This window comes from Medicago truncatula, chromosome 1 (assembly GCF_003473485.1).
Source record: "Medicago truncatula cultivar Jemalong A17 chromosome 1, MtrunA17r5.0-ANR, whole genome shotgun sequence".
Taxonomy (NCBI): Eukaryota; Viridiplantae; Streptophyta; class Magnoliopsida; order Fabales; family Fabaceae; genus Medicago; species Medicago truncatula.
In genome coordinates this window covers 14,278,148-14,344,772 of record NC_053042.1, presented here as the reverse complement: position 1 = coordinate 14,344,772, position 66,625 = coordinate 14,278,148, and the positions used below count along the sequence as shown (strand labels likewise).

Sequence of the window (66,625 nt, the reverse complement as noted above, 5' to 3'; positions counted from 1 at the left end):
TTAGGTTAAAAAGATGAATAGGGAACTTAGAATTGGAGTTTGAGTGAGAAAATGTCACTTTTTCCCAAGAGCACCTGTTTTTCACTCGCCTCGAGTTCGCCTTGAACTCGCCATGGCGAGCTAGTGTTTTTGTGAACTCGCCATGGCGAGCAGATGTGCTCGCGAGGCGAGCTAGTGCAGTTTTGAGTGCAGTTTTGCTTGATTGATTAATGAGGTTTGAGTGTTGTTGTTTAAGCATAATTATATTTAATTGTGCATCATTCTGAATGGTTGAATCTCTGTTGGATGTTGATTGATGATGAGGAATGCATTGTATGTTCTAATTATTAATCATACATGTCGTTTAAGTGGAGTCACATGGAGTTGCATTGCATGGTCAGTTGTATGTAGATATACACAAGTAGGTCCATTGCATATGCATAAAACAGCGGTGAGGGCTTCGGTCCTGGAGTACTAGTTGCTCAACAGCGGTGAGGGCTTCGGTCCTGATGAATGCTTTAACCATTCAAAAGCGGTGAGGGCCTCGGTCCTGATTGGTACCACATGCATAATTGCATTTCATTAAGAAGTCTAAGATGGTGTCTTAGCAGTGGTCATGTCATTTACATGAGTCTTGGTTGTTGATTTCAGTTATTATCTGATAGATGATGTTGGTGTTGAATATGTGTTATATATTTATATTCATTGTGATTATGGTGTATTGTTGATGTTGTTGTTGCTTGTGACTTATATATATATATATATATATATATATATATATATATATATATATGTTTACAAGATAATGTGTTGTTGATTAGGGTGTTAGATTCAATTGATGATTTTAATATTTATATTTATTGTTGTGAATCTCACCCCTTCTGCTTGAAAACGTTGCCCTTCCTATGGGTAACTTGCAGGTGATCCTGAGTAGTTGGTGGTGGCTCATTGTCGTGTCTAGGGCTCTGATACGTGGGATGGGAATATTTATATTATTTTATTGTTGTTTTCCTCCTATGTATCAATTTTTGGAACTTGATGATGTGGCCCTTTGTTGGTTGACTTTTGTTGTTTAGGCTTAATGCCAGGATATTGTTGGAGATTTAAATCGTTGTGGTTGTTATTGAAATGCAAAACTTTCCGCTGCATTATTTTGAAGTTATGACTGATGTTGAATTAAATAGTTTTATTTTCTATTTATTAATTTGGAATTTGCAATGAAGATAAAAAAAAAAATATTAATATTTGACAAGTCATAATATAGCAAACAATATTTGAATTTTGATGAGAAAAATAGTCGCATTTAATAACTAACATACATCAAATATAGTTTTTTACGGGAGAAAAAATTAAGAGAAACTAAATAAAATAAAAAAAGCTTAATAGCAGTTTTAACCCCCTAAATTTTTTAAAGTTGTGATTTTGGCCCCTAAGAAAAAAAACTACAAAATCGTCCACTAAGTTTTGCATCTGTGGCAGTTTTGGCCCCCAAAGCCAATTTTGACTCGATCTACGCTAACGTGGCACCCTAAGTGAGGTGTCACGTTTTATTTTATTTTATTTTATTACCAAAAAATGGTCTTGGGGCCAAAACTACTACAATTGCAAAATTTAGGGGACGATTTTGTAGTTTTTTTTTAGGTGACCAAAATCACAACTTCGTAAAAATTAGGGGGCGAAAAATACACATGCAAAATGATTGAGTGAAAAATCTAGAAGGTAGAAAAAAGAAGCAAAAGAAACACTTGTACATTTTGTCACTCATGTGCAACACATGATACAAACCTCGTATCATGTTGATGTCGGGTGGAATGATTGGAGACACACATTGTACTTGCATATTAAAGGACAACACTGTTAATGGCCAAACTTACACCTTGTTGTAGTGCCCAATTATGTTTTGAACGATGATCATTTAAACCGTATTTTTCATCCGACAATACACAAATATAATAGGTTCCCTAAAAAAAAACTAATATAATAGGAATTAATAAAGTCGTTGTCTTTAACGGGTTAATAAATTCTATTGAATGAATAATTTTAGGAAAATTTCAATTTAATTTATTTGGGAATCAATTTTTTTTAAGGATTGTGAAACAATTATTCTTTTAAACATATGCACTTCAACAATAAAAAAAATGGATCTAAACGAACAAATTATTTAAAAAAAGTACAAATGTTCGTCATAAGTTACTTAAACCAAATTTATAGGTTCATATCTAACCAAACGAATTACATATCTTAACATCAAGAATTGAGTGAAAAGTGTTTGGAAAGCAAATTATGTGGTTTGGAAACTTTGAAACACTAAAATAATTACAGATAGTTTTGCTCACTGATCTGTCATACAAACAGTCCTTGAAGAAATAACTCTTTAATCCTCCGGCGAGGCCATTCCTAGAGTTTTATGGACCTTAGACATAATATGAGAAAATAGTCACTTGCATAATACATCAATACAAAAATTTGGTTCGTTGTTTTGTTTTTATTAGCTCTTCATTTTGTTTTTTTATTTCGCTTTTCACTACCAAATAAATGTTTTTTTAGACAACATTTGAAAATAAATCAAATACTCTATTGACACCAAAACAAATAAAATACCGCAAAAGTTGAGAACAATAGCACCTACGAAGTAGACCGAAATTTTAGCACCCCAAAAGATTGAATGTCAAATGCAGCTATTGATAAAAAGAACAAAAAAAAGAAAAACTGAGTGTGGGCCACATGATCCCAAGCGTGTCTCACATCGGATTCATAAATTATGAATGCGTCTCGCATGATCTTGCATTATCAAATTCAATTATTCAATTCTTTCAATCAATTCAAGAAAGTTCACATTAATATATTGATATAATTTAATTTTTTTTTTTGGGAATCTTTGAAAGACAATATTAAGATAAATTTATCTTGTAAGCATATTTTTAACTAAAATAGAATTTATTTTGTTATGAGAATTATCCCAACTTTTTTGGATGATAAATATCACCAACATTTTTAATATTAGTGATACACATTTTTAATACCACCACCAGTTTAGTCCTTTCTTTTAAGTCAACGCATGTGTAGACTTCATATTTTTTAATGAAATTTTACAAGAATGTTTAGAATATTATAAGAATCTATCAAAAAAGAGATTTTTTTAACAAAACATGAATTAAATATGAATTTTTCCATTTTTGAAGCTGAAAAAAATCATATTTAATTTATGTTTTGTTCAAAAAAATTAATTTTTTTAGGAGAGATTGTTATAATATTCTACATATTTCTTCACAATTTCATTTAAAAATTTAAAAGCTAAACATGAGTTTAGTTAAAAGTAGGGACCAAAAGTGGTGATGAAATTTTTCTGAAAGATTAAAATTGAAGGAGAATTGTAAAGAGACTAAAACAAAAAGTTGATATATTTATAGAGACAAAAACATATTTAATCCGATCAAATTAGATGTTATATAATATATATGTGTGTGTGAGAGAAACAAAGTTTAATAAAAAATGTATGCATAGATGAGCTGCATGATTTAAACAAAAAATATTTTTTTTAGAAATCCATGCACTTACGTTTTTTGCTAAGCAAGACAAGTTAGATCAAACTCAGGTACTAAGTCAAAATTGACTAGGAAGTTTCAAAAATAATTGACTAGGGAGTAAGAACAAAGATGTTGGAATATGATTTTGCGTAGTAAGTAATTATGTCATATCTTGTGTGATAGATATATCATTTTAGAATGAAATTATTGTCCTATGAAAATAACATCACCACTACAAGTTTAATGAAGACTTTATGATATAATTCCAACATTTGGATGGCAAAAAAACTAACTAAAAAATCGACAAACAATATATAAATCCAAATAACATACTAGATGAAAATCGCTTAAAAATATTATCATATCTTGGAATTATATTTATCCATACAAGCTTCAAATAAAAGTGACGAAATCAAGATGGCGTACTAAAAAAAATATTATGATAAATATTGTTATATATCCCTTTTATGGAATAAGCCTTTGAAAATGTCTTTTTTTATGTACATTTCAATCATAAAACTATTTCGCAACTATGTTTTTCATTCTGAGTGAATATTTAAGACGGTCCTTGAAATTGTAAGATTGTATAATATTAAAGAAAAAATATAAAGAAAGATAGAGAATAAAAGTCTAAGTTAGCATAGGGAGAATAACAATACCACGACAACCATTCAAGTTTAGTGAGAAGCTACAAAGGTCATCTTTACAATTTCACAATGAAAAATGATGTAAACATGCAACAACAATAACCCACTGAGTTATCAAACATAAACCAAGCATGTGTTTGATTATACGTTTTTATGCTGCTTCCACACGTTGAGAGAGAGAGAGGGAGAGGGAGGGAGGGAGGGAGAGAGAGAGAGAGAGAGAGAGAGAGAGAGAGTTGTCGTGGAAAAGAGAAACTATAAATTGTAGCTTCTTTGTGGACGCACATTACTTTGTTTCCACCGCAAGCACAAACACTCGCTAAGTGTGTTTGTTTTTGTTGGACTAGTTTTCTTTCATCTATTATGTATGTATATCAGATACCCACATTTAGTCGAATCAGGAATGATTTTTTTTTTTTTTTTTTATCTATGTGGTCGCAATTCAATATCCAAAGATATAAATGGGAGGAGTCAAACTTCTTTATTCTGAAAAAAGTTTTTGTATCTAATTGTATAAACACATGTGTGAATCTATGAATAAAAGATGTTGTACAAGTATCTAAAGAACTGAAATTATGAACAAACTCTCAAAGCACGTCGAGAAATCAACACAGTCCCTCGTTAATTTCTTTGAGTTTCATTCTTGCGAACGTATTCACCCGTTGCTTATCATATCATAAACTCCAAATAAATTCAAAGTAAATTCTAGAGAGACGAAGAGAATGATAATCTATCTAAGCAAAGGGGGAATAAAGAAATGACGGCAACCTCTCGAGGTTATCGAGAAACAACAAATATTAGCTTCACACTTTTACGACGTAAGTTGTAGACAAGCGGAAACGATGTCCTAGTTAGTTACCAAACATATGCCAAGTGTGTTTGTATTTGTTTTACCGATTTTCTTTCATCTATATCAAATATCTATATTTAGCCGAATCAGAAAGGAGTCAAACTTCTATTTTAGAAAGCTTTTGTATCTAACTATATATACACGTGTGCAAATCAATGAATACAAGATGTTACGTAAGTATTTGGACATTATACATAACATATTACTGAACTAAAAGTTACACATTATAACTTCTAAAAATCATTACAGAGAAAAATTATAAATTCTCTGTAACAGTCATGTCCACACTACTCGTCCAAACACATACTAAATCCTTTATAGTATAACAAAATCATATCATATAGCATATAAAGTTAGAATAAAAGAAACTCATCAAATTATTTTCCACTTCTCTCTCAAGCATGCAAGTGTTTTGAGGGCTTTAAAGCTCAAAGTCAAATCCAAGCCAACCCAACCCAAATGGTTTTCATCCATCCATTTTTCCGTATTTTTCATATTTGTTTGACTGATTTTCTTTCATCTATATCAGATATCCATATTTAACCGAATCAGAAATGGTTATATTATCTCTGTATTCACAATTCAATAGACAAAGATATCTACACGAGAAGTCAAACTTCTTCTATTCGAAAAACTTTTGTATCTAACTGTATAAACACACGTGCAAATCCATAAATAGAAGATGTTGTGCAAGTATCTGCAAAACTTAAATTATCAGTAGATCTCCAAACACGTTGAAAATTCGACCCATACCACCATCAATTCCTTTGAGCTTCATTCTTACAAACTTACTCCCCATACAAGGTACTTATCACATTACTGAATCAAAAACTACACATTATAACTTCTAAAAACCACAACAAAAGAACTATAAATTCTCTATAACAGTCATATCCACATTGCTCGTCCAAACACACACTAAATCCTTTTGCGGTATAACGAAATCATATCATATATCATATATTTAAAATAAAATAAAAAACTCATCAAGTTGTTTTCCACTTCTCTATCAAGCATGCAAGTGTTTTGAGGGCTTCAAAGTTCAAAGTCCAAGCAAACCCAACCCAACCCAAATTCCTTCCATTTTTTCCTACCGACCTAGGCCAAAATCCATTTGTCAGAAAATGAGAAAAGAAACAAAAATGAATACCAAAAATCCCACTTTTCACAAATCACAACCTTCTTCTTCCTCTCTCTCTACCTAAACACCTTTCTCTCTCTAGATTTCCTTCATCATTAGCCTAATTGATCACTCTTAAAACTCACCCTACAAACTTCATACTCCTTTCCCTTTACTTAACCTATAGAGATCTGCTATTCACACCCTTAAAATCTTCCATTTCCTTTTAAACTAAGATCCTTTCACCTCAATTTCCGATCAAACTCAAACGCGCTTTTCACCTCAAAATCAGAATAAACAGAAGCGAAAAGCACGATAGAGAGAGAAAGAGTAAGCAGAAATGAAAATCCCTTGTTGTTCGGTGTGCCAAACGCGGTACAACGAAGAAGAACGAGTTCCTCTTCTTCTTCAATGCGGTCATGGCTTCTGCAAAGAGTGTCTTTCTAGAATGTTCTCATCTTCCTCCGACGCTAATCTCACATGTCCTCGTTGCCGCCACGTGTCCACCGTCGGTAACTCAGTTCAAGCTCTCCGCAAAAACTACGCCGTTCTTTCGTTAATCCTCTCCGCCGCCGATTCCGCCGCCGCTGCCGGAGGTGGTGGCGGCGGTGATTGTGATTTCACCGATGATGATGAAGACCGAGATGACAGCGAGGTTGACGACGGTGACGATCAGAAACTAGATTGCCGCAAGTATGTATTAAACAATAATCATCATATATCTATTCATTTACCTATGCATACATATTATAATTTTTGTTACTTGAGAAATTCATTTTTATTTTAAATTATGTAGAATAATTTTTAAAATAGACTTTATACTTGAAATTTTTTAAAATATAAAATTAAAAAGAGGTTGTGTTAAGAGTTATTATTTGCTCAATTATGTGTAGGAACAGCCGCGGATCGCAGGCGTCGAGTTCGGGAGGATGTGCGCCGGTGATTGAGGTTGGAGTGCATCAGGATTTGAAATTGGTGAGGAGGATTGGGGAAGGGAGGAGAGCTGGAGTGGAGATGTGGTCGGCGGTGATTGGAGGTGGAAGGTGTAAGCATCAAGTGGCGGTGAAAAAGGTGGTATTGAATGAGGGAATGGATTTGGATTGGATGTTAGGGAAGTTGGAGGATTTGCGTAGGACTTCAATGTAGTGTAGGAATGTTTGTACTTTTCATGGTGCTATGAAGGTTGATGAGGGTTTGTGTCTTGTGATGGATAAGTGTTTTGGATCGGTTCAATCGGAGATGCTAAGGAATGAAGGAAGACTCACTTTGGAACAAGTCTTGAGGTTTTCTGAAATTTTGATTTTATCTTGATTTAGCTTTTTTCTGTTCATGTTGTTGTTTTGATTATTGTCATTGGAAGAAATTGATTTGACTAGGTATTGAGTAGCCGTTAGTAGCTGGTATAGTAACGTTATAGTGTACCAGAATTTGAACACATCAACTGTTGTTCTGCGATATGCTATTTATTACAAACAGTTGTTGTATTACAAACTGTTTTTGTTACAAACTGTTGTTGTCGTATCACAAACCGTTTTTGTCGTATCCCAAACCGTTTTTGTCGTATAGTGGCTATAGCTTGTTTTTGTCATATAGTGGCTATAGCTTGTTGTTGTCGTATGGTGGCTATAACGGAATTTGTACATATGGCTAATTTCTGTTTTTGGAGATTGACTATGTAGCGTATTGAGTAATCATTATGTTGGATTAGTTTACATTCTCTTGATTTGCACGTAGTTTTGTCGATTGAGGATTGTGGAAGAAAATAGCTGCTTGTTCAAATTTTGATATACATCAGTGCTGTAGTGCCGCTGTAGCCGCTAATTCAATGTTTTATACTAAATCGTGTATCGCAAAACAACATCAATTTGATCAAATTTCGCTATGCAATCATTATTGTTCTGTGATACATTATTTAATAATACAAACGGTTGTTTTATAGTGGCTATAGTGGAGTTTGTACGAATAGCTATTTTCTGTGATCTGTGATTGACAGTACTGTTAAATAGCGTAGTCATGGTAGACTAGATTCAGAACGTAGAATCGTACGCTGCTACATCTTGCAACCCCTTGTGTTTGTGCATGGCTTGAAACACAAATTGGTGGGTGCGCAGGGATTGCTGCGCAAAGATGTAAGAATGGTGGAATCGTGAGCTTCTGCAAGCTGGTTCTGTTCGACTCCCTCACAATTCTGGGTCCGTGACCTCGGTTACTTAAAATCAATCATTAATGTTCAAAACCCTATAAAGAGCGTTTTTGTTTTGAGACCTGTGGCTGTTAGTTCCTCTCCCACTTATCCAGTTAATTTATGGAAACCTTCCTAATACACCCACTAATCCTATTAATTTGTTGAAACCTTCCCAATACTCACAATTTCATTGCACTCTCTCTCTCTCTCTCTCTCATGTAGTCGTTAAATACTCCCTGTTTTTCTGTGCAAACAGTTGTTGTATAGTGGCTATAGCTGAATTTGCTATACAAACAGTTATCGTAAAGTGGGATTTGTACTAACGGCTATTTTCTGGGACCCGTGATTGACAAATGCTAAGTAGCATAGTGGGTGATTATTGTGTTGGATTAGTAATGCAATCATGGTTTTCAATTTAGTTTCTAGTTTCTACTATGTTGCACGTAGTGTTGTCAATTGCAGATTGTGGAAAATAGCGGTTTGTTCCAATTTCGGTTTGCACCAGTGCTACAGCGCCACTGTGGCTGCTATTTCACAATATTTTATACCAAATAGCGTATTCCGGAACAATAGCGATTTGATCAAATCTGCTACGCGCCGCTGTAGCTACTATTTAACAACACTGGTTGCATGTTGAGGTTGCAAATATTAATGGTGCTAATTAATCCTGATATCATGAAAATTATGAATGTCGAACTGATTACGTGCTTGTTAAATGCTCAGTAGGATTGCATGAAATGAGACCACGTTTTATTAACTGATGTGACATACGATTTGAAGCCATGATGAGTATTGTAGTGATTTCACTAGTATAAGTAGCATACATCACAATGTTGTTAGGTTTTGGATGAATACTAATCAAATTTCGGAAAGGAAACTCTATCTTGTGTCTTTATTAAATCTGAATGGTTTATTTGGTGTCTAAAATATTTATATTTTACTCCAGTCTCTTATTTTTATGTTGCTCTAGTATAAGAACATTGGAAAACAGTTAAATATTTGAATGGAATCGTTTAGAGAAGTTTTAGTCAGAATTATTTGTCCTTTGATCTAAGAGTTATGCTAAACGATACGAAGACTTTTGACACGAAATCTGATGAAGTTAAATTAAACCGGCCATAGGCAGGTAAAGTGGTATTATAAAAATGATTAATGGATACAAAGGTAATTATCAATTATTAGGCTTAAATATGAAAATAGTCCCTGCAAATATCTGACATTTTGGTTTTAGTCCCTGAAAATATTTTTTTGGTTTTAGTCCCTGCAAATATAAAAAATTTGGTTTTGGTCCTTGGTATTTTGTTTTAGTCCTTGTAAAATTGATTCATATTGGATTTGGTCCTTGTAATATGTAGAATATTTGATTTTAGTCCCTCAAAACGAGGACTAAAATGAATATTATAGGGACCAATTTCAATATGAAATAATTTTACAAGGATTAAAACAAAATACCAAGGACCAAAACCAAAAAAATATTTTTATAGGGACTAAAACCAAAACGCTAGATATTTGCAGGGACCATTTCCATATTTAAGCCTTATTATTAATAGCAGTACATTTCGTTTACTTTTTTTATTGTGACGATCTGCATTAGTGTTAATTTAATTGCCTGATTTCTTATCCATGCTATATAGGCAGCTTAATAATTGTTTTGGTTGTATAAGAGTTATTCCGTATAGCATTTCTATTGGCCTTTACAGCCATAATAGTAACATTGTAATTTGCCAAATGTAGATATGGGGCAGACATTGCACGAGGGGTTGGTGAACTTCATGCTGCAGGCGTTGTTTGCATGAGTTTAAAGCCTTCCAATCTACTTCTTGATGCAAATGGTCATGCTGTGGTTTCTGATTATGGACTTGCTACAATTCTGAAGAAGCCTTCCTGTTGGAAGGCTAGACCTGAGTGCGACTCCGCAAAGATCCATTCCTGTATGGAATGTATAATGCTCAGCCCACATTACACAGCACCAGAGGCCTGGGAACCTGTGAAGAAGTCATTAAATTTGTTCTGGGATGATGGAATAGGTATATCTCCCGAATCAGATGCCTGGAGTTTTGGTTGTACATTGGTCGAGATGTGCACGGGTGCCATTCCGTACGTGGAGAAAACTCATTATTTACTCTAGCTTTTTTCCTTATTTTCTTCGATCTTCTTTTTCAAATTCCTTAGGGAAAAACTATGCTTGTGCAGTTGGGCTGGTTTAAGTGCAGAAGAAATCTATCGACAAGTTGTCAAGGCAAAGAAACAGCCTCCACAATATGCTAGTGTGGTTGGTGGTGGAATTCCAAGGGAATTGTGGAAGATGATTGGAGAATGCTTACAATTCAAACCATCTAAAAGACCTACCTTCAATGCAATGCTGGCAATATTTCTCCGTCATTTGCAAGAAATACCACGCAGTCCTCCTGCAAGCCCTGATAAGTAAGTTTGTTAAGTTATTATAACCATGACTGCATCTTCAAGGTTGGTTTTTATAATATCTGATTGAGCAGTTATGGTGTTTCTGATTTAGTATGGAAATGTGAGCTTGATTTTGAATGTGCTCAATGCAAAGTTTTCTTATTCAAGGAACATTTGTATAAACTACTTAATTAAGTATTTATTCAATTAGTGCTTATCATATGAGAGCTTATTTCGCAAGTGCACAATTCAAGAAGAGTTAATTTCCATTTGTATTTGCGAATCAAAAATCTATTTGCGTTTTCAACTGTTGTTTTTACCGTAAAATTAGAATTTGTTGATGGATGGGAATGAAGAAGAGAAAGGGTTAGCTTCTCTTAAGCTTATAAATGCAACTTTTTCGGAATATTTATAGCGTCTTTTTTCTATAAACCAGTTTTTTCATCTTAACAAAATTTTAACTTATTTAATTTATTTCAAAAAAGTGTTCCTAAAAAAATTATTGCTGATAAAATTATCAATGTTATATATGATTGGTCATATAATCGTGGTTATATAGATGCTTTTTTTGAAGTATATTTAATTGTGAGTGTAAGAGAGGTAGCTAAATTCAATTAATTTTTGATAGACAAGTAATTGATAAAATTCCAAATGGAATTGGGATTTCCAGGTTTTTTATAGGAGAGGCTATAATGAAACAACTTGTGGGAATGTCATACTCTCTTTTGATAGGTTCTCTCAAACATTATATGCGTGCTTATGTCATATGATAAACTCAAATAATCAATTCCAAGAGCTTTCTTGATGTTAAATGAACAGCGATTATCTTATAAAATGTTATATATTTCTTTTTTATGCAGTGACCTTGTTAAGGGCTCTGTATCAAATGTAACAGAGGCTTCCCCAGTACCTGAATTAGAAATTCCTCAGGACCCAAATCGTCTCCATCGACTTGTGTCTGAAGGGGATGTCACTGGCGTTAGGTTGGTGTCTGGATTTTTATGGCTTGAGCTAGCTTATAATAAATTTTTGTTTGTCATTACATTTCTTCTCTTTGTATTTACTGTACAGAGACTTTCTGGCCAAGGCTGCATCCGAAAATGAAAGCAACTTCATATCTTCTCTATTGGAAGCTCAAAATGCTGATGGGCAAACAGCTCTCCACTTGGCTTGTAGACGTGGCAGTGCAGAACTGGTCGAGACAATTCTGGATTATCCAGAGGCAAATGTTGATGTCTTGGACAAAGACGGGGATCCTCCTCTTGTTTTTGCTTTAGCAGCTGGGTCCCATGAATGTGGATGTAGCCTTATCAAAAGAAATGCTAATGTGACATCACGATTAAGAGATGGCTTGGGCCCATCAGTAGCTCACGTTTGTGCCTATCATGGTCAGCCAGATTGTATGCGAGTGCGTTTTCACTAAATTTTACTTAATGATTCCTTTTCTTTATTGATGCTATATTCACCTAAATTATTTGGGGACAAATAACAGGAGTTACTTTTAGCTGGAGCTGATCCCAATGCAGTGGATGACGAAGGTGAATCTGTACTTCATAGGGCAATTGCCAAGAAGTTCACAGACTGTGCTCTTGTGATAGTGAATGGAGGCTGTAGATCAATGGCCATCTCGAATTCAAAAAATTTGACGTGAGTAACTACTTATTCGATTTTCTATATCTTAGAATTTGTATAGTAGTCAGTGTAGAGGTATATAAACTTGATTAACTATTGGGATATTTGTTAACATATTATATTTTAGACTGAGGAAAAACAGATTTTTGGAAGTGTATTTGTCATCAACTTGAAGTTTCACATCTATAGTGTTCTGGTTCGCTGCATGTTTTTTTCAGTCATAGCATAGTACCTTCATGTTGAAAGATGTAGCTTGACTGGAGGAGGTGCTATGAATTACTTTAATTATTTCTTATCCTCTTGTATCATTGAAAACATTTAAGGATGGTAACAGGATGATATATTTCTGTAAACCAATTTTACATTGAATCTGCATTTCTGGTTTCAATAATGATTGAAGCTGAGTATCATTATACTACATAAGTTAAGCTAGTTATTCTAGTTATTGTTTCATCATCACTGTGTTTTCCTTTTATATTTTGCTGCAAAATTCTCTGTCATATGTTGTAAGATTTTTGAATAGTTATTTATATATTCTCTTGGTCTTTACAGATCTCGGGCTTTTATGCATGTATCCTAGGAATAAGATTTTACTTTTCTGATGAGTTAGGGATTATTGTTAGGTTAGGCATTGAAGATGATAGCTTTTTTGCTTTTATTCTTCCAAAGATCCAATTCAAACTTAATCTGATAATTTAAGCATACCCAGAATTCGAGAATCACATTGCTTTCCTTATGTGTCATTTTGTTCATAATTGTACCCATACAGTGAGATAATGTTCTGTTGTTGTTATTAATTATCGCATATGTGCAAATCATCATACAATTTTTCTATGTTGTTGTAGACCGCTGCACTTGTGTGTAGTAACATGGAATGTTTCTGTTGTGAAGAGATGGGTGGAAGTTGCAACTGCTGATGAGATTGCTGAAGCAATTGACATACCAAGCCCTATTGGCACTGCCTTGTGCATGGCAGCCGCTTCTAAGAAAGACCATGAAAGTGGTATGCAAATCATCATTGCTTGATTGTGATCTTGAGGATTGGCTATTTATTTATTTACTACAATATTTGGTCGCCTGGTTGTTATATTGCATCCATTTTAAAGCTGTAATGTTAGCTGTATTTTAATCACTAGGATGATGTTTCAAGAAAAAGATATCCAAAATTTGTCCAGTAATCCTTGAAGATTGACTACATGTCAATTTCAAGGATTCAGATAGAAAGGCGAGAAACAACTTTTGAAGGGTAAGGAATCCTCCAGTGCAAGAAAAACTGTGAGCAAAGTGTAATAAGGAAATAAAGGAAGAAAACTCAAGCATGAAGCAATGTATTCATCTGGGTTTGGGTGGAAGCAAAGTATCATCACAATGTTAGATTGTTTAATTGCTATGCTCATTTTGATCATAATTGAAGTAATGCCCTTGGGTGTGATAACTCAATAATGTTCAGTTGAATCCCCATGTTTGCCTTCAAAAGTCACTTCAAATTTGAGAGTTAATGCATGGATATTCTTAAAGTTGTTTTTGCTATTTCTTCTCTTTACAAAATAGTTTGATCATCTTTTCTTTTGTGTTCATGCCATATATAGAGGGGAGAGACTTGGTGCAGATATTGCTTACAGCAGGAGCTGATCCATCTGCTCAAGATTCACAGAATGGGAGGACAGCTTTGCATACAGCTGCTATGACAAATGATGTGGACTTGGTTCAGGTTTGTGGATCACCTTCTTGTTTAAAATGACAATGTATCCATAAATATTTTGAATGCGCTAATATGTTTTGCTTGCTCTGAGTAGGTTATTCTTGCTGCTGGTGTTGATGTGAACATTCGAAATGTGCACAATAGTATACCTCTTCACTTGGCCTTAGCTAGGGGTGCAAAGACATGTGTTGGGCTGCTTCTAGATGCTGGGGCGGATTGTAATTTGCAGGTTCTATTACAAGTTCTCCTTTCCTCCATTTGATCACATATATAATTATAATTATAACTAAAGCTATAATTAATGTTAAGATCCCACATTACTAGTAGATATGGCCAAAATAGTTTTTAGAGGGTTTGTACAAATCTAGTCCCTTGAGCTAGCTTTTACAGTTGAGTTGGGCCTAGTTGAAATTTTAATATGGTATCGAAGTATATCTTAGATCTGTTATTAACGATCCGCATTTATCCATACTCTAGATGTCATGCTATGTGTGTGTTGAGGTCCCATATTGACTTGAGAGTAGAGATATGGTCAAAGTAGCTCTTATAAGACTTAGGCATTACTCGCCCCGTGAGCTAGCTTTTGTGTTTGAGCTAGGTGTAACCACCCAAATTCGAATAATTAATAATGTTAAAGTTTGATCTGGTAGCATTATTGTGGATGGTTCTTTGGTCATTGCACATGAGGTCTTATTTACCCTGTTTTCTTATTCCATAAACAAAGTTGTATCTGTTTACTTCACCAGATCTTCATTATACGGTATGACTTGTTTGTTTCTGAGATCAGTATTTGCTGTAGCCACTCTCGAGTAATTTAATTTTGATCTTAGATAAACTAAACTGTTAAAGGCGGTTGGAGGGTTATCACGTCTAGAGAACATGATTGCTATTTAAGCTTAGCAAGTATGCTGGAGAAGACATAAAATGAACATCGAGAGTATTCTATTAATTAAAATGACTGAATTGAATTCTGGAATGAATTGTAATTGATATATTTGGGATTATGTCCTTGCTGCCATGACAGTGAAATGTATATATTTTTTTTATTTGTCGTGCTCCTTGTATTAACTATGTATTTGAACCTTTGCACTTTCATTTGTGCATGATCCAATATTAGTATGTGCAACTTATTTTTACTTTGAATTTTGTTTACTTGGTGGAAATAATTGAAAGTTAATATTTTCCCTATCTTTTGGAAGGAAGCTTACAATTACATCTTTGTTAGTTATGATTCTAATGTAATTTTTGTGCAGGATGATGATGGTGATAATGCTTTCCATATAGCAGCTGAAACAGCAAAAATGATACGTGAAAATCTGGACTGGCTTGTTGTGATGCTATTGAATCCTGATGCTGATATTGAAGTCAGAAACCACAGGTAAGTCACAAGCTCACAGCTTAAGACACTGCATTTTCATTAAATTTCAATTATTTTTTAGTCTCTAAACATCTGAATAGTTATTCTCAACAAATATTTGTGTTTAGCTGTTAATTGTTCGTCTACATCAGCATATTAGACACATTGAATTCCAAATCATTACCGTGACTGATAGATTTGTTTTGTGATAGAGGCAAGACACTACGAGACATCTTAGAAGGTCTACCCCGAGAGTGGTTATCCGAAGATTTGATGGAGGCACTCGTGAATAGAGGAGTTCATTTATCTCCTATAACGTGGGTGAAAAACATTTTATGGATTTTTTTTGCTGGATATGATATTTATAATTTTTCCATATGCAGCAAATATGCATTAAAATTTGTTTACTTATTGCTATATGTAGATTTGACGTATTAGATTGGGTGAAGTTTAAAAGAACAGTCACAGAACCAAAACATGGGTGGCAAGGTGCTAAACCAAATAGTGTTGGCTTTGTGCAAAGTGTGCCAGGCAGAGATAATGATGATCTCATTGTTTCATTTTGTTCGGGCGAGGTTCGTGTGCTGACAAGTGAAATTGTAAAACTCATACCGTTGGATAGGGGACAGCATGTACAACTGAAAGGAGATGTAAACGAACCTAGGTATGATGTTTGCATAACTGCAACACTTATTTATGCATGCAATGTAATGGCTTTTTAAGTTAAACGCCTGCAGTGGTGGGTGGTGGGTTCCTTTTATCTTTTTTAAACACTAGTCACATACAGATTGCATAGATCCTGTGTAATGTGGAGGAGTTTCTGTTCCTTTTAGTAACAACTCTTCTGGTTATCATGCCATTTTTTCCACGGGATAAAAAGTTAAACTTCTCCAAATTCCAATTTGTGAAACAGGAAAAAAATGTACAGTGAAGGTAAAATAAGAGGGAGAAGAGAAATTAAACCACTATAGCTTCCATATACATCTTAATGATGGTTGAAGTTATAGGGTTTAGTGAGGAAAAAATTTGAGACCGGAGACTTGGCATAGTATTAGACATTCGATTCGATTGATACGATGGAAGACAAAAAAAAACCTAACCCCTATATATGCAAAACAAAAAAGGTCAAGTACTAGACTTCTGATCTTAATCAAGGGAGCAAGTAACTTACTAAAGATCAGATAAAATTTCTAAGAATAAGACAAGGTTCCTTACAAGATCCCTAAAAATGAGACCAATCATGTGTCGCTAAAATAACGCAAATTATCCTCATATATTATGATATCCATCACTCTCTCTGTCTAAGATATTATTCGTAAATATGTTCAAACTTGCACTCAAGCTGCAGCTAACTCTAAAGGGACGGACATAGAACATGGCTGGAAAAACAACTCTAGGGATGGACATGCCAGAGATGTCTATTGTGTTTGTTTCCAAAGTTCAATGCAACATTAGCTATTGTTGCCGACTATATCCTTAAGTTGCAGTGAGATAAATAGGTGGAGTGGCATGATAAATAGTTAATGATATTATCGAAAAAGAGTTCTATCAAAAGTAACATAATTTATTGATTTTCTTGGTATGTGTAAAAAAATCTTAGTTACAACTAAAAATGAACAGAAGAAGTTATATACAGGACGCCAACTTATGTCTGGTCTGTTAAATTTTGTTTATTGGGCCTTGTGTGCTTTCACCCATTTGCCTTTAACTTCGATGATCATTGTTTCTTTTAGGTTTGGTTGGCGTGGGCAGTCACGTGACAGCATTGGGACAGTATTATGTGTTGACCCAGAGGATGGAATCCTCCGTGTTGGATTTCCTGGAGCATCCAGAGGATGGAAAGCTGACCCAGCAGAGATGGAACGGGTTGAGGAGTTCAAGGTTGGAGATTGGGTTCGTGTTCGTCCAACCCTTACAACTTCAAAGCATGGATTAGGAAATGTGGTACCGGGAACCATTGGCATTGTATATTGTATCCGACCTGACAGTAGTTTGTTAGTCGAGTTGAGCTATGTTCAAAATCCATGGCATTGTGAACCAGAGGAGATTGAGCATGTTCCTCCTTTTAGGGTAAGAGGAATGTAGATTATTTTAATTCTCTGACTTAATATTTTTGTCCTATTTTTGTTACATGATTTGTATTTGTCTTACAGATTGGTGATAGGGTATGTGTGAAGCGATCTGTTGCAGAACCTAGATATGCTTGGGGTGGTGAGACACATCACAGTGTTGGAAGAATAAGTGAGATTGAGAATGATGGTCTCTTAATAATAGAAATACCAAATCGACCCATACCATGGCAAGCTGATCCATCTGATATGGAGAAGGTGGAAGATTTTAAGGTGACAATTCTTTTGGTTGATGTTGATCATTTGCTTCCATTTTAAGTTTGTTACCTTGTACTTACTGGGTAATGCCTTATTATTGTTTTCCTGTATTTAAATTGTTAATATATCTGAAATCAGGTTGGAGATTGGGTCAGAGTGAAAGCTTCAGTATCTTCTCCAAAATATGGATGGGAGGATATTACAAGGAACAGTATTGGTGTAATTCATAGCTTGTAAGAGGATGGCGATATGGGTGTTGCCTTTTGCTTCAGAAGTAAGCCTTTTTCGTGCTCGGTCACTGATGTGGAGAAAGTTCCTCCTTTTGAGGTGGGACAAGAAATTCGTGTGATGCAATCCGTTAATCAGCCACGGCTTGGGTGGTCAAATGAATCAGCAGCAACTGTTGGAAAAATAGTGCGAATTGACATGGATGGTGCCCTCAATGTAAGTACAGTTCCATAACTACTACGAAACAGGACCTAAATAGTAATAGACCCGGATTGGTATTAAATCTTATAAAGCCATATAAATATTGCCTAGGTAATAGCATATATGTGGGGGAATTTTGCCACTTTATATGGCTAAAATCAAATTTTTGCAAATGCTAATTAGTATTTGATTTCATCTTGAGGTTACATCAGACAATATGTGTTTTAAATGTTTTTTGTTTGTAGGCGAGGGTCACTGGTAGGCAGAGCTTGTGGAAAGTTTCTCCTGGAGATGCAGAACGACTTCCAGGATTTGAGGTTGGAGATTGGGTACGCTCTAAACCAAGCCTGGGAAATAGACCAAGTTATGACTGGAATAGTGTTGGGAGAGAGAGTTTAGCTGTTGTGCATAGTGTACAGGATTCTGGATATTTGGAGTTGGCTTGCTGTTTCCGTAAAGGGAAGTGGATCACTCATTATACAGATGTTGAAAAGGTTCCTAGCTTTAAAGTCGGGCAGTATGTTAGGTTCCGACCTGGTTTGGCTGAACCCAGGTTTGGTTGGGGCGGGGCTCAGCCTGAATCTCAAGGTATTATAACCAGTATTCATGCGGATGGAGAAGTCAGGGTTGCATTCTTTGGTTTGTCGGGACTGTGGAAAGGCGATCCTTCAGATCTCAGGCAGAACAAATCTTTGAAGTGGGAGAGTGGGTGAGGCTGAAAGAAAACGTAAATAATTGGAAATCAATTGGCCCAGGTAGTGTCGGTGTCGTTCAAGGAATAGGTTATGAAGGAGGTGAAACTGACAGAAGCACGTTTGTTGGCTTTTGTGGGGAACAAGAAAAATGGGTGGGACCAAGTTCCCATCTTGAAAGAGTTGACAAACTCATTGTGGGACAGAAGGTTAGAGTTAAACAAAATGTAAAACAACCTAGGTTTGGGTGGTCAGGGCACACCCATGCTAGTATTGGTACTATACAAGCAATTGATGCTGATGGAAAACTTCGGATATACACTCCAGCGGGTTCAAGAACATGGATGTTAGACCCATCAGAAGTGGAGGTGGTAGAAGAGAAGGAGCTATGTATTGGAGACTGGGTAAGGGTTAGAGCATCAGTTTCCACTCCAACCCACCATTGGGGGGAAGTGAGTCATTCAAGCATCGGGGTGGTGCATCGGGTGGAAGATGATAATTTATGGGTGTCATTCTGTTTTGTGGAGAGATTATGGCTTTGTAAGGCAAGTGAAATGGAACGGGTTAGACCGTATAAAGTGGGGGACAAAGTAAGGATCAGAGATGGACTTGTATCACCACGGTGGGGATGGGGGATGGAGACGCACGCCAGCAGGGGGCATGTTGTAGGAGTAGATGCAAATGGTAAACTAAGAATAAGATTTCGATGGAGGGAAGGGAGACCTTGGATAGGAGACCCTGCTGATATTGCTCTTGATGAGAACTGAATAAAACTTTATAGGAACATGGAAGCTTGTATCATCATAACTTGATTTTCTCATTCAGATCTTTGGCCTATTGCTTTTCTGGGTCCGTTCTTGTGCAAGAAATCGAAATCTTTATGTGACCTGCTACCGCATGTGCTCTGAACTATGTAACTCCTATCATCGTTGGAATGTAGTTTGGCCAAATTTATTGATGTTAATGAAACATAGTGAATGGATTAAAGTTATGGATAGAGGAAGATTGGCTTACTGACTGAGGTAGAGAGATTTAAGGCGAACTATTGGCGATTGGCCCATTTATATTCATTATTATATACTCACATATATAAGTTTGGAGTTCCAGATTTTGAGTTGTATATTTATATATGTTTATTATTTAATGTTGTTGTACAAATCGTACTCGTACTCGGTCGCCAACTTAAATGCTTTTTTTTTTTTAACTTTATCATTGTGCAGTTATGCATAGTACATGAATTGAATTGATTCAATTATACAACAGTAGCATTTCACTAATCCTATTGTCTCCATTGAGTTGCTCTGAAATCAGAGATCAATCCATTGAAAAACGATAAATTGAGTTGCTCTGGATCCCTTTCAAGTAAGGGTCCATTTTGGAGAGAAGGAAAGCATATCTAATGCATTTAATATTTTAACATTAAATTGTTTTTGTCTTTCTTTTTGAAACGGTCCCTCGAGTATTTGAGGTGATTCAAACTCCGGATTCTCTTAATCTATAATTTGATTTGTTTATTCAGTGAAAGATGTTATGTATAAATGGATAGTTAGCAAATTTGTCTTGATCTTCCCTTCTTCTTTGCGGTTACCGACCTAACTTCATGCCGTTTAAGGCAATACTCTAAGAGCATCCACTATGAAAGTTTTTTTTATCAATGACTCCTTAAATGGATCCCATATGTCACATCACTTATTTATAATTTTTTAATAAAAGTACCTATTAAGGATTCAATGATTTTAATGGCAATACTCTAAGAAGGACTCCGATGAAAAGTACTTAAATATGTCTCATTATCTTTACATCATTAAAAGAAATAATTTTTCTATTACTCCTTTTTATAAGTGAGACCAAGTAGTACATATTTTATTACTCCTTTATGCAAGTGGGATAAGTAGTACACATTTTATTACTTTTTTAAATGTTGGACCCGTTAGTTACCCGAGAGAGAGGGTCCTTATATAGTTTTTCGTTCCTTAACGGGGACTCATTTTTTCTTCTTCCAATGGAGGGTCCTTAACAGAGAGCGGTCCTTGTTAAGTAAGGACCCCCATTGGAGATGAGTTCATCTCTGCTCCATTTATTCCTCCATTTACTCCTCTCCAATGCATGGATAAATGACACATGGCAAAAATAAAATCCAAGGGCTAATACTAAAAGCTTAAAATAGAGACTAATTCATCTGATTCCTCTCGTCATCTTCATTGTTGATAGCTGCCTCTCCCTTTTCCTCTCACCGCCGGACGCCGGCGGCCCTATATCTCCACGACCGTTCTAGAAGAAGCAGACATAAGGAAGATTAGAGGAAGAAGAAGCAGCCAAGGGTTCCTATCAAAAAACTCCAAAGATAACATTTTCCAATCTAGCAATATTGTTAAACAACAACTTCTCTTCGATGATAACGATGAATCAATTCAATTCAATGCTTTGCGTGACGTGAAAAAACACGAATTTGAGAAATTCAATTGAAAATTTGGAAGAAAGAAAGTAAGAAATGATGATTATGATGATATGAAGACAGGCGTTGTTGTTGAATGTCAGCTGAAATACAACCGCTTCACCGCTGAACAGGGGCGGATCTCTATTGAGACCCCAGGTGCCACGGCACCCCCCTAATTAAAAAAAAAAATTATATACTGAAAACGCGATTCTTCTTCTCACCTCTCAATCTCTCGCGCACGGTCTCCTCTCCCGGAATCCACACCACAATTGTTTTTGTCTGCCTCTCTCTCGGTACCCCCTCTCCTCTCCATCCTCACATATCAAAACGTGATTCTTCTCACCTCTCACGCCTCACGGTCTCCCCACTCTTCACCTTCGGCGACGCGACGAACGGCGGCAACATAAGTGCATCACGATTCACGGCGACGACGATATGGAGGCAGCACCAGCACGGTGCTCCTCTAAACTCTCATACACCTCAGTTCAGTTTGTTGTTTTCTTGATTTTCAATTCAAGTTTGTTCTTCTCCTTCATTCTATCATGTTTCATTCCTTTGATTTTGATTCCTTTCACTTCAGTTTGTTCTCTTAATAGTTATAATTTGATTCCTTTTCACTTCAGTTTGGTTGAAGCCTTGAACCCTAGAAATAAAAAATTGGGGGAAACTTAATCCTTGATTTTCTATGTTGTTTGATTCAATTCTATTATGTTCCTATGCTGTTGTGTTGTTCCTATGCTGCTGATTCAATTCAATTCAATTTTTAGAACAAGACATGATTATTCAATTCTATTTTTCTATGTTTTTGTCTTCCGGTTTCTACAGCTACTACAGAAAGATCATTTTCAGCAATGAAGTTAATCAAGACAAGATTGCGTAACAAGATGGAGGATGAATTTCTTGCTGACAATATGATGCTTTATATTGAAAAAGAAATGGCCGATCAATTTAGTACTGATTCAATTATTGACGAGTTCAAGCTAAAAAAAGACCGAACCGTTAAATTTTAAATTGAGGTAAATGTCTCCTATGTTTATATATATGTAGCAGTCTGGTGCGATTGTTTTTCTATTCTGCACGTGGCAAGCATATGACTGGTTTTGATCCTCTAAGTTTAGGATAGGTTACATCATTTATCACTTTGAAATTAGATGGAAAATATCAACAAATCTATTCATTTATTTATTTGTTCTCTCGTTTGTTTATATCTATTCTTTTATATTTATTTATTTTCTTTTCCACAAAAACGTAAAATAAAAGACACATTTGCAAACACACGAGCATAAAAAAATGTTACCTGCTAATTATTTGACATATAATATTAAAAACAATTAATGCACATCTACATATTTCAATATATATATATATATATATTATTAAACACAAATTGTTCTTCAAAATTGTATAAAAAATACCATTCATAATTTACAGACGAAATAATAAACAACTTTCTCACTAAAAACCTTATTAGAGGAAAATCCAATTGTAGTGTAGGATTTAACAAAAATCAAGTCAAAACACGAAGAAAACAAAATATAACTTCATTACTACATCATCATCACAACATCACAACATACTATAGAAGAAAGAAAAAACTATAGACCGACTTCTTTGATTTGATGATACAATTTTATGTTTACCGTTAATTATGAAATCAATCATTTGTTTTCACTTTATTTCGTAATTTTCAAAAGTTTGTAGTGAAGTGTAAACAAAGTACTATTTTATAATTATAGTTAAAATAAAAAGATTTGAACATAGTTTTGTTAAATCAAACATGTTTTTATTATTAGTTTGTAAATTATATTGTTGTCTTATTTAGTACAACAACAAGTTTTAAAGCAGCAAGATTAGTTTAATTGTTTACTACCATGCAAGATATAAAATTTGCCGGAAAACAAGATTGTATGATGAATGGACAAATTGACAAAGCAGCTTCATGGCCCTTGTGCGTTGTTATTCTTTTTAAGAAAACCAATTATATGGTTGATTAATTCATTTGATTTTTGTTAAGCTAGTTTGTTAGTTTATATTAACCGTCAAAACTCATTTACAATAGATGTTATGCATTCTTATGTAATATGCATAAATATTCGATCTTTACCACTGCTCAATCAGTAATCGTTAGGTTAACTTAATTTCAACTAACTCGTTGGCGTTAATGGTATAATTATTAATATATGATAAGTCCATTATTTGAAACTGACATTTGTTAATGCAAATGTATAAATATGTTGCTTCCCCATTCATCAAATGATATTGTATTTGTTAAAGAAATATGTCTATTAACCTATAAAGTATTGACTCAACCACCACGAACATAACACTAACACGTTGAACTGTTAATAATTTGAAAACATCGAATAATTGAATGTAGATATATGTGTCGGTGTTGTGTCTCATGTCGTTGCGAGACGCCAAACACACTTTCAATGAGCGGGAAAAGCAATGTTTAATAAGGTTCAATGGAAATTGAGATGACATAAGCACAAAGGGATATACCTTGATCTTGGTTGCCATCCCCCAACACACAAAATCTTTGCATGAGATCCACAAATTCAGGTCGTTTCATATACACATGGACAAATTCATGCATTCGAGTTCGTTGCAAAAACAAATTATACTGCAAAATTTAATCACATGTGAAACTTATAAGTTTTAATTTTAGAAGTTGAAAACAGAGAGGGGAATTAAGGGTGGATGAGATTAAGTGAATTTAGCGATTTCAATACATACATTTTCAGCTGATAACTTGAATATGTGAAATGAGAACTCCATTCAAGACAATCAAAAACATCTTGCAACAAAAAGCAATGTCTTTCATTGCTGGTAAGTTAAAAACAAGGATATAAATGAACTTAGCTATTCATGTCTCTTTGCACATGGCTAATGTTAGTAGTGCATATTTTATGATCAAATGTTTTGTTTTAAACTATCTCTATACAAACAAGAAGTAAGAACATCTAATAGCTAGCATATTCTTTTTCCAAAAGAATACAAGACTTGATAACCAAGGTTTTTATTTATTTTTGAATAAATTCTATACTGTAGCTGATCATATGACATTTAAACTCTCCTCCAAGAGTTTAAATACTACATTTTTGGTGTTTGAATTTAACACATTTAACTAAGTTCGGTCTAAATAATAAGAGATTCAAACACTTTAAATTGGATTCTAGGATTTACCGTTTGTTTAACCAAACTTTATTCTTTGGCGTTGAACAATTTTTTAAAATAAATCAACAATTTTTTATAATTTGTCAACTAATAAATTATAATTTCTTCAAAGAGAGGAGCCTAAGCCTAACTAATAGACATTTTTTTTCTCTAAAAAAAAAAGACATTTTTTTTTACCAAAGCCTAACTTATTTTTGCAGTAATAGACATACTATACTTTTTATTTTATTTTTTAAGGAAGACAGACTATACTATAGGAAATGTTAATTTATGCTCTCAAGACACAAGTTAAAATCCTAAAAATAGAAATGTTTTTTTTGAAACTTGTATATTGATTATTGTAAAAGTTTAATTATTTATATTTTTAATATTATTTTTTATTTCCTATTTTAGATCCTGTTAACATGACCCTGCGGGTAGTATTTTTGCAGGATCAAAACTCAAAACCCTATGCAAAAACGACATCGTATAGCAACCTTATATATACAAACTTATTTCTAACCCTAGTAGCCTCACTCATTCACTCTTCAAATCGAACCCCTCAATTTCCCCAACAATTCCTTCTATCAACAATGGAAGAATCAATCCAAAGCGATGAAATCCCAAAATTCAGAGATATTAGACGCTATTACTGCCAATTCTGCGGCATCTGTAGATCCAAAAAAAACCTAATTACCTCACACATCAATTCCGAACATAAGGTACTGTTTCTGTTGAAATTCAAACTTCGATCTATAGTTTAAGCCAATTGGGTCACTCAATTTCTTCTAAAAATGAACAATTTTTGAGTATTAGGGTTTTGTTTGTTAAAGTTGAAGAGTTCATGAAATCCCTAATTGTTTTGCTTTTCTTGTAATTCAGTGTTTTATCTGCAGTTTAAACCTAATGGGTCACTCAATTTCTTAAAAACTAGTAACATACCCGTGCTGACGCACGGGTACAGTAACCGTTTGTTGTTTAAAGCAGTCTGATTTTCTTTTTAATGGTTGTTATATATTGTTATTTAAAAATTTGATGTAATATTTTTTTTTAGGTTTTGAAAATGTTAATATAACTTCTTTACATGTGATGGGCAGTTATTTCTCTATAATGATTGTTACATTTTCCAGAATATGATAATGCACATTAAAATATAATACAATTTTTACATAACATAAGTTTATTTAAATTTGTTAAACTTGAAACGTAAACAGTGTTATAATATTTGAATATAATGGAAAATGAGATATTGTGTGTATATTTTAAGTCTTTATAGATATTAAAAATAATATCCAACAATTTATTATAATATTACAACTTTTGCTCAAAAAAAAAAAATTACAACTTGTCATGTAATATTATAAATAGTTTAACATCATTTTATAATTGAATTGAGGTGATGATATTATAAATAGTTTAAATGTTTTAGCATGAACAATTTTTATAAAGGACAACTTGTTGTGTAAATCAAAGTTAGTTTAGTCAATGATAATATATCTTGTGTATTTTATTTTATTTTTCTGAAAGATTAGTCAATGTTCATTTATCTCGTGGATTTTAGTTTATGAGGGTTCAATATCATTATAGAATTGAAGTGAGGTGACATGAAACATTTTAGCAAAATCAATTTTTTATAAATATCGTTTATCAAAGTTAGTTTAGTTTGTCTCGTGCATTTATGTTACTTTTGAAATTTTAGTCCATGACCACTTATCCGATGCATTTCAGTTATCTACGAAATTTTATTTAATCTCTGTTTATCTTGAACATTTTAGTTGATAAGTGTTCAATATCGTTGTAGAATTGAATTGAGGTGATGAAGTTATAAATAGTTTAAATATTTTAGCAGGAACAGTTTTTATAAAGGACAACTTATTGTGTAAGTCAAGGTTAGTTTAGTCAATGATAATTTATCCCGTGTATTTTATTTTATTTTCTGAAAGTTTAGTCAATGATAATTTATCCCGTATATTTTATTTTTACTGAAAGTTTAGTCAATGTTCGTTCTCGTGCATTTTAGTTTATGAGGGTTCAATATCATTATAGAATTGAAGTGAGGTGGCATCATATACAACAGGAACATTTTAGCAAAACCAGTTTTTTCTAAATATTGTTTATCAAAGTTAGTTTAGTTAGCGACAACTTCTCTCGTGCATTTATGTTACTTTTGAAATTTTAGTCAATGACCACTTATCTGATGCATTTCAGTTTTTTACGAAATTTTATTCAATCTTTGTTTATCCTGTGCATTTTAGTTGATAAGTGTTCAATATCGTTGTAGAATTGAATTGAGGTGATGATGTTATAAATAATTTAAATGTTTTAGCATGAACAGTTTTTATAAAGGACAACTTATTGTGTAAATCAAGGTTAGTTTAGTCAATGATAATTTATCCCGTGTATTTTATTTTATTTTCTGAAAGTTTAGTCAATGTTCATTTATCCCGTGCATATTAGTTTATGAGGGTTCAATATCATTAAAGATTTGAAGTGAGGTGATATTATAAATAGCATGAACGTTTTAGCAAGACCAGTCTTTTATAAATAACAATTGGTTATGTGTATAAAAGTTAGTTAGTCAACGACAACTTATTCTGTACATTTATTAATTAATTGTAAATTTCTTTTTGTGATAGTTTTTAAAATTTCCGCCACACCACACACACTACTAACACACTTCAACTCTAGACACATTATCACTCTCTTTCTATTATTCAAATTCCGAAATCCTAACACGTCTCACATATCAATGACATTTTGACTATATATATTACAACTTGTACTGTGCATAATAATTATTTTTAATTTTTACCATGGACAATTCTACCCATGTATAATATTTATTTAAAAATTTGTATCCATGACGACTTGTCCTATATAGAATAGTTAGTTTAAAATTTATATAATTGTTTACTTGTATTGTACGTTATAATTATTTTAATTTTATGTTATTGACAACATCTCATGTGTATAATAATAGATTTTTAAATTTTCAACAGTGACATTGTCTATAATCCTTAAAAAAAAACTTATATCGTCTATAACAATTATGCTAAAAAATTTATCAGTGTCGATTTGACCTGTGTCAAATAATTATTAAATTTGAACATTGAACACTTATCAAGTGTGAAATAAAGATTTTAAAATTTATATCAACGTCGATTTGTCTTTTGTGTTATAACTATTTTATTTTATTTTATCAAAAACAACCTGACTGATCATGTATAATAATTATTTTATAATATGTAGCTTAGTATTTACTTTGAAAATTTAATAAATACAATCCCGTGTATGTGTTTAACGGTGATGATAATTATTTCTATATTTTTATTTGTGACGACTTGTCCATTATATAATAATTATTTTAAATTTTCAACAATGACAACTTCTTCTATGTATAATATTTGTTTTAAAAATTTGTGAGACTGACGACTTGTCCAATATATAATAACCATTTTAAAATTATATTATTGGTGAATAGTCACATGTATGACCTTAGTTTTAAATTTTTTATCAATAACTAACATGAGCAAAAATATTGGTGAATAGTCACATGTATAACCATAGTTTTAATATTAATTTTTTTTTTTTTTGAGAAAGTAATTTTGAAATTTAAATAGTTAAATATATTATTTTTAAATAGTTAAATATATAATAAAAATTAATTGAGTGGTATTAATTTTGAAAGAGAAGATAACAACTTCTCTCTCTCCCGTATACCATATATTTGAAAGAGAAATTTTATTTATTTTTTTGTCAAAATTTTAAAAGGAACTTTCAAAAAAAATATTGAGATAAAAAAGTTTAGTTTTTAAATGAGTTAAAAGAAAATAGGACGGACTTCTTTAAATTTCGGCCCATTAATAGCCAATAGCCCAAATTATAACACTAAAACAAAGAAAATCATAAACCAAATATTCATTTCAACTTCTCATTCTCTCTCTCTCATTCAAGTGTTCTCCACCCGCATTAGAAACCCTAGCCGCTGCCACCCTATTTCTGGCGACTAACTACTCCGACCAGCCTTCTTTTTCCAAACAAAATGCATACTATTGAAGCTCTCTTTCTCCTCTATCTTTCTATCAAATTATATTTGCAAAAGGAGGAATCTTGAAAATTAGTAATTTTGAGATCTGTGTTGTCTAACACTTTCGTTGTTTCATTGTAAATTTTTACCACGTTTGACCCCATCACTCAGTTCAAAACTCAAATGTTTAGGATGCTTTAGAGTTCAGACCATGTTTTTGACTGCCTATTAACTGAAATTGTCACTATAGCACCTAAATATATGCACAATACTTCTTCATCTGCATCTACTACATCAATGGAGTGCAATTTTTTCTCAAACTTCATACATGCAACAACATCAACAAAAACAACATAAGAGACACTAAAAGATAAGTATCAAATCTGTGTAATTTCTTCTCAACTTTATGCATTCAACAACAAAAACAACACCATAAAGTGACTATATGTATCAGATCTGGTTTGGATTTGAGATTTTTTTAATAAATAAGTTTTACAAGTATTGAAACTGTAGATCAATCATTTATAGTCGAAGTCATTCAAAAGTAGACCTTCAAAAGTAGATATTAGTGACGACTTCGCCCATGTATAATAATAACTTTTAAAGTTAACAATGACAACTTATTTCGTGTATAATAAATATTTTACAATATAATCCCTCAAGAAAATATTTTATAATATATATAAGTGATTTTCTTAAAAAAAATATATATATATAAGTGATGACATGTCACATGGTTAATAATTATTTTGAAATTTATACGAGCGACAACTTGTTTATTATGTTCTAATTTTTTTTTTAAATTAATTACAGATAATGGTCATGTATAACTAATTTCCACTGATAACTGTAGACTAATTTATTTATTTTGCTGGACTTCGTTTTTTAGATATTGTTAGAAGATTTAGATGTTAGTAGATTTGTATCAGTGACAATTTCGCCATAATAATAATTATTAAAGTTTTTTTAAGTTAACAATAACAATATGTATAATAAATATTTTATAATGTATATATATATATATATATATATATATATATATATATATATATATCATGTGGTTAATAATTATCTTAAAATTCATATCGGCTAAAACTTGTCTCTTTGTGTTATAATTATTTTGAATTTGTACTCAATGATAACAAATGCTGTGTATAATTCTACTATATTTTTTAAGTTAGTTTTTCACTTACGTTATGGTTTGAAAAAAAAAAAGAGAATAATGTTTTTTTGAAGGAAGGAGAATAATGTTTAATAATATATATTAGTGTATCTCTTGTCTCGTGTATAATAATTATTTTATAATATATGTCAGTGATGACAAATCATATGTTCAATACTTATGTCCTCGTGAGTTTAGTTCAGTTGGTTTGGATAATGCATAATATATCCAAGGTCCGAGGTTCAAACTCCGACCACTACCAAAATATGTTCAATACTTATTTTAAAATTTATATCAGCATGTCTTATAATAATTTTTTTAAATTTTTGCGAAGTGACAACTTGTCTCGTTTACAAACAATTATTTTAAAATTCTGAAGTGATAAGTTGACCCTTGTATGATATATTTTGTCAATCTTTTTTAAAATTTGTCTCTTAAACTATTTATACATCGTCTGTTACTGTCTCACTTCAAATCTATACACATCACTCTTTTTCTACTACTCTCTTTGGTATGTTGTATGTATCAAACGATCAATGTTTTACCGTTATTTTTATGTAACAATGAAATATATTTACGTTATGTTTTTATGAATATAAAAAAAATTAAATTTTAATATTCATTAATTAATGTAACAACACGTCTTTAGATCTTGTAAAAAAACACGTCGTTAGATATATATATATATATATATATATATATATATATATATATATATATATATATGTGTGTGTAAAATAACATTTATTAAATTATATTTTTAGAGGTTAAATAAACTACTACTATTTTTTTATTATTTGATAAAGAAATTATTATTATTATTTTTTATATATTTTTTAAAGAATTTATTTATTTTTATTTTTATTATGTTACACTAATTTTGCAATAAAAAAAGTCGATACCCTTTACCCCTTTCTATCTCGTACAAACCTAGAGTATTTTTTATAATTTTCTTTTTATTTTATTTTTTGTCATTTAACTTTATTCCACACACACCGTATTTATTTCAAAGTTAATTTTCTCTCTCTTCACCAAAGAAATCTGGAAAACTCTCTCATTCTCAAATAAACCCTAGCCGCCGCCTCCTCCCTCCTTCAGTGTCTCCGGCGGTCTTTACATTGCTCCACCATCTTCATTTTTGAAAATCCATCACCATAAAAAGAGTCCCCTCCATCTTCTCTACAAAACCCATTTAAAAATATCAGGAACGGACAACCTTCGCCGGTGACCACCACCCCGGAGCTTGCAACCACCGCGCCGGGAAAGAGCTTACGTGTTTTCATCCCAATCTTGTATGTTGTCCAGATCTTTACATATTTTGTTTCCATTACATGCAACAACAACAATACAAATATGAAATTGGATGTGATTTTGTTTTATTTCTAGAGATGTAAAATTTTTTTTGTAGATGAATCTTTTTTAGTTCCGATGCTACTGATAAAAAAGTCTGTTTTTTCAATGAATCTTTGATAGAACAGATTTTTTATTTTTTTTTACAGATGAATAAAAATTTTATTTGCAAATCAAAAGATTTTTTTTTTTCACTTTCAATATTCACTTTCTGTTATTACTTGTTATGATTTAACAAAAATTTCACTTAGATTTTCTTGTAATATGACTCAAATAATATTCATTTCTTTCTAAAAAAAATTCACTTTATGCTATTACTTTACTTGTTGTGGTTTAACTAAAAACATAGTTTTTTTTTTTATTTACAAATGAATATATTTTGTATATTTGCTTTTTTGTTGTTGATATAATTTTAAAATTGTGTTAGGACTGTTTTTGTTAAATATACATGATATGAAGGTCAACAACAAATGAAATAATTAATGATATTAGGAAAATGAATTCTTATACCTGCCGTGTTCTTCTTGTTGTCAAAGAGAGAAGTGGAAAAGGAATATGAGAGAGGAGAGACAGTTGAGAGAATGAGAGAGATTTTTTTTTTTTGAAAGAGAGAAAGAGAGAGAATGAGAGAGTATTAAATTATGAAAGAGTAGTGAATGACAATATAAGAGAATTTGAAATTGAAAATTTGCCTCCAATTGATTGTAGATCTGACATTAGATTATACATTTTTGTACAAAAGAAAACTTTTTTCGATCGGATTTATTTAGTTGGCATCAAATGGAAATGGCTTTATGAAGAGCAAATGAACTACACTATTAGTTATTTGTAGTTACATGACATCATCTTAGTTAATTGTGGTAATTTGGTTGAATAAAGTAAGTTAAAGACAGATTTTACCCTTACTTTGGTGATTTGTCAATTAACCAGGCTGGGGCATTAATAGGATTTCCACAACATCTTCTCTTCTTATATTAAGAGAGATCAACATCTTTTTAGTTTTATGATTTTAGGGTTTTTTAAATCCTAATTGTTTATGTTTAAGTTTAATTAGTTAATTAAGCAATTAGAGCTTCTATAGTCAAATATGTGTGATTGATTGTGTATGGTGTATTGTATTGTTAGTGACACTTTTTTTATGTGAATTTTAGGAGGAGATGGAGAAAGCAAGAGTTGAAACTGAACCTGAATCATTAGAGGGTGGTTTGAAAGCTAATACTTGTGAGGAATGTGGTGCTAGTTTTAAAAAACATGCTTATTTGCTGCAGCATATGCAAAGCCATTCCCTTGAGGTATTTGTTCAATCATAAGCATCACATGGTTCTATTTGATTTTGCTGTGTTTACTTGTTTGATTTTGTTGTGTATACTTGTTTAATGTGTCTTCTAAATTTAACTTGTTTATACTTATAAATGATTTATTATTTGTTTTTGTTGTAAATACTTGTGTATTGGAGCTTTCTAAATTAAACTAGTTTATACTTTATAATAATGTACTTGTTGAAAAATGTGAAGATGATTTGCATGTTTCTATGTTTGGTAATGTTCCGGAATTCTATTCCTTGAAAAATATGAATATGAGTGAACTGAAGATACATGTTTTTGCAGGAAAGTAATCTTTTAGACACTAAAATGATCTATAAAATAATTATGGACATTATAGTGTGAAAGCATTGGATCCCAGACAAAGAACTCCAATATGCGCGAGGCATTACGCTTGGCCTTGGTGGATTAGTATCAGGTTGGGAGACCTCCTGAGAAGCTTCATCAAGGATATGCCTCGGTCACGCTCAATTCAAAACGAGGTTTGCAGTTTGTTCATGTGTCTCTTGTTCTTGTCAAAGCTAATCAGCAGTTGTCGGATTTCTGTTCGCTTCTTTTTACAGTATTAACAATTTCTTGTGATTTGTACAGAGGCCATTTGTATGTAGCCTTGAAAATTGTAAGGCGAGCTACAGAAGAAAGGATCATCTGAATCGTCACCTTCTACAACATCAAGGGAAAACTTTTAAATGTCCTATTGAGAATTGCAAAAGTGGCTTCTCATTGCAAAGCAATTTGAAAAGACATGTTGAAGAGATGCATGATGAGAATTCTACCCCTCCTTGTAGTGGTGAAAATCAGAAGCAGTTTGTATGTCCTGAAATTGGCTGTGGTAAGGTTTTCAGATATGCATCACAACTACAGAAGCATGAAGATTCTCATGGCAAGTTTCCTTTCTTTCGATTTTGCTATATGAATTTGCTAGTTTTCCATCAACTGTTTGCTGTGCAGTCCTTTATTTAGATTTATGAAAGCTGCTGTCATGATTTTGATGAAAACCTTTATTTTGCAGTTAGGCTTGAAACAATTGAAGTGGTGTGCTTAGAGCCCGGTTGCATGAAATTTTTCACCAATTCCGAGTGCCTTAAAGCTCATGTTAAATCCTGCCATCAATATGTGACCTGTGACACTTGTGGGACTAAGCAACTGAAGAAGAACATGAAGAGGCATCTCCGCACACACGAAGCCAGCAATTCATCCGAAGCATTTAAATGTGAATTTGAGGGTTGTGACAGCACGTTCTCAACTGTAAGATACCTCCTCCGCCATACATTGGCATTCATACACTATGCTTAATTCCAAATTTTTGCAACATTTTTTAACTTCCAATTGTGGATTCGCTTCTACAGAAATCTAATCTTCATAAGCATGAGAAGGCTGTACACTTTCAAGTAAAGCCGTTTGTGTGTGGATTTCCTAATTGTGGAATGAGATTTGCTTACAAACACGTGAGAGATAATCATGAAAAGACTGCAAAACATGCTTTTGCCCTTGTAAGTTCTCCGTCCTAGCTTATTCTTGTGGTATAAAAACTTGTGATGAATTAAAATGCTCATCAAGATTTACTTCATATATATAGGGTGATTTTGAAGAAGCTGATGAAGAATTCAGGTCAAGGCCAAGGGGAGGGGCGAAGAGAAAATGTCCTCCCACAGTAGAAATGTTGGTTAGGAAGAGAGTTGCCCCACCTAGTCAATTAGAGAACTTGCTATTTGTGCAGGATTGTCAGTAAGATGGATCATACTTCTCTCTCTAGGCTAAAAGTTATGTGGTGATCTGGTTTGGTTGATTGTATTGCGTAGAGATTATATATTTAGGATTATGATCAGTATTTCACTTAAGATAAATGTATAATTATGAATGATTGGTCTTTTTTTTTTATTTTATTTTAATATATAAATGAGGAATTATGATTGACAGTTATATTGTATGCTTTCCTTCAAAAAAAGAAGTTATATTGTACGCTTTTATTTCAATGAAAAGAATAGCCAATTTGTTGTTTCAAACTAAAAATAATAATAAGACCATTCTACTGATAATTTAGTTGCTTATAGCAATGAACTGCATGTATAACATAATCATATGGGTTGTTTCACCCATAAAGTTACAATTGTGTATTTTGAATGTTAAAAATCCTATCCAAATAAAATCGAAATTAGATATATTTTTTTCTAAAAACTTGTCATCCAAACTGATCCGCACATAGTTTTTAGTTACTGCGAACAAGTGTGATTTGTATTTTCGTTTGTAATAGAAAATGCCATGCATGCATTAACAAAGACAAAAGTTGGGTACCATAACCCCAACATCATGCATCAAAAGAGACTTCGAGACTTCAGTAAAAGGGAAAGGGAATCCTATCCTATAACTTGAAGGTAAATGGGTCTAAATGATCGCAAATTAACAAGACTAAAGGAGAATCATATCCTATAACCTGGACACTATATCTGTTTTCCTACATGAGAAGCAAAGAAAGTTGATCTAGTACTTGAGTCGTTTGCATAAGCAAGAGAGCTACCGAAGCTTGCTTTACTGTAATTTTGCATTTCCTGTTATGTTTTGATTGATTTTGTTTTGTGATGCATATGTAATTATAGTTGAACCTAGCATTGTTGAACTTGAGGTGCATGTTGTTTGAATAACCGATGAATATTGGAAGAGGTGACCAAAACGACAAGATTTCAATTTTTTTTTTAACAATTTATATCATCTCATTCGAAGCATGTTTCCACACGAAACTCTGAAATTTGATCTAAACATATGTTCATTTAAACTTTTGCCGTCACCTTTGCCATTGATTTGCATGTTTCTATGTTTATTAATGTTCCGGAATTCTATTCCTTGAAAAATATGAATATGAGTGAACTGAAGATACATGTTTTTGCAGGAAAGTAATCTTTTAGACACTAAAATGATCTATAAAATAATTATGGACATTATAGTGTGAAAGCATTGGATCCCAGACAAAGAACTCCAATATGCGCGAGGCATTACGCTTGGCCTTGGTGGATTAGTATCAGGTTGGGAGACCTCCTGAGAAGCTTCATCAAGGATATGCCTCGGTCACGCTCAATTCAAAACGAGGTTTGCAGTTTGTTCATGTGTCTCTTGTTCTTGTCAAAGCTAATCAGCAGTTGTCGGATTTCTGTTCGCTTCTTTTTACAGTATTAACAATTTCTTGTGATTTGTACAGAGGCCATTTGTATGTAGCCTTGAAAATTGTAAGGCGAGCTACAGAAGAAAGGATCATCTGAATCGTCACCTTCTACAACATCAAGGGAAAACTTTTAAATGTCCTATTGAGAATTGCAAAAGTGGCTTCTCATTGCAAAGCAATTTGAAAAGACATGTTGAAGAGATGCATGATGAGAATTCTACCCCTCCTTGTAGTGGTGAAAATCAGAAGCAGTTTGTATGTCCTGAAATTGGCTGTGGTAAGGTTTTCAGATATGCATCACAACTACAGAAGCATGAAGATTCTCATGGCAAGTTTCCTTTCTTTCGATTTTGCTATATGAATTTGCTAGTTTTCCATCAACTGTTTGCTGTGCAGTCCTTTATTTAGATTTATGAAAGCTGCTGTCATGATTTTGATGAAAACCTTTATTTTGCAGTTAGGCTTGAAACAATTGAAGTGGTGTGCTTAGAGCCCGGTTGCATGAAATTTTTCACCAATTCCGAGTGCCTTAAAGCTCATGTTAAATCCTGCCATCAATATGTGACCTGTGACACTTGTGGGACTAAGCAACTGAAGAAGAACATGAAGAGGCATCTCCGCACACACGAAGCCAGCAATTCATCCGAAGCATTTAAATGTGAATTTGAGGGTTGTGACAGCACGTTCTCAACTGTAAGATACCTCCTCCGCCATACATTGGCATTCATACACTATGCTTAATTCCAAATTTTTGCAACATTTTTTAACTTCCAATTGTGGATTCGCTTCTACAGAAATCTAATCTTCATAAGCATGAGAAGGCTGTACACTTTCAAGTAAAGCCGTTTGTGTGTGGATTTCCTAATTGTGGAATGAGATTTGCTTACAAACACGTGAGAGATAATCATGAAAAGACTGCAAAACATGCTTTTGCCCTTGTAAGTTCTCCGTCCTAGCTTATTCTTGTGGTATAAAAACTTGTGATGAATTAAAATGCTCATCAAGATTTACTTCATATATATAGGGTGATTTTGAAGAAGCTGATGAAGAATTCAGGTCAAGGCCAAGGGGAGGGGCGAAGAGAAAATGTCCTCCCACAGTAGAAATGTTGGTTAGGAAGAGAGTTGCCCCACCTAGTCAATTAGAGAACTTGCTATTTGTGCAGGATTGTCGGTAAGATGGATCATACTTCTCTCTCTAGGCTAAAAGTTATGTGGTGAGAGAAAGCAAAGATGCATGAGGATGAAAATCCTTTTGTTTATTATCAAGAATAAGATCCAAAGCTACTTGAGAGTCAGATTCCATGATGATAGACCTATAACCAAGATCCCACGCCAACTGAAGACCCTTCCAAATAGCTGAAAGTTCAGCAAACAAATTTAGTAGCTCTTCCACAAGATCCGGAAAAACCATGAATCCAATTCCCCCTATTGTTTCTCAAAAGACCTCCAAAGCCTGCATTACCAGGATTATCAAAAGAAGATCCGTCCACATTGATTTTAATAAAGTCTTCCGGTGGAGGATTCCAACGCACCTGGCGGATCACATGGCGTTTATTTGTTGGGACAAGAGCAAGAACCATGGAAGAATGGTAGGATATTATAATTTTAGGTTTAACTACAATTTTCGTCCCTACATCATATTTTTAAACAAAACATATGGTGATATGACATGTTTTAAATAATGTGGTATATGATAAAATAAAATCAATGAAATTGTAAGAAATTCTTCTTAAAACAATTTAAATATGTAGTATCATCATATTTTAGACCAGATACCTCATGAAGAGCATATAAATTATCAAATTTTTTGAATGATGAAAAACATCAACATCAATAAAATTGTGAGAAATTTTCTTAAAACTTCGTTTAAAATCTGTCATATCATAATATTGTAGACCAAATTCTTGATGAAAAGACTAAAATTGTCAAATTTTAGAATCGAAAAACCTATTTTGCGAAGTGGTTTAAATAAGGAAACTAAAATTACAATTAAAACTTCTTTTTATAAATTTCTTAATTATATAATAAGAGCTGATTAAAGAGTCTAGCTCACCAAAAAATTGTACATATCCTAATAATGGTTGACTGTTGACGACCACAGTGATATCCATAATACCCAATCTCTTTTCAAGAAATTCATTATAGACACGATTTTAGATGGCTCCTACACAATCAAAAGTCAAACCAAATTCTTCATTACAACATGTCGAGTCTACAATGAGGTGTGACATTTTTCTCAAATTCCCTTAAAAAAGAAGAGAGAGAGAGAGAGAGAGAGAGAGAATAATGTCATGGTTACATGTATTTGAGCAAGAGTGGTAAATTTTAGCACGACACAAGCACCTAATACACTTAGATTTGGATGTATTTTAAATGTGCTTAAATTACAATAATTAAGATGTCTTACTTATGTACCCTCACCTATAAATAAAATCTTTACGTTTTCTTGAAACAATCATTAACGTTTCTAAATTGTATTTCTAATCTTTGTTGTTTTAGAAAATAATGGAATAATTTACTTTATTTGTATATTGCCAATTTTTTTTGGGTAAAGTATTGATACAAGAAAGAAAAGAAAAAAGAGCAAAGTAAAAATTTGAAGATCGATACATTTATACTCCTTCCGTCCTAAAGTAAAAATTGGTCAACAAAAATAAATGTATTTAGTTTAAAATTTGGATCAAATATAGTAATTTATGTTGATTCATTTTCGTTTATATTTTGAAAGGAGTATTTATTTATTTTTTTTTAAAAAGAAAACCCTAACCATAGATTCAAACAATCACACACTTTATTTCCTCGATACATAATGAATTTTATATAATAGAATGTCCGATGCAACACCATTGCAAACACATTTTACTCACCTTCCATGAAGAATTGCAAACAACATACACTGTCATGTACTAGACAACCGGACCTAGGGCCGACCCAATGTATTTTTAGGCTTGAAGCGAAATTTAAATATATGTTTTTTAAGTGAGTTTAGAGAGAATACGTGAAGAAAAAAAAAAAAACAAAGTTTCCATAAGTTCCCTCAATCGAAAGTAAGGCCCTGTTTGGATTGGCTTATTTTGAAATTATGTGGGTTTATCTACTCCCATAAGCCTTTTTAAAGATGTTTGGATAAATAAATAAAAATAGCTTATTATGGTTTCATAAGCTGCTTATGCCATATTTTAATAAGCCTAAATTTTCAACTTACCCTCCGGCTTAACAAGGAGTTTATGAATTTATGTAACCTCATTCGATTCTCTCTGGATCCACTTTTTCAAAACATATATTTTAATTTTATTTATTTGTTTTTAGAAAAAAACATATATTTTAATTATAATGTTAATTATCTTTGGTTGTGCATGAGTAACAAAATTGTTATATACTTATCTTACTAAAGTAACACAGGTAACTAAGATTTTTTTTAAGGAAGATTTTTATTATTTTTTTGTTACGTAACAAAATGAAACTGAATAAAAAAAACAAACTTAACTTATCTTTTTTTGGTAACAAATTGTACATTAATATCTATATATATATATGGTAAGTTTACGATCATAATTTCTCAAGTTTATATTTATATTATTATACTTCTCTTTTTTTTTTTTAAAAAAAAAGAAAGCTTATCATATACTATTATACATGTGTATGATGATGTTTAGACTATTTATTTACACCTCGAATGTTAATTTTGTCTTATATGAATATTAATATTTTTTAAGGACGAATATTGATTATACTATATATATATATAATTATAATTAATATATTATAATATTATTTTTTACATCTTGATTAATTTTATCAAAAAATAAAATAAAATCTTGATAATCGTGGTTCGACACTTTGATTTTTTTGTTAAATTAAAAATATTTAAAATTACGATAATTGCTTATGTAATATCACATCCAAACACTTCAATTTATGTAAGTACTTTTTAGTGTACATATCCAAACATAAATAGCTTATCAAGTATAAGAGCTTATGATGTAAGCTCTAATGTTATAAGCATCTATATAAGCTGTTGATCCAAACGGAGCCTAATTCTATATGATCTTTGTCAAACACTAATTAAATATAAGTATTTTGTCAACTAGAAATTAAACTTTAGTTTGTAATATTGTGCGCGCGCGCGTGTGTTTTGAAAATAATATTTGATATAGACATAATTATTTACCAATTGTTGGAGGTCATAAAATAACAAAATCATATTGAAATGATACAAATATGATTACACATACTTCTATTAATATATTTGGAACAGCCGAAATCGAATTAGATTGATAGGAATCTGAAGGTAAAAAAAATTTAAAGTTCGAATTAAATACCACTTGAGATTCGAGTGAACATGTTTATAAATTTGACGTACTAAAATATTTTCAAAAATAAAAATATGATGGCTCATACAAGACCTAAAAAACTCGGGGGCGTATAGCCTTTGCTTTAGTGACAGCCCCTTAGACCGACTCTAACCGGACCAAAATAAAATAGAAGACAAACTTTCAATAATACCAAAATATATACACCATGTCACTTCATCAAGGTTCCCACAAAGAAAAACCACTTAGATAAACAGTAAAATAAGAAACCACTACACACAAATATTGGCAAATAAAAATAACTTTTTTATCTAAAAATAGACCTCGTTTAAAGAAGTATAACCTACTTATGTAAGTTTTATCTTACTTTATTTTTTATGACTCTACAATAATACATGTTTACTTTCACGTTTGTTAACTTACCTAATTAGTAGTTCAAAGTTCAAATACAAATTAATCACGAAAAACACATCTTTAACAACAAGAAAAATTCAATTAATTAATCAATAATAGTAAATCAAAGATTTGAGTTTTCTAAACAGGGGGCATAGTACAATGTATTAGTCAAACTCTAGAAAATGAAAAGAAACACATTGATTCAAGTAGCCAAGTAGCACACAAAGTAGAATAATAATAAGAAGAAGAAGAAGAAAATAAAAAGGAGGAGTTGGTGCATGATGTGGCAAGTAAAAGGCACGTGATAATGAGATACATTGCACAAAGACAAAACAGATAATGACATATCATATGGGATTTGTAACAACTTGCATATATTCTTCCCTTTTTGCACATTTCTGCCACCCTCCTCGATCATCATTCCATGCATTTTTGCAATTACAATCCATAATCATAATGTGATGCTCTTGTCTCTGACACGCCAGCTTTCATTTTAACCAAAGTTTCCTTCAATTGTAGGGTGACTTTTAGATGAGAAAGTATGTCAAATTAAATGGTCACTATATCTTCTTTAGAGAAATGATATTTGTACAACCTTTTTTGATAATTTTTATACAACTTTCTTTCTCATATTTACATTATATTCTTACTCTCTCTCTTAATTTTTCTCTCTCCATTATTTTTAACCAATGAAAAGAGAGAAAAATGAAATTGTCATAAAAGTTGTTAGCAAATAGTTGTTCAAATATCACTACTCTTTCTTTAAAGAATTATTTGAAAATTCTAACAACCATATTTTTCTCTTGCATTTAATGAATCAATATACTTAAAGGTAGTGATATTAGGCATTATTGAAAATTTCAAACACAAATATATTGAAGACTATATGTGATACTTATTCCCATAACGATTGTCATATCATCAATGAGACTTACCACATAACAAACATTGTTTGAAATACTTTCGATATGATGAGTTGGATGAATTATTGACTCTGCTACTTTGTTGGGGGAGTTCATGGGAACCCTACAAGTAAAAATGAGTCAATTCTTCAAGATTGAGAGAGAGACGTCATATCTCCACCCAAATTTTTAAGGTATTAAAAATAAGGATCGCATCTCTTATACAATGCGGAACTAAATATTCACACTTGAACCCAACAATATCTTCCCCTCAAGTTGAATCTCCCACATCCTATATCGGATCCGAACACTAGGATCTCACTTCCAATCTCGCATTATATCTTAATCCAAAATCTTAAGACATTAAATATATGAATTCTCTAGTATGTTGTTCAACATCCATTTTTTCATCCAATGTGACTTCTGATTTACACTTGTAGGCATTTGCTAATTTGCCTTTAAAATTAACAATATTTTTTAAAACAATCGCTTATTTTAAATCATTGACTATGTTATTCTAATGGGTTCATCAATTTATTCCTTAAACTTATTTTAAAGAGACTAATGTAATTAAGAATTTTCAATTGTATACACATTTTTAGAAGTTATCTAATTGAAAAGTTCTACTTGCTTGAACTATAATTTTAATGCAAAGAATCAATAATTTACTCATGGATTATGACAATAATAACAAAAGACACAGCCCATTTCCATTTTGACACAATCTTAGGAAATGCAATGAATTGGGACATCCACACTACCTAATAGAAGCTCTTATCTACCGTGTTTCTAGAGATAGCAATCTCATCTTCACTACTCCCACTCCTATTCCCATATTGATTCTTGTTTTATATCTTTTTGGGTTGGCATTTGAATTTTCCAACTCAAAGCATTCTTGGATTTTGGGAGCATCTTTGAAATACAATCTCAATCTTGTACATATTTTAACTATTGGGACTTAAATTAAAAAAACAAGTATGGGATTGTGTATTATTTTTGTGGGAGTTGGGAATTATGGTCTTTCAAGTCGTGATACGGTTTTGATTATCTTTGTTTCCCAATGATAAGTTGAGAATAAATAAACATTTTTTTAACTTATCTTAATAGGTTTGTTTATTTCTTCTGTATTTTTTAAATAAACTTCACTACCATATAAAAAAAATGTTGAAATAGTGTTGTAAATTAGAGACAAACAAATTGATCTCAAAAGTTTCACTTTACCACATAACTAGAGACGAATTTCACATTTTCTATCTCTAAAAAAAAAAAAAATGATCTTCTTGCTTTTATAACTAATCGGTAGAGTTTTAACTTTTAAGGGGTAAAATTCTTGTAGTGGCTCACACTCTAATAATACATATATTGCTATTCCCCAAAAATTGCGATGAAGTTTTAATTCGTATGAGATAAGAGTATGATCAAATAGTGGTTTCTGAGTTGATATGGCATAAGGTCAAATATTTATCGATGTGGTGGTTGAAGAAAAATGTTGTAAATGTTTCTATTAGGTTATTTGGATGGTGGGCCGGTGACAGCGTCTTTTAGATTATTTGAATTCTGGTTAGATGTTTTTACTTTGCTTGTTCTTTTTGGTGAAATGTTGTATTTGAACTTTATTGTTTTTCCATAAACATCTTTTGTAGTTTAATAAGTTATATTTTAGCTTGTTAAAAAAAAGGTAATGATGACGAATGGCTTGGTGGCTTTGCTAAAAGCATTTATGTTGTAGTGTTCATACGACAGAGCTTTAAAGAGTGTATGAAAGTTTGAAGTATGTTCGAAGTTTGAAATTTTGGTTGAATGAGTAATTATTTATTCTCTTTTTCCTAGATGTTATAGCTCTTTCTGTAATATAAGTGTTAAAGAAAAATCTTATAAATCATTCTATTTTTTTATATATTAGTAGTTTTTTTTTTTTAAGTATTCTTACATAATCTTTTAAAATTTATGCAAAATTTATCCTTTTAGTTGAAGAGAAAAAAGTTCTAGTAAGTTTTTTGTAGTTGAAATGTGGAGCTACCAAGCAATAGTTTACCCTAGTAAAAAAAAGCAATATTTTACCAACCATATATACCATAAAAAGCCACAGAATTAAAACGTTATCTAATCATGCATGAGTTCCAAATGTTAGGTTTGTATTGTAGTCGACCAGGTGAACAGCATTTGGTGGATTTATGTAAATGTCATTTTCAAACAATGGGAATATAATTACATTTGAATTTTTCGTCAAAATTGATGACTTTGTTTCTCTTTCACGAAATTTTGACGGTCACAGTATGTGAAGAGAGAAAAATAGTGTGTGTTTTTGTTTTTCCATAATAAAAATGTGATGTTTCGATCTCTATCCGTAGAGTACATTGAATGTACAGAAATGGCTATAACAGAGTTTCTGTTATTCATATTAACCGCGATCCTGAATCGTTTAATCTATCTTTGAAACTCTTCAATAAAAAAATATCTTTTAACACTACTATTAGAGATGGCTCTAAGTGTAATTTAGTCAACTCATAAACCGACAAAATTATAATTAAATATTAATTTTTTAATATATAAAAACAGAATTTGATTTTCTTAAGAGTGTAACATTTTTATGTTGCGAATATAATTTTCTAAGCACACATCACGAATTGGTCATGGCTGCGCAAATTCAAAGCACATGTCACGAATTGATCATAACAAGCTAGTACTAATGGAAGTTGAAAATATTGACCATTTTCATGAGTTTGAAAATTCTGTCGCAGAAAATGAAGCATGTACAACTACAACTAAAAATGTAATAAGTATGAAAAATGAATAATTAAGGATTTTTTCATTAAAAAAAATTAAAAATATGTATCAACTTTTATGGTCATATTAAAACTTTTCTATTTTGGGGTCAAATATAAAGAATTTTTAAGTACTTTCAAGCGTCCACCTATATTAAAATTAATTTTGTTAATCGGTGTTGTAAAATTTATAAACAAATATTTGTTTGAAGGCTTTCCAAATAAAATAAACACAAAACAGATGACATAATTTCGTGAATATGAATTTAATTTGGACATGACTTGAACCAACATTATTTTTTTTTTTTTTATAAAATAAAGATATTCATTTATTTAAATTGGTAAAGTATATCGATAGAATACAAATTCAAAGTCACTATAAACAAAAATGATGAATCTGCGAACAAACTCACAACGTCCATGTTAATAACATAAAACGATGGAATATGCCTACAAATATGACTATATTCAAGTCTCCATAATACTCATGTCTCTAGATACGTTGATAGCGCCAAAGTCATTGATTGAATCTGCATTTGCTCAAAGTTAATCTTACAACCTGAATCAAATAAACATCGTACTAAGACGAAAAATAAAAAACACATCACACAAAGACGATAAATCAAAACAAACAGAGTCGTACAAAAATGACGTAATCATAAAAACAAACGAAATAATACTGAAAATATGTGAAAATCATTTATTTAACTAAAAAAGAATAAAAAATAATTTAGAAAAGTGATTTTGGATAAAAATAGTGAGAGAGTATTTCGAAATTGGAACTTTAAAGACAATATGAAAAGGAAATAATCTTTTTTAATTAGCCACTCTTGTTTTCTTCAATTTATACTTTTGACTACATGCGACTTAAAAAATAACTTCATTTCATTTTTATCTTTAAAAGAAAACACTTCATTTCATTTTTAAACTATTTTTTAAAACTTCATTTCAATTGGAACATTTTTTAGAAAGAAATCATTAAATTAGTCTTTGACTTTGTAGGACATTTTAAAATAAATTTTTGAGATTGTGAGTATTTTAAAAAAGTCTACAAGCTACTAAATCGGCAACTTGATATCTATATTTAATCATATACTACCAATTAAATCCATATATTTTAACAGTTTTGGTCACTAAATTTATCTATTTACTTATGCTCAATTTTTTTTTTTTTTTTTTTTATCTTTTACTTATCAAATTAATGTCTAACATGTTTTTTTAGGGGGGGTTTGTTTCACTGATACAAAAATTATTTTTAGGAATAACTTATTTGAAAATGTAAATATGAAATTTTGATCTGTGTACAACAAGATTCACTTATTTGAAATGTGAAATATGAAATTTTGATCCGTGTAAATATGAAATATGAAATGACATATTTTTATACTACTTTATTGTATTTTTTTAATCCGTGTACAACAACCTTCACTTATTTGAAATGGAGGGAGTAGTTCATTTTTCAGCATCTCAATCTGAATGTGAATGAACACATTAACTGCCTTTAAACAAGCAGATAAAACGTGCTAGTAGTACACTAATAATACTACTGATAGTGATACATGCACGCATTTATACAAGCAGATAAAACGTACCAGTTATGTCCACAAAAGTGATAGCAATGGCTATTTACTCTATTGGAAGAGAAATTCACCATTTTTAGTATCACTTCATTTCTATTATTTAAACAGCAAAGTATAAGATGCACAAGCACAATGTGATATTATATGGAGTATGACTTGGATTAGACGTGTCATGGTGTTTGACATGTGTCGTCTCCAACACCGACACATATAATTACACTGAATTATGTGATTTTTTTAAATAATTAACGGTGTCGGCGTGTCAGTGTCTGGTATCCATGTCCGTATTTGTCCTTCATGGGTGATATTGCATTTAAATATATTTCTCTCTATTTTTATTTTTATTTTATCATTTATAAGGAGGGAAGCTCAAATGTAACGTAACGCTCCGTTCTCCAACCAGTGGAACGGTACTTGTAATGCGACGTGTCAATTGGGTTAACGATATGCAATTTGACAATGGTGATTTTAAGCTTGACTCAAAAATAGTAGTGAATGCCTTCAACAAAGATTAAGTGAATGTAACGGATTTTGGATATGTTATTTCAAGTTGGTAGATATAGTTTTGAATTCAACTTAAAACTCTTATGTTGAGTTTCGTCGAGGACAAACAAATGAAGTCGTTCATGCATTAGCAGTTGTAGCCACATTCTCAACTAGTTTTATTACTTATTTTGATGTATCAATATATATAACTCTACTTCTTTATTAATGAAATATTATAAACATTTTTATAAAAGAAAAAAACACAATATTTCAATTCAAAGTTTTGATGTCCGATACTAATATTCCATTAAACACATCGTGTACGGTAGTACTGAGAATAAAGCATAGATTCTGCAAGCTTGCTTTTTCTTGTTTTGCTTTTTAAGCAAGTTGTTGGTGAGAAGCAGTAATTATTAAATACTACGCAAGAACATTGAACCATGTCATAAATTCAAATTTTGCACAGTAACAATGTTGTACTAACTAACATACATTGAATCTAAAGAAGACTTTATTTTGAATTTCAGATATTTCTGCTAGATGATGGAGTAATTAAATTGCAAGGAAATTGCAGTAAGAACATTTAGCCAAAACTGAGCTTTCAAAATAAGAAGATTTAGCCAAAAGTAAACTAATCATCACTTGAAGGGGTTTTAATTGTAAAATTTAGCCAAAGCTGGTAATAACATTTTGTGTAGATTATTTCATTTTCAAAGGTGCAATTTTGCTTACAATTTATTTTAAATGAATAACATGACAAGAATCATTCAAAATTCACACACAAATAGAGAAGGGTTGTGATTCAAATCTCGATCATAATGTATGATCTAATAATTTCGTCATTTTTACGAGTTAAGTTAGGATTATGGAAGGAAGACTGAGTGAGATTTGCAAGTGTATGCATTTGAATGTCAAGATTGTCAAATTTGAATGTTTAGGGTCTATTTCAAAGTTCAGGAGGGGAAGAAAGATAAAGACGAGTGTGTTTGGTTTGCAAAACAATAAGTACAGAACAAAACAACATAAGACAACACAACACAATACAAGGCAGAACAACACAAGACAAATTTTGTATGATATTGAATAATTTTATGTTTTATATGATTTTTGGGGACGAAATGCTATTTTGGTATTTTAGACAACTTGTACATGAGACAAAAAGTTGTGTTGTGGTTTGGTGAGGGACAAAAATTTCAGTTTTTGTCCAGTTCCTTGCCTCCAATTTGTCATGTCCATGAAACAGTTTTACAAATCAAACACTGGACAACTGAAGTTGTTCTGTCCTATCCTTTTTTTTTTTTTTATCAAATCAAACGCACTTAAGGGGGTAGGAAAATGATGATTTTTTTAGTGCAATAGAAGGGGGTAGGAAAATGGATGAAAAAATGGTCTATAAAATTTTAACTTGAGCCGGCCTAAGGGGCTGCTAGTAATGCGAGGCTTTAGCCCCCTAAATTTTTTAGGTCTCGTATTCGACCTTATATTTTTGGGTTTGAATATGTTTTTGTACATCAAATCTTATAAATTTGTTCACCCAAAGTTCAAGTGGTATTTAAATAAAGAGTTACGGTTCATGATGGAAGTTTGATTTATATGCTAGCCATTTTATTGGTTATTTGGATCTTAAATTCTTTTTGCCTTCAAATTTCTATAAATCTAATTTGATGTCGGTTGTTAGAAATATATTAAGACAAATAGTGTGTAATCAAAGTTTGTAAAAATAAAAAATTAATTTATATTTATATCAATTCAATATTATCTTGTTATTTCAAGATCTAACAATTGGTAAATAATGTATATATTAAATATTATTTTTAACATGCACACATATCATATATTTTTTTTTTTAAAAAGTCATGCACAAATGAAGTTGACTCTAGTGAAAGAGGATATACTCTTACAATGCGACAAATCAAAATTTGATTTTCAGCTGACAAAATACTCATATTTAACATTCAACAAGCATCATCTATAATTACTTTCAATTAAGGAAACTTATGTAATTCTTATTTTCTTTAAACTCACCAAAAAACCTCTATTTAAATTTTGTTTTAGGTCTAAAAATACATTAGACCAACCCAATTTCAACAAAAAGGAAACTGAAAATGTTTTTAGAAAGCAAACATTATTTTATTTTTACTATCGCATTTGTTATAGACTCTCAAATACTATCGCATTGACATGTCCATGTCCATAGTGTTTGTTTAAATTTGTTTATTTTATATTTTATTTAAGACCGTGGGAGAAATCTCTATGGGATGTGGAAGTTGGTGCTTAATTGTTGATTAATGATTTGAACTCCTTTTCACTCTTGGTGCTCTTTGAAAGTTGTTGGAATGGTGTTATCAATACAAATACCTAGATGAGAGACAAATCATCATTTTAATAATGAGATTATTGAGATTCATTTTAGTATTAAGCTACTTTGATATGTTTATTATGATATAATAAGCTATGAGTTTTGTGTCCTTCCTAATGTTGTGGAGTTTAATTAATTAGGTAAAGACATAGTTAATTAAGCAATGCAATTGGAATATGCATGATATCATTTTTAAATAGACATGTCATATGTTTATTAATTTTTTTATTGATTTGCTTGTTGCAACAATCTCTTGGGCAGTTACATAAAGTAGAAGAAGCAAAGAGCTATGACAAAAGACACAAATTTTGAAGAAAAAAGGCCTAATGAAACAGAGTGGCAAAAATTTTGTAGCCACAAGTGGCATTGATATGAAATCAAAGACTCTCTAGTTGTCGGATTTGATTCTCAAAGAATTTCGGCACTTATTTTAAATTGAGTTAATGGGGGGCTGTACCCTATCGGATATAAGATATAAATTAGTTTGACATTTAAATTTTTTATGGTCGGATTTGAACGCCAGATCTTAATAGTTGATTTGTAGTCATGATGTCACATTTTTAGATTAGTTGTTAAAACATCTTTAAAAATGTTTATTTTAAATGATTTAATTGAACGTATGTGGATGAAAAGTTTTACACCGTAGACGCATAGAAATTAATATCCTCAGCAATATACATTCATTTGCTACTTTTTTATGGTAAACAAAGTATTTTTATGCATCGTTGAAACTTCAACATATTGTTTCATATGCATATTGGTTAAAGATGAAACCCTTAATCAAATGGTTGAGAGATCTCAAACATTTATCAATTGTGTCAAACCAAGCTGTTATCAATTTTTTTTAGGGATGATATCAATTTTTTTACTTTATAAAATCTATTTTAAAATAAACTTTTTACTAAGTGGGATGATTTGATAAAATAAAATGCTTTTATTGAATGCCAATTTAAACTGATTATATTGGCAATACATGTTGTTTAAAAACCTTTAAATTTTTTTGATATTAAATTTGATTAATTTTTTAATTTTTTTGGTCAAGATTTGGTTAATTTTTTTTATAAAGGTAAAGGAATATTTAGTTAATCATGCATGATGTATTGTATGATAGCTAGATAGATATTGTCTGCCACATCATGTATTTAAGAATAATGTGGAATTTCACACCGTTGATATGACAAAGGCCAATCTAGCTACCCCTTTGTGATGCTAATGGTGGAGTATTTTCTTGATGGTGTGGAACATCTTATTCATTTAACATTTTGAAAAACAAATTGGCATAAGCAAGTTCTATTCAAAGTCTCATTATTTGTTTGACGTTTTCTTGGTAATCATATCTTAACCAAAGACAAATTATTAGGAAAAAGTATTCTTTAACAAGACTCAATTATGTGCGTTTGGTTGTGGCTTGGTTGAATCGACACAACATCTTTTTTTGGGTTGTTCCGTATTCGGCTTTATTTGGAATCTTTTTCGGCACTCGTTTGGTATCGCCTATGTTGATCCTCTTTGTTTGTCAGACCACTTTCTTTAGTTTGGTCACATGGGCGGTAATTCAAAATCTCTTGGATACATTTTATAGTTAATTTGGGTTTCGCGTGTTTGGTTGATTTGAAAATAAAAAAACAATCAAATTTTTAACAAGGACGAATTGTTGCAGTAATTGTTAGCATAATTAAGCTCCTCAATTTACGTTGAGAAGGCAAAAAACTGTTACTTTTGGTTTTGATTATCACAATTGATGAGTTAATCCTTTAGTTTGTTTGTGTAATGGCATGTAATTTTTTCGTTTGCCTAAGTTTGTTTTGGCATTGTAATCATTTACTAAACTCTTAGTGTTTTGTTATGGCACTCCTTGTGTTATACATAATGCTTTTAATAGTTGCAAAATATTTTATTCAATATTTATTAAACATGCACTTATTCCATGACGTATTCTATTACCCAAAAACTAAGTGCATGTTTAGTTTTGCAATGAAAATAGTTAATTTTAAACGAATTGGTTCCGGATAAAAGTGGTTTGGTTATAAAATGATTTATGTTTTGCATGTATTTAAGTAAAAAAAAAGTTAATTTGATAATAAATGTAAGGTTAAAATCAATAAACACAAATCAAAAGTTACAAATTTCATCTTTAAGTAAAACTAGTTCTACAAGCAAAACCAATTCTTCTTTAAATAATCAAAATATGATAAAATCAATTCTACAACCTCCAACCTCCAAATCATTTTATACCCTCCCAAAATTAAAACCAAACATATAATAAATAAAGCGAATAAACACAACACTAAATATTAGAAAAATATAATCCTTGTTCATGTGAGTTTATCTCTGTTGGTAGGAACGTTACATAACATTTGCAGGAGTCGAGGTTTAAATCCTAAATATTTCACTTCTTCACATTTAAAACGTGTGAGATTTAACCCCTAAGTTGTTAGAATTTTTTTTTTAATCCTTCAAACATGTATTCTAAGGATGTACTAAGAATACATATTAAGGGCATATCTACGGTGTTTCCTAGTCAGATGCAAGAACATTTTACATAATTTACATTAATGTCCGGTATGCCTCAAAGCTCACATTTTATTTTCAAAGTAATTTGGTTTGCTTATGTATGGGTCATTTGGAAGGATTGTAATAACCGTGTTTTCAACAATACGAGATCAAATCCCTCCGTCTTATTTAAGAAGGTGAAACTGAATTCCTTTTTGTGGCTGAAAGCAAAATGACTGTCGTTTAATTTTAGTTATCATGGTTGGTAGCAACACTCATTTCCTTGTTTAGGTGTTCGCATGTAATTTATTTTTTTATTTTTGCGGTGCCTCACCTGTAACGCCCTCTTTGAATTATTTGTTTTATTTAATTATTTAATTGAGTCTAGAATTTATTAAGAAGAGTTTAGAATATATTTATATGATTATGTGACTTATTAAGTGGTTTATTATATTATTTAATAGAATAAGATTAGAAAATAGAAATAAGATTGAGTTGAGAGTTTGTTATGAGATTTTAGAGAGTTTTGGGGGAGAAAGAGAAATAAGATAAAATAGAAAAAGGGTTATAAATAGGAGAAACCTAATTTAGAAAAAACATAACGTACGATCAATTTTGGAGAAAAGGGAGAAAAAGCCGAGAGGGGGAAGACCTAGGAGTGCTGCAATTTTCATCTATAAGGTAAGGGTGGGACTAACATTCAATAATCTTGGGTCTATGATTCTGAAAATTGTATTTAACATGTTGTAGGTTTTAGTTTTTGAGAATTTGGGAATTAGGGTTAAAAGTGATTAATTGATGATTTTCTAAAATAATGTTTTTGGTCAAGTTTTATATGGTTTCGAGTCTCTTTTGATGTATATAAATGTTTAGACAAATTTTGGAATCAAATTTAGGCATTGGGAAGTCAAAATTAGGATTTTTGGGTGAAAAATGGGTTCTTCCCGAGAGCTGCACAGTGACAGCATCTTCTGTTTCATGTTCTTGCGTCTTTTTCACATGTTTCCGTTTTGAACTGGGTTTTAGTGTAAAAATGAAAGTTGTAGATAATTTTGTTAGCTTTCCAATGGCTTTGGTTTGGCGTAAAAATGATTTTTGGTTTAGGAGTTATGATGAAAATACTCCAAGGAGGTCTTAGTGAATTTTTATGAATTTCAGCACAACTTTGTCCGAATTTGAAATGAAAACTGGTATTGATTAGTACATAATTGGTCTTAAGTGTAAACACGAAATTTGTAGGTATAAATGTTAGCTTTCTAATGCCGTTGGTTTGACTTCAAAAGGATTTATAGAACTAGAGTTATAGTCAAATTACTGCACGTAGGTCACAGTGAATAATTGAATATGATTGATGAATTAGTATATGAATGTATATGTTGTGAATACGATATTGTCCATGATTGATGAAGTGTTATATGTATATATGATGTTTTAAGATGTTGATTATTATTTGATGTTGTTATACTGTGATATAATTGTATATGCATTACTTGAATTATATGTGAATAATTGAGACGTTGTTGACTTGCATTTGATATTATTATGTCATGCTGTATTTGTATACTGTTGTGTTGCTGTTGTTATTTAACTAAGCTGCATGAGTCGGTCTAAGTTGATTAAGATGATGAAGTTCCAAATTATTGGATTATATAAGAGGTTGTTGATTTAAGATGTTAAGAGGTCGAGTCCATGCATTAGCATTTCATTGTTGGGGGCTTGATGCCCTGGAGCCTTTGCTCAATTAAGTTGAGGGCTTGATGCCCTGGGAGCCTTTTTACGCTCAAATAAAGTTGAGGGCTTGATGCCCTGGAGCCTATTTACGCTCAAAGATTGGTACCACATGCATGATTAGAAGATTAAGTTGCATAGTCAAGAGGTTAAGTTGTCAAGTTGTCAAGTTATCAAGTTGTCGAGTTGTTAAGTTGTTAAATCATGAAATTGTTTAAAGCTGTGATTCTTTATATGAACTATTAAAGAAGTGAATTATGATATATTATTATCTATGATGAATATTATGATGATTACATGATGTTGTCTATGAGTTGTTAAATATGATTGATGATGCTTATGTTGTTAAATGTAATTGATGAATTATATGCTTAATATTATTGTTTGTGAAATCTCACCCCTTCTGTTTGCCCACCATGGGTAACTAACAGGTAACCAAGAATAAGTTGATGTCGTGTGAGCTTTCCTTCTCGTGTGTCTTAGGTGCTCTGATACGTAACGGGATGGGAACTTTGTTATTGCTTTTCTATTCCTTACGTATTGTTTTTGAAGATTTATGACTATGTTTTTAGATTGGATTTTTATGAGACATTTATGAAGAGGCCTTCGTGCCAAAGACTGTTTTAGTTATTGAAATAAATTCCGCTGCGAAGTATTAAAGATCTTGTATTTGAATTTTAAAGGATAAATATTTATTTATTCAGTTTATGATTTTAAGAAAAGAATGTGACATTCCGTTTATGTTGAAAAACTCGGATTATTTATGCGAAATTTTTATGTTGGGAAAACGGGGTGTTACATCACCTTTCTTGGCACTTGTTTGTTGTAAACTTTTGATCGTTGCTTCTCTTTCGCACACTTTGTGCGGGGCATCACATCAATTTTTTTTTTTTGAATGGAAAAATATATTATATATAGGGGATTAAATCTCAAGTATTACACAATAAGAAAAATAAAAGCCCCCAAAACACCCGGTGAAAAGTCAACAACACAACAAATATCCGACACCACCAACAAAGATCAATAAAGCAGCCAATAATGATATGTTGCTTGAAACGATTGGACGCGACCACCACTCAACTTCCGGTAAGACGGAGGAGCCACCAACAAAGCGAAAAGAACCTGAATCAAAAAACTAGCTCCCGATCTCGAAGCAAAAGCGATTGGCCCACCAGATTCCCGACACAAATCATCAAGGCACCCCTCAACTCACGAACCACCAGAGCAGACACCAAAACCTATCTAAAAACTCGGCTCACCAAAAACCTGATGCCAAATTCATAAGACATGAACGGCAGAACAGTAGAGCAAGTCGATCCAGCTTGAACAGAAACAAACCAAAACAAGCCATGAAATCAACCACCACAAGCACCACCACGAACACATTGTCGACGCCACCCTCTGGACTATTGTACCATCTTACGTTGTGGAGGAGAAAACATTCACCCATCCAAGGATAGGAACCACCACAACTGCACGACCTTTTGTAGACCTAGAGAACACCGTCGACTAAAAACCGACGACGAGGGAGAGGTTGGGAAAGTGCACAGAAGCTTGGACGACAGGAAGAAAGAACATAACCAAAAACCAACGCGAAATCAACACAAAACCCTTTAGAGGACCACACAATAACGGTGTCCATCCCCCACAACGAATTTGGAGGTACATTAAAGACTGCTACCGCCAACACGAAACGTCTATACACCAAACCCTTTAGAGTAACATCCAGAAAAGAAAGAGATCGTAAGAACCAACACAAAACGACACAAAGCCGCCCCAAAACAACAAAGAAACCAACGACACCCAAAGAGGACGGCGACGCAAAACCACCACCCACTCCTTCGGCGCCACTCAACACACCACCAAACAGAAAACGACCAGCAACAAGGTAAGCCGCTCAAACCAGATCTGAGCTAAACCAACGAACAAACCTCAACGACGACCAAGCGACGGAGACAATGTTGTTAATATACAATCATTTTGGTTTGTGCAAAAAAAGAATACATATTAAGGGATCTTATAATATTTAAATTTTGTGTTAAATTCTTTTTTTATCATTTGAAAAAATTATCAAACTCACACATATCAAAATTTGTTTATATTGGGATCCACTGTTCTGACTATACAGATCCATAGCAGGACCATCTCATTACACACTGTAACTGTACACAAGATTTCCCTTCCAACCTAAAAATAAATAAATAAAATTAACCAAAACAATTGTAGTAATTAAATAATTAAATAAAATCCATAAACAATGGGTCCCACAAAACCGCTTGCTTCCATCGAAAATCGAATGAGTCCCAATCCAATGAATCACGCGCCACAACCTTCTTATAAATACTCCCTCAAATTCTTCACCCTTTTTCACTTTCCTCTCTCACACAAAAAAATTCCCAACCGCAACAATTACACTTTTACCCTCATCGCCGCCGGCGGAACATGATCGTCAGAGAAACGACGGTGAAACGAGAAATCAAAAGAGTATGGTTCGTTGTTTCAGCTTAGGTTCCGTTTTGATTCTGATCGCACTTGCAGCGTCTATGGTTGTTCTTCCTTTGATGCTTCCGCCGCTACCTCCACCGCCGTTGGCTCTTCTTTTCTTCCCCGTCGGAATCATGGCGGCGCTTGTTGTTCTCGCTTTCTCACCTTCGGAGAATGTTAAAAACGTCGTCGTTTATTCTTCTTCTTCAGGAATCGCGAATTCGAAACGGTGAAATCGTTGGATCTGGGATACATTTTCAGTTTCTTGAATGTTCCGATCGGTTTCTGATTTGATTTTAATTTTAATGATTTTTTTTGTTTTGTTACGTTGTTGATATTATTATTGTTATGAAAGAAAATTGTAAAAGGAAAATAGTAGAAAGGGAAAGATTCATTGTATCATTGCGGCTTAGAAGATTAGTGGTATTAATTAATTAATGTAAGATTAGTATTATATTATTCTTTTGTAATTGTGGTTTAGGATTCTTTATTATACGTTTACTACTTTTTGAGAATTGATTTAAAATAATTTTTGACTAAGTTTCTGGTTTAAGTATTCCTGCAACTGCCGACCGGCTGCTAATCCAATATTGCTGAGAAATACTACTATTTAAAGTATACTTGTAATGGAAGTTTAAACTAATACCCTTTCTTTCCTTTTCTAATAATTTATCCTTTAACCCACTTTGGTTCGTCTCATGGTGTTGGCTTGAGACGTTGAAATTAGAGGTCTTACTCAACCTTAGGGTCTCTTTTTACTCCATACGTCCCAAATTGTACGTCACTTTAGAAAAAATATTTGTCTCAAATTATATGTTGATTTACAATACCAATGAAACATTAATGTTATTTTTCCTATTATATCCTTAACTTATTTATTACTCTCTCTTCTTTCAATTCCTTCATTTATTTTTCTCATATCATTTATTAAGGACAATTTTGTAAAACAACTCATAATATCTCTTTCCCACACAATATTAATTACATTTTTTAATATGCGTGAAATGCCCAAAACGTCATACAATTTGGGATGGAGAGAGTATAAATCAATTCATAAAGTGAACAATCTATCATTTTTATAAATTCTTATCAAGCTTCTTATCTAACCAATGTGGAAATTGAATTTTTCCCAACGGAGACATTAAAATAAACTCTTCTCAAAGTGTTGTTTTGATTTCTTTCTAATATTCTGTGCGCATGTTTATAATCTCAGTCGACAACACTATGAAAGTGTTGAATATCCAAACTTGCATCAATATGTACTACTCCATCCGTTTCAAAATACATGTCCATTTTGGAGAAATTGCAGTAACCAAGGACAAGCTAGTTTGACACAAAAGTTCCTATTATACCCTTGTCTTTGATTTCCTCCATTTTACATTTATTTACCCCATCTCATAATTACTCCCAATACCAATACCAAAATTAATTAAATTCAATCATCCTTCAATACCAATACATACTGGCAATACCAATACATATGGTTCATCTAGTAAATCACATTGTTTTTGTTGTGGTTATGTATTGAAAATAGCATGCCAATACAATTTTTTTCAACTTCTCTTATCATGCTTCGGTTATCAATTTTTTCGGTAGTTTTAATTATAAAACTCAATTTTTATAAACAAATTAGAGAGTCCAATTAATTAGGAGTAGTTAGTTACGATGGATTAGAGTGCAGTAGTCATGGGAAAATAATTTCTTGGGAGAGTGCATGAGTAAATCTACTTAAAATTGGGTCAACATTTATTAGTGGAAAATAATTATTGTGGAGAAAATCTAGAATCCAATTAATTGGTAGACAAGGGTAAAATAGACAACATGTATCCTTAAACTATGAAATGGATATGTATTTTGAAACGGAGGGAGTAACAATAAACAATATCGAGTATAACATTTTTAGCAATTAATTAAAGGGTTTTGTTAACAAAGTGTCATAAAGATATTGTTTAAGTAATCCGTAAAAAGAAATTATGCTTTAAAAATATAAGTCAAACATTTATTGAAGTTATAACCGTACGATTTCCAATGTAAAAGTTGCTACTTTTAGATGTTTAAACAATACCGTTAGAGCATCCACAATGGAGACATCCATTTTTAAGTTCTTAAATGGGTCCCACGCATACACATCACACATTTATAATTTTTTAATAGTAGTATCTAATAAGTACTCAATCTCTCTAACCCAGATCTCACACAAAATTCTTAAATGAGACCTACTAATCAACTATCAATAACTTTATATCACTACATTTCAATTTTTTAATATTAAAAGCGTGTTGTCTCCGCTTAAAGTTGGAGGTCTTAAATAAGACCCCATGTCTTATAAGACCTTGAAAAAAATTCACCTCAATAGAAGTACCTAATAGATATCAGATCTTAAATGTTCAAAACTCTCTTATTGGAGATGATCTTAGAGCATTTGTTATAATTTTCCTTAATTAAATGTGGTTATGTTACCTGAGGTAGTTTCATGTAACCGATCAATTGGTATGTTTTATATTGTTAGACATTAATCAGCTCTCAACATTGGCTTGCATTTTAACTCGTCTTATAGACATGTGTAATATAATCGGTTGATCACTAAATCTATGATACATTTTAAACTACTAGAATGTTATGATGGAATTCTGAATTTATTCAATCTTTATTTTTTATTTTCTATATTTAATTTTGATTATTTTTTTTTTGTTACGTTGTTGATATTATTATGCAAGGAAAATGTATAAGGAAAAAGAAAGAAAAACAGAAAGGCAAGATTCATTGTATTATTGCGGTTTAGAAGATTAGTAGTATAATTTATTAGTATTATATTATTTTTTTTAAATTGTGATTTTGGATTAAACGTTTACTAGTACTTCAGAATTAATTTAAATTAATTTTTGACTAATTTTTTGGTAGTATTAGTATTGCTGCAACTGCCGACCGGCTGCCAATGCAGTATAATATTATTGAGAAATACACCATTGTTACTAATATAAGCAAAAATCAACTTCTTAAGTTCAGTTAATAAATGATATATATAGCCTATAATTAAGACTGAATATATCATTAATTGAATGAATCTAGAAAATAAATTTTTTCTTATATTAATGACCGGAGGATGTACTATTTAAATTATACTTGTAATGGAAGTTTAAACTACACTTTATTCTATTTAATGAAAAACATGTGAGGTCCATATATGTACTGCAGATGCGATTTGAGTATTCAAATACACAATTTATTTCCGTAAAATATGATATTTTTGGATTTGTCCCTTATAATATATGATACTTTTGGATTGTCCCTCAGTGGTTCGAACTCACACAATTAAATATGAAGATGGGATTCTACCAAAAAAAAAAAATATGAAGATGGGAAGTGTCCAGGATTCGAACCCCAACCCCTATATAAATTATGCAATATCCATATCAATCAAGCTAAGCTCATAGAGACTACACATACGGTTTTAAATCACCTCCTAAATATATTTGCACTTTTCCTAAAAAAATATATATTTGCACTTATATGATGTATTTCTTAGACTAAACTTTATTTTATAAGCAGAATATATTGATGGGAGGATACGAGATACTTCAACCCTTACATTATAATCTCTCAAAAAAAAACCCTTACATTATAAGTAGAGCTGTCAAAAATGGGCTGGCCCATTGGCCCATATTTTTGGACAGTTCGGGCCTAAAAAACTAACCAAAAAATACACTCGGACTTTTCAGCCCATGCTCATTTGGGCCATACAAAAGTTGGGTTGGGCTGGCCCATTAGCCCATATTTCATTTTATTTTTGTTAAAAAACAACATATTTTTTTAAAAAATATCAACTAATTTAAAATTTATTAACAAATATTTTTTTTTAAATAGATAAACTTAATAAATATGGATGAATTTAGCTTACAGTTTTAAAATTTTAAAGTTTATAAATTATTAATTTGATTTAATTGAAAGAATAATTTAGAGTTTAATTATTATTCAATGTTAATGTGAAAATTATTTATATTTTTATGTCCATCCAATCATATTTTAGCAAAAAAATAATGCTGAGAAACTAATACATAAGAAAAAAGTGAATAAATTTTAAAAATAAATCATAAACGGGCCAGGCCAGGCTGGCCCATGGCCCACCCGGGCCGGGCTCTAGAATTCACAGCCCAATCATAAATGAGCCGGCCGGGCTGGCCCATTTCCATAGTCGGGCCTCTCGTGCTCGAGCCGGGCCGACCCATTTGACACCTCTAATCACAAGTTCAAGTACTTTGTAGGCATCTCAAAGGATTTAACCATCAATTAGAAAATACATGAGACAACTTTAAAATTTTGAATAAGAGTGTGATATTTATCTTACTTATGTGATTGCTCCTCTTACGTGTGGGACCTATTGCCTTAAGATTTAAAAAAATCCTTGACAAAAAATAATAATATACACGAGACAAATTAAATTACTACCTACTTTTCCCATAAGTCTGAACCATAAACCATACCACATTTTTAGCTAGACTAAACTTTTGAAGTCATACTAAAACTTTACCTTGTATTACTCTCTTGCTCATTCTTATGGTAGATTTTGGTGCATTATGGTCCATATTAAATATACTTACAGATAAATCTATTATAATAGTGGACACCTTCATTTGAAGAATGGTACATTTATGTTCTTATCATAAATAAAGTAGAAGCTAGACAAATCAGGGTTCAAATATGTACATGACTTAGAAAAGAAAAACAGTGTAGTCAAAGAGTACCATATAAATTGATTTTTTCAAGTTAAAGACCTGTGAATAAGAAACAAAATTCAAGAAAGTTTTAAATGAGTGCACCCAACTTAATTTAGATTTTAGTCATAATCAGGGGAATATAATAATTTTAGGTTACAAGACAAAAAATCTAGTGTGAAGAGATAAATGTTAAGTAAAATGAAATAGACGTTAAATATGTGATCAAATACGGAAAACAATTTTTAATTTTGAGGAAAAACACAAAAAAAATAACATGATTAAATTGTAATTAAAGACGATTTTTTTTAGGTGGTGATTAGTTTTTTTGGTTGTGAAAGATGAAACTTATTTCGTAGTATTAGATGTTCAAATCATAGAATGATCACAGTAAAAAGGTAATGATCTTGGAATGTACATGGAATTTGTCTAATCACCATAATTGACTCAACGGATTAGTGTCAAAATCAAGACTTGTCTAACTACAAATTAAAGATGAAAAATACATAAAGAAAGACTTAATTGAATCGTTGAAATTAATTAATTAATGTTATTTTCTACAAGAAACTACTTAATTTTGTTCGAGTGTGAATACAAAATATAGAAGAATAATTGAAGTTGTCATAATAAAATTCAACAAAAATAAAGGGTGGGAGAGAAAATGGGAAGAGTGAAGCTAGATACATGTATTTGGTAAGATGCAAAATTTAAAGGTGCTTTATACTTTATGCGATTGCTTATATCCATAACCATAAGTTTGCCTAAAAATACTTAGATGTGCAATCATGCATCACTTTACTTGTTAAAGAAAACAAAAACAATTATGTTTATTTACCTAATCTTGTTAATGAACGTCTAGCTAAATAGTTAGGAGATTGTCATGTAAGTTCAATTCAATTAGTAGTAAGAGATATTTGATATGATGAAATGTTTGAATCCATAATTCTCTACTTTTCTGACACTTGTGCTTGTGAGTTTTTCACCTTTAAAACTCTTTCAAAAAATAATAGATTATGACGTTAATCTCAATTAAAGGTGTAACATGGCTTTCTAAAATTTATTTGTAATTAATTGATGAAAACCTAAATAACTTTGTTTTGTCAAACTTTGTTTTGTGGCAATTTTTGTCAAACTTAGCTAATATATACAAAATATGCTTTCAAATAGTTAAATTAAAACTTGGCAAAATGTCGAAATTGTTAGGTCGGATATCATGATCGGGGTTCGAATCCCGGTACCTCCACTTATGTGTGTGAGTTTATAATAGCTTTGCCATTTCGTCTATCTATAAAAAAAAAACACTAATTAACTCGCCATCTTTAAATAGAATACATTTTTTGATAGTGGGGACTACTTGACCCTCCCCATACCTATGTTACAATGAAGTTTCCTTTTAATGTATGTTTCAAATCCGACAACTAGTGAATAATACTTGAAAAGAAATTACATGTTAGTTTCCTTTTAGGGGGAAACATTTATCATGTCTCTTGTTTTTCTATTATTTTATTTTCCTAGGATGTTAGAACCATACTTTCTCATTTTCAATTGCACCCCTAATACCTAATTGAAAGGTGACATGATAAGAGGTTTTATGTACATTGAAATTAGTATTTTAGGCCACACATAAATCTAACTTATGGAACATCTAGAGTGATACAATGGATCAATATAAGATAAACTTAAATAAAATATAAATTAAAATTTATATGTTTTGTTACCATCTTAAAATGCCGAAATTAGAATTTATATGTTTTGACCTAGTTCAACTGACAAAAATGTCGAAATTGTCAGACTAGACGTCATGACTGAGGTTCGAATCCCAACACCTCCACTTTGTGTGTGTGAGTTTACGAAGGCTTTGCGATTTTGTCTATCTACCAAAAAAAAGACAATAATATCCAATCTATAACTATTTCCGATAAAATTTGAATCATGTTATAAAGTCAAACCCTTATCGTTTTGCTGAGATGAACAATATCACCATCTAACATGGACCTTTCGACAAAACATCTAAACTAAACTCACATCTTAGACAAAGATGGTCATTTTCAAATAACAAATTTTATATTGGATGAATTGAATACACTTACAATAATGTCACAATGTCTTTCTATTGAACATCACATGTGATACCCTACAACATATGTCGACCTCAAACATTACATAATTAATCATACATATTTGAACTTGAAAAGCCAAATTCATATGAATTGGTTGGCACTTCAATTCTGTCCCAAAATAGGCTACAATTATACCAAACAGCATCTTGTAGGATCTAAAAACTCCAATTATGTCAGGTGATGAGTACCCTCAACTGTTTTACATTTCTTTGTCAATGATATCTCTCATCATCTGTATTGGTATAAGCCCTTCAGTTCTAATAGCATCTTTTTTTGGATCAGGACTAATAAACAATAGGGTAGGTAACCCTCTTACCTGAAATACATCAAGAGTTTACGTGTTGTAGATGTTTCAACAGCTAAATTTTAACTCAAATTCCAATTATGTGTGTAATAAACGTATAAACATGATTAAGATGGAAATCTATGCGGTACAAATTCAGAATTTTCAATGAAGGCAACACAAATGCCGCAACTAGGTGGCTAGAGGAGGACTACAATGAAGACAGAATTTTCAACACACCCTATCATGCTTGAAGTGGATGATGGGGAAACCGATCAACAAATCTAGGATAGATCAATACCATCTTTGAATTTGGGTTGTGCCTAACTTAACCTTACAAAACTGACTTGTAAGGTGAGGACCACAATAAAGGTGAAATTTCCAACACAATACATACTTGGGCGCTATGAGCCAGAAACGTGGACAATGCGGGAAGCACATCAACAATTAGGTGGCTAAGGGAAGACCACAATGAAGGCAGAGTTTCCAACATACCCCATCATGCTCAGGCCCTATGAGCCTGAAGCATGGGACCACAATGAGGGCTGCTCAAACTTGATAAACATTACCCAGGACATATATCTAGACAATGTGGGACTAAAGACATCCCTTCACACCCAACACAATGAACGTATTGGAGGATGCAATGAAGGCAACACAAATGTCGCAATTGGGCGGCTAGCGGAGGATTGCAATGAAAGCGGAATTTCCAACAATATTCAATGACTTTTCTTTTCTCACATTATTACTGTTGTATACGTGTCAGTGTCATGTCCGATGTTTGTGTCAGTGCTTCATTGATGAAACTTGCTTAGATGATATGTTTCTTATTTCCTCAATTTTTTTTGGGATAATCATGCAAGTTCACAAGTCATTGGAATAACAATTTTACATGATTTTTGATGGATCTCTACAGAGTATTATTTATATTTGTAATGCATAAAAAACAAAACAAGCTGATTACCTGCATGTCGCGTGCAAATTCATACTCATCATCTGTATCAACTTTAACAATAATCGCATTGTTCTCATACTCGACTGCAAGCTGCACAAATTTATTGAAGGTTACTACTGAGATTTCAAATCAACTACTCTTTATTTACCAACATTGGAGCAAATACCCTCAAATTAACAACCATACTATCAATAGAAATAAGCTATCCTCAAAAGTTTAAGAAATTAACATAAAATATGTAAGTTTGTTGGAGTAAAAATAATCAGTATGGAAATAATTGGTAGTTCTGAGGAAAAGTAAATCAAAGAGTTATAGAACTAACATGATTATTATAATGCAGTTTGTCCCTTGATGGAAGTAAAAAAAAAAATATTCAACAAAGGATAATAACTATTATACAAGTTATGGCTTTAACATTTCAGTAGAACATATGTAAAAGTAAAATTACTTTGATTGTAAACTGGTTGCGAAGTTGTAGTCATTTCTTTCTAGTGTTATTTAGAATGACGGCTTAAATACAATTTTTGTCTCTCGTTTTCTCAAATTCACGACTTTGATACTCCGATTTATTTTTCACGAATTTGGTCCCTACACAATGCACACATTTTTTTTTTTTTTTTTACAGTTTTGGTCGCTCAATTTTGAGGATTTTTGGCACTTTTAGTCCCCAAAAGTGTAAAAAATTATAAAAATTTAGGGACCAAAATTGCAATTACAAAAGCGTCGTAGTCAAATTCATGGAAAATAGTATGCAGGGAACAAAACGATGAGTTAGCAAAAAGTTTCATAACTGCAGCTGTTAAAGTTCCATAACAAAATGATGCATAAATTGTAAAACAATTACAACTGTGTAGTGTGAATTTGCAGCATTGCAATTAAAACTCACAACAAAACCAACTAGGACTAATGGAACATTGATTGAGTCATCACAAATTCACAATCTAAAAACATATGCATTAGCCTGTTCAAAGAATATTCCACAAGTTCCAGAATTAAGCTCATTTTGTTGCATTTGCAGGAAACCAGAATCCCAACTCTATTTTAACAATTGCTAGAACAGCAAACCCGACTCTAAAGTAGACAGATAAATAAATGCACGAAAGACAGAAACAGTTGATCACAGAGTTTGGTCAATTGAGCCTACGACTACAAAAAACAAAGTGGCCGTTGTTGTTTTCTATTATGCATTGCTTAAGGTTACAAAGTACAAAGTTGTGATTAAATGCTACATTCCATATTACAAGTTTACCCCTATGCTGCGGTCAAGCGCCTGCCTACTTATCATGAATGTGAGTCAAACTCAACATCAATACATTCAAACAATAACAACCAAAGCCTTTTCCCACTAAATTAAGTAACAATGCATTTATCCAAGATTGGCTTCATCCTTTTCCCACTAAGAGGCTGATGATGATGGAATCTGTTAAGAGACTCACATTGGACGATATAAGGTCTGGAAATATGTATATAAGTGGGAGACATCGGTCACCTTAAAAGTCGGATTTGTAGGGTTTAGTTAGGCCTAATCCACATTATATGATGCCTTCAGAGTCTATCCAAGATCTGATGGGCCACTCGCAGTCATGTTACGCTTCAAATGTCTAGTCCTAAGCGTGATGGGGAGGTACGAGTCTTGCATTAGATGAGATAGGAAATGAAAATGAGTATATAAGTGGGAGGCATCTGTCATCTTTCAAACCAGTTTTGTAGAATTGAGTTAAGCTCAATCCAATGGTGACTGTCTAGCCTTGTAAATTGTAATAGCAAGGGACTGTGTTCGAATCTACGAAGGAACAGTTTACATGGCCTAAGTGCCTCCCCCTATTAATTAAAAACAACATGATTCACTTCATATCAATAAAAGAGTATGAAAACCTTTCACTCTCCTCACATTTTCAAGCTCGTGTACAAAGAATAACCTAAATATAGTTTAGAATACAAGACCTAGCTGACCATGTTATCTTCTGCATAAAGATTGATAAACATCATGAATACTCAACCTGAGTAATGCAAGATTTTGACATGAGAACAATGCTCTTGCAATAGATACAACATATGTTTGTCATTGATCAACCAAACAGACTTTCCAACAGATAGATACTTTTAAACTTTGAGGTCCAGGCAAATGAATAAAATTTCAAATTCATACCACAGTGGACAATTTTAATGAAATTAGTAGTTTCACACGACAAATCTAAAATATAACACAAATGAAAATATGAAATATAAAGCATGTCATTATAGTTATACCATCTATTGGAGTTCAATTATTACAATTAATTGTTAGTTTATGCCAATAATCAATTCAAATTGAATCTACTTCTAGGCAAGTTAAACTCTACTAGTCTGTTTTACTTCTAGGAAAATCTTTAAGTTTGAACTGGCTTATTTGAGTTTATTGACTGGGATAAGCAATTGTTTGTAACACTGTTCGGGAGAGATTATGAAAACAGTGACATGTTCATAAAGCCATTTTCAGCTTATTTTCACAAGCTCTCTAGGACAGCTAATGAAAACAGCTTATATAAAAACAATTTACTTTATTTTATGATGATATTTTGTTTGATAAGTAGCATATAAACAATTATATGATAAACGCTTATGCGATATGCGCTAAATTAATCTGTTTATCCAAACCGGGCCTAAATATTCTAAGGAGTTGAATACTTTAATCTAATTTTTGGTGAATGATTACTAACCCTTTTAACAATCTAGAAAACTATTAAAAACTAAAATGGTCATCTTAAAAAAACATATGACAGGAGCAATGGTTAAGCATTTTCGGAATCTAACATCAATTAAACCTCATACCATTTCAAGTTCTTGAGCCATTAAGATGCATGGACCACACCAAGTCGCGTAGAAATCAATAATAAGAGGAACATTTCTATCTCCCTTCACCAGCTCTTGAATTTCTTCAGCTGACAATTTTTTCTGCAAAATTTGAAATTTTTATAACATAGAATTCACAAGAGAAAAAAAGAACACAGACCCAAATTTAGTATTAAAAAAACAAAGCTATTAGAAATGACATACCACAAGATAGTCTTCTTTAATATGTTGTCCTTTAGGTGGTTTGCAAAGCAACTTTCTATTGTTGAAGTCGGTGGATATGGTGAGAGGATAAGGATGTTGATATGTTGAAAAAGAAAAAGCAGAAGAAGAGGGAGAAACAGAGAGAGGTTTTGAAGAGAAGGTTGAAAAGGGTGAAAGAGTTGATATTTTGTGATGTGGAAGAGTGTAGGAATGGAAGAGAGCCATTGAAGATGGAAGATTTTAGAGAGAGAAAGAGAGAGTTTTTGAGTGCGGAAAGAGAAAGAGGGTTTTTGAGTGAAGGGGTTTATCATATCTATCTTTGTACTTAGAAGTTAGAACTAGATAGATAGGTCTCTTTGGTTTGTCTTTCACAGTTCACCAGTCACAGTTACTTTCTGTGTTTTAGATTTCACTTCATTTTGAGGTTTGAACGTATTTTTAGGTCCTTCCAAGTCAGTTTCAATCACAAAAATAAATAAGTTTTTTTGAATCATATTGCATTGTTGTTTTGGGATCGAATTTTTTTTTTTTTTTTGTTAAATTTCGATTA

General features: G+C 32.0%; 4 protein-coding genes across 5 annotated transcripts; 3 read left to right on the top strand and 1 right to left on the bottom strand.

The window, feature by feature from the left end:
* The first annotated feature begins 6,141 nt into the window (after positions 1-6,141).
* LOC25480435 (E3 ubiquitin-protein ligase KEG) lies at positions 6,142-20,057 on the top strand. Its single transcript, XM_039834276.1, is given in 18 exon segments — positions 6,142-6,816; positions 7,017-7,406; positions 10,043-10,405; positions 10,502-10,732; positions 11,572-11,694; positions 11,783-12,119; positions 12,204-12,358; positions 13,189-13,346; positions 13,933-14,054; positions 14,140-14,274; positions 15,299-15,423; positions 15,615-15,719; positions 15,827-16,066; positions 17,136-17,472; positions 17,556-17,744; positions 17,868-18,173; positions 18,404-18,833; positions 18,836-20,057. Coding segments are annotated over 18 exon segments (4,881 nt in total). The 5' UTR covers positions 6,142-6,463; the 3' UTR covers positions 19,618-20,057.
* Positions 20,058-24,965: 4,908 nt separating this feature from the next.
* On the top strand, positions 24,966-34,227 carry LOC120580532 (transcription factor IIIA). 2 transcript variants are annotated; one of them, XM_039834272.1, is made up of 6 exons: positions 24,966-25,165; positions 32,134-32,274; positions 32,896-33,187; positions 33,317-33,552; positions 33,654-33,797; positions 33,884-34,227. In XM_039834272.1, exons 1-6 carry the CDS (start codon positions 25,037-25,039, stop codon positions 34,034-34,036), a joined length of 1,095 nt encoding a protein of 364 aa, XP_039690206.1. In that variant the 5' UTR covers positions 24,966-25,036; the 3' UTR covers positions 34,037-34,227. The 2 variants fall into 2 exon arrangements, with proteins under 2 accessions (XP_039690206.1, XP_039690207.1); XM_039834273.1 differs by lacking the exon at positions 24,966-25,165 and adding an exon at positions 30,619-30,924.
* Positions 34,228-35,124: 897 nt separating this feature from the next.
* Positions 35,125-37,209, top strand: LOC120580533 (transcription factor IIIA). The gene is made up of 5 exons (XM_039834275.1): positions 35,125-35,388; positions 35,498-35,789; positions 35,919-36,154; positions 36,256-36,399; positions 36,486-37,209. The coding sequence occupies exons 1-5, from the start codon at positions 35,359-35,361 to the stop codon at positions 36,636-36,638; spliced, it is 855 nt and encodes a 284-aa protein (XP_039690209.1). The 5' UTR covers positions 35,125-35,358; the 3' UTR covers positions 36,639-37,209.
* Positions 37,210-61,692: 24,483 nt separating this feature from the next.
* On the bottom strand, positions 61,693-66,416 carry LOC25482839 (thioredoxin-like protein CITRX, chloroplastic). Its single transcript, XM_024780298.2, has 4 exons — positions 66,076-66,416; positions 65,851-65,973; positions 63,049-63,129; positions 61,693-62,117 (listed from the first exon to the last, which is right to left on the bottom strand). Exons 1-4 carry the CDS (start codon positions 66,298-66,300, stop codon positions 62,001-62,003), a joined length of 546 nt encoding a protein of 181 aa, XP_024636066.2. The 5' UTR covers positions 66,301-66,416; the 3' UTR covers positions 61,693-62,000.
* Positions 66,417-66,625: the final 209 nt, after the last annotated feature.

Excerpts from the sequence above, each read along its gene's own strand:
- LOC120580532 (XM_039834272.1), top strand. The coding sequence starts at position 25,037 with ATGGAAGAATCAATCCAAAGCGATGAAATCCCAAAATTCAGAGATATT. Across the intron at positions 25,166-32,133 it reads ACATCAATTCCGAACATAAG|GAGGAGATGGAGAAAGCAAG; the intron begins GTACTGTTTCTG and ends TGTGAATTTTAG. Across the intron at positions 33,553-33,653 it reads GTGACAGCACGTTCTCAACT|AAATCTAATCTTCATAAGCA; the intron begins GTAAGATACCTC and ends TCGCTTCTACAG.
- LOC120580533 (XM_039834275.1), top strand. The coding sequence starts at position 35,359 with ATGCCTCGGTCACGCTCAATTCAAAACGAG. Across the intron at positions 36,155-36,255 it reads GTGACAGCACGTTCTCAACT|AAATCTAATCTTCATAAGCA; the intron begins GTAAGATACCTC and ends TCGCTTCTACAG. Across the intron at positions 36,400-36,485 it reads CAAAACATGCTTTTGCCCTT|GGTGATTTTGAAGAAGCTGA; the intron begins GTAAGTTCTCCG and ends TCATATATATAG.
- LOC25482839 (XM_024780298.2), bottom strand. The coding sequence starts at position 66,300 with ATGGCTCTCTTCCATTCCTACACTCTTCCACATCACAAAATATCAACT. Across the intron at positions 65,974-66,075 it reads TTAAAGAAGACTATCTTGTG|AAAAAATTGTCAGCTGAAGA; the intron begins GTATGTCATTTC and ends CAAATTTTGCAG. Across the intron at positions 63,130-65,850 it reads TGGCTCAAGAACTTGAAATG|CTTGCAGTCGAGTATGAGAA; the intron begins GTATGAGGTTTA and ends AAATTTGTGCAG.